Here is a 67234-nt window from a genome sequence, read left to right as displayed (position 1 = left end):
ATAACCTCCTGGGATATTTCATGCATGCTGGTAAGCCAGCGTTGCAAATACTGTGGTGTTCTGCTAATAGGAACAGTGACCTCAGCATAATCTAGGTCTGCTAATTTCCTATTACCCTCTCAAAAGTCTAACCATTTGATACCATCATTTCTATGCATTACAAAATCAATTAGTAGGATAACCATATTGGGGACAAAACATTCCCTTGAGTAACCCAATGTTCACAGGAATTTAATATGACAGGACTCCACTAACATAAACTTTGCACCTACCATACGCATGAGCACACTTAATCAAATTCACATATTGAAAAGAAACTCCATAATAACGCAACTCTCTCCACAAAACTGGCAGATTCACAATATCTTTGTTTTTTCATAGTTCACAGATGCCATCAAAACAGTTTTTTTTTATTCAACACATTGCTGTACATGTCCTAAAAGGAAAAATGGGGCAATGTCTCAACTTGACTTCAATCCTTCTCCCTAATCTGACTTAAATTTGATGATTTAGTAATTATTGTAATCGCTCAAGTCGGCTTTTTTCTTCCCATTTTCACCAACATTCCAGACGCCCTTTCACCAGGTTTTGCGTAGAAGAGAAAGAGACCTGTGCGTAGAAAAAATGGGACTCCTGATTTGGGCGTGATTTTAAGTGAGATTTAGCTGATATTTTGCTTTCATAATTACTGGCCATGTTCAATGAATTACCGGGATTGAGTGGCAGATAGTCAACTGTGCAGTATTATTTGTTCCATGCGCATTTTATATCGAAATAATTTTAAAACTACATTCGCTCTTCAATGTTTTTTACCGGTTGCCATGGTAACATAATTGTTTACTGCTGCTCAATATCGCACCTAAAGCCCTTTTTAAAACAAATATTTATTGTTTATTGCTTCTCAATATCGCACCTAAAGCCTATTTTAAAACATAAGTATTTATTTGAAACAAATATTTTTCATTCTTAATGCAAGTTAACACGCAATATGGCCACCTTCTAAAGAATAGCTGAAGTGAAGGATTTGGAAGATGATGATATCAATGAAATGTATAAATCTAAATTGGTTAAAGCTCTGAAGACTGCAATCACCCACATTAATAAGGAACCAAAACCTAACCTTGCCTCTCTGACATGCTTGGTGGATGATGTGAGGCAAACAATCCAAGATTAGATGGAATGCCAAAACAATGCATTAATGAGATTGTCACTGCTGTTGTTCATATATCAGGCCCTCGTTGCTTATTCTTTTCCACAAGCAGCCATATACAGAAAAAAGGAACATACAAACAAAGGCATATTATCATGACGCTCTTGAGCAATACTCCGCTCCTTGAGCGATACTCCAGGAAGAAATATATTATAGTTCGTGGTGTCCCGTAAGATAGAGAAGATGACACAACCTGAGGATGCAAGGGAACCCCCAATGAAAACTTCCATAAGAGTAGAAGAGTGACCAAACCAATTATTGTAAGGTTTGTAAGACGTGAAGACAAGCTTTTACTTATGAAAAACTGATTTGGTCTATGTAGACGCCAAGTACCGAAAGTTTTCATCAAAGATGGTCTTGCTCCACGTATAACTAAATACTACAAGCCCTAAAAAATAATGAAGCAATTGCTCAGTCATACAATTTGAATGGTATAATTTTTGCCATAAAAAATAGGCAAGGTGTGGGGAGGGGTGGATGGTAGAATATTGAGGATAAGTTACCTTGAGGATTTTCATAAGATAAAGTGAAATGGGTAAAGAAGAGAAATTGAACAGTCACGGCCTTTTGCATAAGATAGGTATGACTAGCTCATAGATGAAACGATACGGAAAAGTGACAGGACAGTAGAAATAGAATATATAGCAACAACTATAACTTTAATAATAACTGTGCGAATTAGTCATTTTCCGAGTTGAAGATAGCTATCTTGAATGCTAATGGACTACACAGTAAAGCCAGACTTGGTATACTTCAAATATTTGTACAAGGTTTGAATTTTATTTCTTTATCTGAAGCCAAATGTCATCATATCGACGATGATATATTTCCGGGGTACTCGAATATTATTAAGAAAAACAAAATATATTACTCTTCCGTATGGAGGTATACTGTACATGAAATTTATGTTAATTGTAAGAGATAAGAGAAGAACTCTTAACATTAATCAAAGTCACTGTCCGATTCCTCATGAGCAAGATTTCATTGTAGGGAAATAGAGAATATTATTGTGCGTGCCTTGTATATTCCATTATTGTATGTGCCTTATATATTTCACACGAGGGATCACCTTATTGTTTATCTAATAATTTGATTTTATTGCTGAGGATCTTATGAACTTAAGGAGTTGCCTTTTATATAAGCTGGGGATTTCAACTCAAAAACAGGTTTACTTAATGATTTTATAGAAAATGACCCTATGCAAAATATTGATTTCAAATATTTTGATGATTAATGTCCTATCTCCAAGAAAGAATTAGAAACTGTCTTAACACAGATCACTTTAACGGTGATGTAATTTTTAACAACCATGGTCGTAACTTAATTGAACTGTGTAAAATGCTTAACATCGAAGTAGTTAACGGGAGATTTGGGGGAGACAGTGGTGTAGGGTTCTTTACTTGTTTCACAGCCAATGGTAAAACCTTGAGTAATATGACAGTTGTCTGTCCGATATTCTCTCCGCCCTCTCTATGTTATTACGTTTAGAAGAGACAAATTGTAAATGCTTTTAATTCTATATGAACACGCTAGAGAAAATATAGTTGGATCCATAAAAGCAGAACTACCCTTGATTCCGGTGCCATGTCAATATGTGGGAACATCTAGAAAATTTCAATCGCGTCAATATTAAATAACTTTGAAATGAAACTACAAAAGATGTGGAGATAACACTAGCATACAGAATTAGCAGGAAATATGGTGTAGCAACTATGAGAGCGAATTTAACAAAGAAAAATGTATTATGAATTTACATATACAAGAAAGAACTGCCCTTAGCAAATATAGGTGTAGTATACACAAACTTCCCGTAGCAGCAAAAAAATTATGGATAGGAAAAACAGCACCCTTGCAGAGTATGTATCAGCAATGAAGTTAGAGCGGAATATCATCATGTTATAGCTTGGCCTATGACTGGAGAAATAAGAGGTAGATACCTGAAGCCCTACTATTGTAGAAGACCTACCACGTCTAAAGTGAATTTGATCCTCGATACAAGTAGTACTTGAGAATTGAAAATAGATACATTAACCTTATGTCCTTATTAATGATTCAAGACTTTTATATTTTCCTTGTTCTATTATGTTATTTTGGATATTTACACTTTTCTTGGTCAGTATGCATTTTATGCTTTAAATATGCACTTGCTAAATGCAAGTACATAGATGTGGTTGTAGTCGACTGGTCGCTTCATTTTGTATTTTTGCGTAAAATAAACTTGTGTAAATCTGTAATTCTCCTAACTCCAGAGGGGGGTTGATATAATAAAACTTGCCTTTAAGTTTTCCTTTACCTCTCCCCACCATGTTCCAAAAAATTACCTTGAAAGGATACTGGGGGCACTTCGTTTTCGTTCAATATCATGTCGGCAGTTATTCCAACGTATCCTGGGGCTTTCCATCTTGAGTTGCCTAATAATAGCTTCAAACTGATCGCTTACACTTCAAACATTGAATTAATTAATGGCCACATCAAGGTCTTCCTCAGCTTCAGGTTTATCAATAGAATTATTCCGTTCATATATCCTTTTCATGATTTCACTGAAGTGTTCCATCCAACGCTGTCTTTCTTCGTCTTCTGTTAAAACCGCTCCATCTCTCTTTGATGGGTGTTTGATTTTTCTTCTTTGCCCCCGTAGACATGTTATTAATAATCTTATGAGCGATTCTTACAGCATAGCCACTCACTGAATTCATAGCTTTGTCTGCCTCATCTGATTTTCTGTATAAATATTCTCTCCAGTCATTTCTGGCTTTTCTTTTAACCTCGCTAACAATACTGGAATACTTAGAGCATGCTCTATCTAGTAATTTGCATCACTTCCTCGAAAACTTGAAACTATATATTTGTCTTTGTCTCCCTTTTAAGTCTCCCATATATCGATAGATATCCACTTTTTTTATTTCACTGCACGTCCCAAAACTTCACAACCAATTGACTGATATATATATTCTTACTGACTGATATGATATTTGTTCTTAATATCAACCCTTTCTTCACTAAATGTCTGCTCCTCGTCTCTTAAACTTTTTTAAGACTGCAAATAGATAACTACGTTCAATTGCAAATGTTTCTGTGCTCATCTTCTAGAAACAATGTTGTATCAAACCTAGGTATTCTATCTACATTTCTCTTGGGTGCTTTCAACCTTAATTTCAGTGTCACATTAAGGAACAGGTGATCACTACCAATATCTGTACCTATATAGCTTTTTACTTATTACATTATTCAGTCCTCTTTCTCTCTTTATTAATGACTGTAATCTATTTAATTTTTGTAATTGCTTCATGGGAAAGTCAATGTACCGGTATATTTGTGGATGTCCTTGTGCTGGAAAAGACTTACAATGACAAGATTGTTTGTTGAATAGAATCTTATAAAAGGTTCTCCATTTTAATTTGCAACCTCACCAAGACCCTCAACATCCATCTCATTCTCTTTTCTTTGATTATTCCTTCAACTTCAGCACTGGGGTCGCCAATCACAATTGTCCTCTCTCTCTCTCTCTCTCTCTCTCTCTCTCTCTCTCTCTCTCTCTCTCTCTCTCTCTCTCTCTCTCTCTCTGGGATCTTGTCCATTACACTGCAATTCTTACTAGTATTCATCTTTTCTTTCTTCGGGGGAATTATTTGTTGGTGCATAATAAAATAGAATACTTATATTGCACTGCTTTAATTTAAACTTTGCAAGTAAATATCTACTATTATAGCTCTCCACTCCGTTAATGCATTTTCTGCTATTCATTATAGCATATTTTCTTAAGAGAAACCTATCTGGTTTGTCTTTTCATCAATTACACACCAAAAAAATCCTTTACTAAATTTCTTTGTTCATAAGAAAATATTGTTTTAGTAATTTTTTTTTTCTTTAAGCATGATTGAATATTTTACTCCACTGTGATGTTCACGTAACTTTATCTTGAATTGTTAGACAAAAAATGGTTGATTAATTAGGTTCCGAAGTCACACTCGGTATACCTAGCATGGTTGTCAAATTACTTAGCGTTTAGGGCTTGCTGTATGTCCTAATTTCTGTTCTAACTTCACTTTACATTCGAATCTTCCTAAACTATAACATCACCTCGTAATCCTAGGTATGCAGTAGATTTTAAAGGTTTTGATACCTGTCTTGAGAGTAACTAGTAATTTTTAAATTTCCTAGGCTAAAGTCAAATTGTAGAATAATTTTACCAATAAGATTGTCAAATTTTCGAAACTAGAAACTCCGCAGTTTCTTTTGGTTCTGTAGACATTAGTCTTGGTTAAGAGAGTTTAAATGTTGCACATTTACTCGAACTTTATCTAAACTTGTTTTATCTATATTTTTTCTCCGCTCTGGTCCTAAATCTAAATCTTGCCTATCTTTATTATTGAAACCTATTGCTGTGAAAAAAAAATAATTTTCAGACTCGTCAAAATTGGGTAAGTAATAAAAATGCTAGCCTCAATAGAATTAGGGTTAATGATATTTTTGCTTTAGTTACTCTGCACTTTTTAAACAACTTGCAGACCAAATATAATACAGTATTTGCTCAATCGGAGTCTTGATAACCTGTTTCGTCCTTCTACCTCAAGATGTCTCCTATAAAAAAAAAAATTGAAGATATGTCCTCTCGCTGGCGTTCGTGAATAAAAGTTAGTTAGATTTCGGTTTTCTATCATTCATTATTTTCTCTATATTCCACCTCTGTCCATATTGTGTTTTTTTTTTTTCCAATGTTGGTCTACTTTGCTTCTTCCACATAAAGACCTTCCTTGATGTTTATAAACAGTAAATTAAGTTCTGAAAGTAATATTCTTATAGATGGAATAAATTTTTAACTCATTTAATGAGTTATGGCTGATGGCAATTTGGTAATTGAAATTGGAAAGAAGCTTGGCTGAAATATTTCGATTAGTTTTCCTTACTGTGCGCATTTCAAGGCTGAGAGAGAGAGAGAGAGAGAGAGAGAGAGAGAGAGAGAGAGAGAGAGAGAGAGAGAGAGAGAGAGAGAGAGATCCTGCATTAGCACTATGTATAAAATTACTTGAATAAACACAGAATCCTAAATCTTCAATAGTATGAATAATAATTTTGCTACTGATAACTTTAGTTCTGGTGAGGATGCTGCATACTTGCTAAATATTGTCTGCACAATATCAGTTTTGTTCTATATGTTCATTTATAGGAGACATCACCTTTATTAAAGAAAAATTTTAGTACAACCAACTTCACACTTAAACTTTTCTTGTAGCTTTGAAAATTTTACTGTTAAGTTAGGTTAAGTATGCTGTTTGGGAAGTGATTTGCAATAAGTGTTTTTATTTTTACAGAAGTGGAGAACATGGTTTTGAATTGCATTGCCAGAACAATAGGGCATAACCCACAGGCTAGAAGAGGGAATCTCAGGATTTAATGACAAGGGTTATATCTGAATTTGTATAAACTACAGGTTTTCCTTCAGGTATAAGTATTAACATGCATGCTTAATTTTTAGTACATGTCATGTTGAACCTATTCCAATTTCGAGGAACTGAATTGTAGACTCTACGTTTTGACAATAATGCAAACTTTTATTAATTCCAATTTTGAGGAACTGAATTGTAAACTCTATGCGTTTTGATAATAATGTAAAGTTTTATCAATTCCAATTTGAGGAACTGAATTGTAGACTCTCTGCGTTTTGACAATAACGCAAACTTTTTTCAATTCCAATTTTGAAGAACTGTTGTAGACTCTCTGCGTTTTGACAATAATGCAAACTTTTATCAATTCCAATTTGAGGAACTGAATTGTAGACTCTGCATTTTGACAATAACGCAAACTTTTTTCAATTCCAATTTTGAGGAACTGAATTGTAGACTCTCTGCGTTTTGACAATAATGCAAACTTTTATCAATTCCAATTTTGAGGAACTGATTTGTAGACTCTGCATTTTGACAAGAATACAAACTTTTATCAATTCCAACATTGAGGAACTAAATTGTAGACTCTCTGCATTTTGACAATAATACAAACTTTTATCAATTCCAATTTTGAGGAACTGAATTGAAGACACTGCGTTTTGAAAATAATGCAAACTTTTATCAATTTCAATACTGAGGATCTGAATTGTGGACTCTGCATTTTGACAATAATGCAAACTTTTATCAATTCCAATTTTGAGGAACTGAATTGTAGACTCTCTGCGTTTTGACAATAATGCAAACTTTTATCAATTCCAACATTGAGGAACTAAATTGTAGACTCTCCGCATTTTGACATTAATACAAACTTTTATCAATTCCAATTTTGAGGATCTGAATTGTAGACTGCATTTTGACAATAATGCAAACTTTTATCAATTCCAATTTTGAGGATCTGAATTGTAGACTCTCTGCGTTTTGACAATAATGCAAACTTTTATCAATTCCAATTTTGAGGAACTGAATTGTAGACTCTGCGTTTTGACAATAATGCAAACTTTTATCAATTCCAATTTTCAGGAACTGAATTGTAGACTCTCTGCGTTTTGACAATAATGCAAACTTTTATCAATTCCAATTTTGAGGATCTGAATTGTAGACTCTCTGCGTTTTGACAATAATGCAAACTTTTATCAATTCCAATTTTGAGGAACTGAATTGTAGACTCTGCGCTTTGACAATAATGCAAACTTTTATCAATTCCAACATTGAGGAACTAAATTGTAGACTCTCCGCATTTTGACATTAATACAAACTTTTATCAATTCCTATTTTGAGGATCTGAATTGTAGACTCTGCATTTTGACAATAATGCAAACTTTTATCAATTCCAATACTGAGGATCTGAATTGTAGACTTCTGCATTTTGACAATAATGCAAACTTTTATCAATTCCAATTTTGAAGAACTGAATTGTAGAATCTCTGCGTTTTGACATTAATACAAACTTTTATCAATTCCAATTTTGAGGATCTGATATGTAGACTCTCTGCATTTTGACAATATTGCAAAATTTTATCAATTCCAATACTGAGGATCTGAATTGTAGACTCTCTGCGTTTTGACAATAATGCAAACTTTTATCAATTCCAATTTTGAGGAACTGAATTGTAGACTCTGCGCTTTGACAATAATGCAAAATTTATCAATTCCAACATTGAGGAACTAAATTGTAGACTCTCCGCATTTTGACATTAATACAAACTTTTATCAATTCCAATTTTGAGGATCTGAATTGTAGACTCTGCATTTTGACAATAATGCAAACTTTTATCAATTCCAATACTGAGGATCTGAATTGTAGACTTCTGCATTTTGACAATAATGCAAACTTTTATCAATTCCAATTTTGAAGAACTGAATTGTAGAATCTCTGCGTTTTGACATTAATACAAACTTTTATCAATTCCAATTTTGAGGATCTGATATGTAGACTCTGCATTTTGACAATAATGCAAACTTTTATCAATTCCAATTTTGAGGAACTGAATAGTAGACTCTCTGCATTTTGACAATATTGCAAAATTTTATCAATTCCAATACTGAGGATCTGAATTGTAGACTCTCTGCGTTTTGGCAATAATGCAAACTTTTATCAATTCCAATTTTGAGGAACTGAATTGTAGACTCTGCGCTTTGACAATAATGCAAACTTTTATCAATTCCAACATTGAGGAACTAAATTGTAGACTCTCCGCATTTTGACATTAATACAAACTTTTATCAATTCCAATTTTGAGGATCTGAATTGTAGACTCTGCATTTTGACAATAATGCAAACTTTTATCAATTCCAATACTGAGGATCTGAATTGTAGACTTCTGCATTTTGACAATAATGCAAACTTTTATCAATTCCAATTTTGAGGAACTGAATTGTAGAATCTCTGCGTTTTGACATTAATACAAACTTTTATCAATTCCAATTTTGAGGATCTGATATGTAGACTCTGCATTTTGACAATAATGCAAACTTTTATCAATTCCAATTTTGAGGAACTGAATAGTAGACTCTCTGCATTTTGACAATATTGCAAAATTTTATCAATTCCAATACTGAGGATCTGAATTGTAGACTGCATTTTGACAATAATGCAAACTTTTATCAATTCCAATTTTGAGGAACTGAATTGTAGACTCTGCGTTTTGACAATAATGCAAACTTTTATAAAATTTTGATTATGCTTATGGGATTACAAATACGACAAAATAACATTCAAATTATTTCGAAAAAAAGATAAATAACCTTTGGGAGATCTGTTGGAGATGTATATGTTAGATTCCTTTATAAATACAAAAAGTGTCATACCTTTCTTTTATTGACTTCTTTGACAGTTCTAGAAGATACTATGTAAAGTACTGATATTTTCACTAAAAAGTGCTATTCCAATAGAATTTCAGAAAGTACGGGATGTTGCTGCCCAGAAGTATGATTAGCATGAGGTTCATTGTAGTATAGAAGTTGCTACCTAATACCTATTAAAGATTTCTGGCTAATCCCATTAACTCTATCCGTTATTGTTGCTAATATTTTTTTATGCCCTAAATAGGAAGGATCTGCGGATGGTAGTCCTCGCTCACTTATTCACTCTGACAAGCTTCTTCCATTTCCGTTTAATCAAGGAAAGTAAATTAGTCTTCAATTTATTTACAAGAGCATATGCACGACAGATTATGGGTAGTTTTGAGGAAGGAATCTGTTACCGGAAACTTGATGGAAATCTTTATTCAAGGGCAGTAACATTACTTTTAAAAACTTATTTTGGGGTTGCCTTTAACCATCTTTTCTTTGCTTTACCAATAATTTTTTTAAACAAAAATTTTAAATGCTAGATCCTCTTGGCATTTTATTTTCTATATATAGTCTTTAGTGACATTTAAAATATTACTCAGCCATAAATAATCTTCATTTGTGAAGATTGTAGTCCTAAGGTACAAAATTCCATATCTATTAATTCAAAGAAAAACTGTCCATATTATAAAAGTTTATATAATTTTTTGAGAACTGGTGTTTCGATTTTTTTTTCTTTTTTGGGGGGGGAGATTGATTGGATTGACTTTATTATGTAGCAATTTGGGCTATTTGCGGTAGTTTTGCCTCTCCAATAGTCATAATGATTATAATAGTAATTATATTTCAGGGATATTTGAAAATTAGTTGAGAGGCCCTTCTGTGAACAATATCCCTTCTCATACACATAGGGTATAACGTACAAGTACCAAATGCGCTCACAAAATCAGGACTGAATAACTGCCGGTATTTTTGTAGTGAATTACATGGCAATGTAACCTAGGAAAAAAACTACAGTTTTTTATAGAAAAAATTACGCTCTCTTCAAAAATGACAATAGTTTCCGTCGCAAATGAATAGTTTCAGAAATATATATACATCTATATCCTACGATAATTGGGGACCCCCAGTTGGAATTCGGGATTTTGGGTGGGGAAAACATACTGGGGAAACGATATATAATTGCTTTCCTATAGTAAATAACGTGAATTAACCGAATTTGATGTTCATTTCAATCGGAAACAAACAGATCAACCAATTCGGATAACTTTGAGTTGCACGGTGTCACTTCTCTTACGAACGTACGATAACATTAGCAACGTTACCAATAATACAGTGTTACCAACGTTGACGTATGGTACACATTTACCAACGACGCTGACATTACTAAAGATAGTAATGATAGATATTTCCGTATGTATTTAAAATAATTCCTCCATATAAGTTTTACTCAATATATAAAAAGTACAAAAAGGGCACAGAACCTAACAAACCCACCTAACCTAGCCTAGTAGTATGACAGGTCACAAAATAACATTTGATATACATCGGACGTTGGCAGCACTGGTTACTGTATTTTTTTATAACAAACTTTGTAACGGCTACTCCAAAGTTTATCCAGATATACTGTTTTGTATTTTCCTCCGGTTATAATTTCATGAAGGTAATGTATAGAGAAGAAAATTCTTGTTTTACGTTTATATATCGATTCCCCAGTATGTTTTCCCCACCCAAAACCCCGAGTTCCCACTGGGGGGCCCCATTATTGGAGGATATAGATGTATATATATTTCTGAAACTATTAATTTGCAACGGGAACGAGTGTCATTTTTGAAGAGAGCGTAATTTTTTCTATAAAAAAATTTAGTTTTTTTCCTAGGTTACATTGCCATGTAATTCACTACAATGAAACCAATTAATTTGCTACTCCTGTAGTATATTAAGAAAACGGGTATATGAGCTTCTGAAATTAGAGAAAATTATTAAGTGACATGAGTAACTGAGTTAGATGTCCTTACTTTTTTTTTTTTAAGTAAATGGAAAGGTACCAAGGTCAAAGAAAGATTGGTCATATGATCTAACAAAGTAAAATTTATATAAGATAGACTTTTTAGCAGCAAGATATTATTATGACCAATATAAGTCTATTTGAAAACAAATATATCTAAACTTTCTCTCCGCTAAAGTTGGAATCTTATATTTCTGATATTCAATGCCAGAGCTTATCAGTGTTAGTTCCTTTCGATAAAGTGTTTACGTAGCTCTATCTATTTTCTGAAGGTGATTACCCTTCTATTAAGATATCTACCACCCAAGTCAGATCTTGATTTGAAACGTGTCACTTGCCCAGTTGGGCAATGGTCGCCCTGTTAAAATCTCATAGCCATAGCCTACTGTTCTGTACTTTGATGGTTTCATCAGTACATTGCAAGAAAGTTTTCCTTTATCTCTCGTCTTGGGTTATGATTCATGAATTGTATGATGAATAACTACAATCTTAAGCTAGTTTGTTCATACGAAAATCAATTAACAAGACTAATAGTTGGGTTGGAAACCCCGTCAACTAAAGCTTCATTCAAACTCCAAATCATTTAGTATAGATAATGCCTGCAATTCATTAATTCGTGTACTGAGAGTTAGAAGAAATGCCTGCTTTAGCAGCACGCAAATGTATGACACTTTTTTTTTTTCTTTCTTTTTCTAATGATTATCATTCCAGGATACTGGATTCTGTCACTACTTGAGAGGATCTCACTTTACATTCAAAGAGAAATATTTAGTTATAAGATTTTTCTCATTTTGTTTTTTTATTTCGAAAAAAAGTTACAACTACGGCCCGAGTTTTTCTTTATCATAGACAAATTTAGATAGTAGTTCTGGGTAGGTGCTCTGTTAGACCTACCTGAAACTACCATCTACAGTAGATTCTCCCAAGATAACTCCTTTCGAATGTATTGAATGTTTATGCAGATATTCTTAAAATATTGGCAAAATGCATAATTCTGGAAAGAAATATCATAAGAAATATACAAAAGGTTTCGTATGAATTGAATCCCGCTTTGTTGCCTATTCCTCTACTGCACAAAAGATATCTACTACTTCTCTTTGAATATATTTAGAAACTTACCTTTTTCAGGCATTTGTCTCACTTTCTTTAACCATGTTTTAATATTACACTCTCTTCAAGATGTTTAGGTCGTAACTCTACTATTCTTGGACAAAAATTTGGACGATTGATTAAAATCCACAATTTGGATATGTGGTACAGTTTTTCAATGGCTTATCTTACAGGCGTAAATGATTTTTAGTTCTGACCACACTGGCATTCCGATTTTCTTAGAATATAACATACAAGTGTTGGTTACGTAGTTAACTTTACGGGTTTTTTTTACCTATTTCTGATAGGGTGGTAAGTTATATTTGGAATAAGGGTCAATTATAGAATCCTATTGTAATAACATTAGTCCCCAACTACCTTTATAATTGACCTGTTAGTCTTGCTAAAATCAATATTTGTTTTCTGGTTCTTTTGTCACTTTTTTAACCTATAGCCAAACTACGTTTGATACAGTATTTACTTTAAAGTTAGTCATGTATACTATCTTTCATCCCTTAGCCTCTAGGTGCCTTGTGCAAATCCAACTCTATATTCTTTCTCCTAGGCTGGTATATAATGGCAATTGATTTCCAAGTAAGCAAAGAACTAACAGATGGTGTTTATGAAAATGGAATCAAATACTTTGGGGAATACTTATGTCAAATAAAGTACAGTACCTTATTTAGACAAAATTAACATTTTTATTTTAGTTTTCTTTTTTACTAATGACTATTTTGTATTTAAATTTTTATTTAGCTTTGCTGGAAAATATTAGTGTCCATTGCTTTTTGAATTGCAGGTCTGGGGTGTCCTAGATTAGCAGCAAGTAGACATTTGCTTGAAGTGGACAAAAATCTTAGTCATATAAGTTTTTTCTGCTACCTGGAAGTTTACCGCTTGTGATGAAGCTACTAAGGGGCTTTATATAGTTTTCACAAGGTCTGTTTTGCGGTATTTATCTGGTCTGTTAAGAATATGGCATCAGTTTTATGCACCCGTTCATCATTGTGGTTTTTATATGCTGTAATAAAAAGAGAGCGTTATCTAAAGGTTAAAAAAGTGTAAACAAACTAACACTGAAGCTATTAGTATAACTTATGAGAATTTAAAGAGAGAATTAACTATGTTGCTGGTGAAGGAATTTCAGAGTATTTTGTAATAACCCTTTTTTCTCAGAAATGTAGCAGACATGGTGTCGAATTGCATTGCCGGAATCGGGCAGACTACAGCTTGTGGAGTGAATCTCTGAAATCGGTGATAAGTATGGCAGAATGTGTATCAACTACAGGGTATTTTGTTGGCACTAATGTGAAAAATTAGTAAAATTTATGTAAAACACTTTATCCAATTATCAGGAATTGAACTGAACTTGTAGACTATCTGCTTTAACTTTTGACAATAACACTTCCCTTCATGGAACGTTTTAACAAGATCAGATTTTTCTTATATAGTAGTCAGTTTTAAAATAACATGCAATTGATTTCGGAAACAATTTAGTATATCGCTATGTATTAGTAAAAATTATTTTTATTGTTATTCTTAAATTTTAATAGAGGGATCCGTTATGCCTACAAAATGTGTCAATTATTTTTAATACCACTTCCTCCGATGCCAATGGGAATTTTTTTTGGAAATTATTAAGGATGCTTGACTTCTCGGCTAGCGTCCAAAAAACAGAGAGAAACTTATTGGTTGCTATATTGATGAGATATTTCGAGTAGTTTTGCGAGTCGTAAGTGGTCTTGTAAATTATTAAGGAATGTCTAATATCTGACTACTTAATATAAATCCAAAGGACTATTCAGTTTTGTTTGTCTGTTGTAATAGACCCTAAATATTAACTAGACAGTGGTGAAATAAACTTGTGAAAGGTATCTAAGAGGTTCTACACATCCTTAAAAAAATGCGAATTATGGGAATCTCCATACTTTTGATAACTGTATAGTGCTGATGTGATTATACCCTCCCAGTGAGTTCCAGTGTCAGGGATCTGAAAGAAGTCTCTCTTAAAGTAACAGCCTCTGCAAAATTCATTGATAAAATGTAAATTTAAAGTTTCAGTGGTTTTTATTAAATGGTTGCTGGGGCTTTGCAAACTAATCTATTCTGCTAGATATTACATTGTATTTTTTGGAAGACTTCATATTTTGTTTATTTGCCATCTAATGACGATGGCTCTGGCAGTAATTTTGCACAACTCCCAACAACTTAATTAATCAAGAAATTACAATTCAGATTCTTTCCCTAAACATTCTTGAACCTATAACTCTGCTCATAATATAAAACCATTTAATGAAGCTTTTATGATCCCAATCAAAAAAATTAATTGCTAAAGATTTTGCCCATTAGATATATTCATGAAGTTTGATCCATGTAAAAGATAATCACATTGTCATGTATACAATTGTTGAAGTCTGGCTCTTGATTTGCTGACATGCCTCTCAAGAAATTTGGGGCTTTTGGGATCCTGTTTCGTGTTGCTGCATATCACTGCTACTGGAAACTCGCCTTCTGGGAAAAAAAATTCTCTTGATCATACGGTTGTGATTAAAAGTTTCCAGGCTTTCCTTAGGTATTAAATATCTGCTTAGATCTGCCAGGATTTCAGAGGCCGTTTTAGTTGTCTATGTAAAGTTAATGTAAGGTTTTTTTTTTTTTTTTCATGGAACAGACTACTTTGCATGCCACTTAGCTGGCATTTGCTGAACATAGCTTCTGTGTTTGTGCTTTCTGTTTGTTCCAGAACATATGCGGGTTTAAGTTAGGACTGTAATTCTCTGCAAGTAAAAAGTATGAAAACCTAGTTTCATAAGATGGCGATATAAGACTCCATTCCTCAGTATCGTAGAGGAGAGTTGAAATTGCTTCTGATTATTTTTAATGTAGATAATAGAGTTTAGTCTCGATTGATTGTTCAAAAACACTGGGTTGTTGGCCAACAAAAAGTACTTTTCTCAAACGCATCATTGTCAGTCTCGGTGATAGACAGAACTATGGTACCAAAGTACCTGGAAAATGGGCACCACCTGCAGTTGTGAATCATAAAATAATGGTGAAGACTGGTAAATTCTGATTTTGCTTAATTAGTTTTATTGACACTTTTCTTTATTTTATTTTCAAGTAAAATGTCTAGTATAATTAAACACAAGACCTAATTTGCCTTGAACTGACTCTTGAGGTGTGGTACAAAATGGCCTGGTTATGAACATATTTCAGCTCGACGCCTATAGACTGTAATGGTCCGATGCTGTACAGTGGTTGAAAAAAAAAGTAAATTTTAATGAATGCCCCCTCATGCAGGCAGGACTTATTGTTTTATGAAATATGGGAAAAGTTGCATAACAATAGGAATTAGGAAACCCTCTTAATGCCGATTTATACTATTTGTGACAAGTGGCATAACACTGGATTGTCAATTAATCATAAGATTTGGTTCTTGTATAATTATGTTACTGTAAATAGTATTGAACCATTCTAAAGCTGGATAGTACTTTTAACAAGTAAAATTGGTTGGGCACTTTTCCTGATAGTAGGAGATGTAGGAAGTGTAGTCAATTAACAAATAAAATTTGTGAAATATTAAATGTTTTCTGAATTTTCACTATATATTGTGGTTACACAATAAGAAATCCGTGAGGTAACTTAAATTTTATGGTCTAAAGCAGTCTATAATTAAATGAAAAGTTAATGATTTAAGCAAGATGAACAGTTGATTTTCATGTAAATAACAATTTTATAGGATTCCTAATTGCAGTTTCCAGAAGTTAAGTTTAGTATAATTCCATTTGAATCTTTTAAGGAAATTTATCAACTTTCTCCATTGTGTTCCTTTTCCTTTCTGTGAAATGTTTGATGCTAAAACTGTCTCTTATTATTTTTGTAGAAATTCATAAAATATAGCAGTGAGTTCTAAACCATAAAACTGCAAATATTACTAACTTCATTGAGGGTTAGCCCTACCCAAGTTGTGATATAGCATAACGTTTGGTTCACTTCAAGGGACGTAGTTAAAGTGTCTTTGGAAGATGTCTATGGCTCCTAGATATAGCTTTTAAGACTTTTTATCATTATGACATTGACTCTATTTTTGGTGCCCTGCCTCTTCAACATTTACTCTGAATAACAAAAGTGCTGGTTTTTTTCAATTGCGCCTAGTTTTGAATGGTATAATCCCTAACAATAAAGCCAGGGAGACGAACAGATTGAAACTATCCATGGCCAATAATTTGGTAATACCTTAAAGCATTAAATGTTACTCAAATTAAAGTATTCGGGTAAGAATTATTCTACACATAAATTTGACATATCATCCATGGCATCTAGTACCTTTTGTATGGGATACAGTGTTCATTCTTTGTTTCACCTTTCTAAAAGATATTAAAAACTCTTATTGAATCCGTATGCAGGTAATCATCATTGACTCTATTAAGTATATAACATGGTGAACTTTGAATGCTTGCAATTGAAAGGCTCTTTCTGCATCTGTTTAAGCTTTCTACTTCACCAGAATTCGGATTTTATTCTTATTTTCTGTTCAACTTCCTTCATGACGGAACAAGAGTTTCACTCCCAATATGCCAGTGTTGAATAAACACAATATTTCATAGGTAGAGCACATAGGGAAAAATTACTATATACATTATTCACGTTTTCCAATTTATTCTTTAGTGTTCATTTTGTAAATATATTTTGGTACAAACTTTGTGTTAAATCAAAAAGACAAAAATCACTGTAATATATATTTTTAATATGCATTGGTTTAAACTTGGATTATTTCAAATTTAACTTCTTGATCGCAGCAAGATCAATTAAACTTGGGAGAATTGAAATTTTTCTAATTTCTGATGTGTAGTGTTACCTTTCCAGAAGCAAACATTTGGTGGTTAGCAGAAAATGAGAGCCAGCAGTAAAAGAAGACTAGCAGCAGAAGTTAAGGAAAGAAAATATTTGATGTTAAAAGGAGATAGCTGGAGATATCTATGGAAGTAAGAGCAGTTTCAGAAAACGGAAAGCAGAAGATACATGGAAGGCAGCTGTAGATTCTGTCAAGAAGAAATGCAGCAGTTGAATGTAAGAAAGCAGTAGAAATTACAAAAGAAAAATGTTGCAGCAGAAAACCGCTGGAGATTATAAAATGGGTATCAGACGGTGGTAGGGGGTATTGACTAAGGAATAATGGCTGAAAGTCAAAAGCACTGGATATGCACAGTCAACGGTAGTTTCAATGAAGATATCGAATGCAGTAGGTAATAAGAGGGTATTAAGAAAGCTGGCAATAGTTGAAAGTTGTCAGCAGTGGAATATTAAACTGGCAGCTGAAGTTAAAAATGTAGGCTGCCACAACTCGAGATAAGAAGCTAGGAGACAGAATTGCAAAGAAAGCCACAGCTGCAAAAAAGAATTACTTTTGTATACATCAGTTTGATTGGAAAAAAAAAAGTTAAAACTTATAAGAGCAGGAAGCTATGGAAGTCCGTAGTATAAAACATTAAGGAGGCTGTCTTCAGACAATGAGGCAAGCAACTGAATATTTTGACAATTGCAGCAGTATCAGGAGACGTTGAGAAACCTAGTAGCAGTTCAATGCCTTTTGTGTAGCTAGTATTAAAAAGAAAATTATCAGAAGTAAGAAAGCATATATCCTTTATATATAGAATTAATAACAGGAGTGAAAACGATGGACAAAGTAAAAGTGTTAATGAGGCCACAGTTTTAAGCTAAAGAGAGCAGCAGTCTAATACAAAGAATTCTACACAAATATAGAAGCAGTAGCAAAAGTGACAAAACAGCAACGAAATGAAGTGCCCACAATGATGAAGGCGAATGAATTTTAGCAGAAGAAAGATTGGGGGCAATGAAAGCTGAACTATGGTAAGGTAATTGAAGACTGTGCATCGGCAAGAAAAAGGACAAGGGTAGGGCAAGAATAAGTTGAATAGCAATGAAGTCATTGAGGGGGAAAATTGCATAGCAAAAATCAATCTGTAGCAAGTTAAAGGGCAATGAATTATGGGCTGAAGAAATACTGAAGTGCAATACATAAGCAGAACGGCAGGTCTCTGAAGATGCTATCCATAAGGGAACGCAAGGTCGATGTTGGGAGTGGCCGACATGCTAGTGCTTTGAATATTTGCATGGAGGCCAGCATCTCATGTCTTCCTTCTTGAAAGTCTGGTGATGGTAACACCATTTGGGGTTCGGTTTCTTCTGCAGAAATAGTGGTGTTAATCTCCTCCAATGCACGGCGTTGATCTCCTTCCTGTCAATCTCATCCAAGCAATCTGCTTTGCAGATTTCCTCGCCTGCTGCATTGATTAACGTCGGTGACGCAGCGTGGGTGGAGGCTTTGTGGATTTTTTGGGCCTTGTGTACCAGTTCAACCATTGCAGTGCATCCGCGTCAACAAGCTGGGTTCTTACGTCTTTGGGTAGGCAGCGTAGGAAGATCTGCCAGGACAGCTGATAACCTTCCATCGTCTGCCTGTGTCTACTTCTGGGAGCATCTAGAGACTAACCAGTTTGTCACAGGCATCCATGGGCGAGTTGTCCCACAGGGGTTGGTTTACCAGGTGCGAACTTGCTGTGCCCTCACAGTGACTGAAAGGAAGTACTTGCCGACGAGCTTCTTCTGGAGGTTGTCATAATGTACCTTCCCTGACTGAGTATCCAATATGGGGGAGATACAAATAAAAGCATCTTCCGTTAAGGATGCCAGGATGATGTGGGCTTTGGCTCCCCTGTCCATCATCCGTGCCTCCCTGAAGAGGAGGTCCAACCGCAGGAACCAGGAGGCCGTATTTTTCTGAGAGAACGGTGGCAGCCTAATGTTCTGGCCCGATGATGCCTGTATCATGGTGACAGTGTTAGGCAGATACTGTGTCGCAGGAGTTAGAGCGGTCGTGGCCGTTGAGTTGGAAGCAGGATCAGAGGATCTTGCTATCTCTGTCCTGAATTTTGCTAATTCACACACTAAAACATGATATATGACTTGCTTTGTCCACTAATGTTGTCGAGTTCCAGTGTGGCAGTGTACACGAGAATGGCAGGGCCAATATACTTGTGAAAACTCCAGAACACAGGAGATTTGCACAGTGTTGAGTCCATTAACGGCGTTTAGATATCTTCCCGGAAGAGGTACTTTCAGAAAGCCTAACTGAAAATTTATATGGTTCTAGTAAAGGCTTTTGTGAAGGCAACATTGAGTCCGTTAATGGCGTAGCAAAAACTGCAAAGTTACCGTACAATACGGGAGGTCGCTAGTTTTGAGGGCACGTATGGGAGATAAATAAGAACCGACATGTTTATTGCTTGCGCGACTCTTGGTACATAAAGTCGTGTGGATGGAATAGTAGTGCCTGGGTTGGCCAGCGACATAAGTCCACACAAAGGACAAGTTTGACCAGCGATTTGTTTCCTCTACATTTGATAAAAAAGATAAACAATCTAAAATTCAGTTTGACTCAAAACTCCAAAACATTTACTAAAATTGATGCCTGCACATATATTTAGTAACAGTTAATTGTAAGAATTTAAGGTGCTCATTGACAACTAGTTATGTTTTACAGTATCGTAATTGATTAACCTTTTTTTTAATATTCTTTCAAACATCACGCTTTGTTTTAATATATCGTTAAGTCATTTAAAGGGATCACTTCTTTCCAGGTCACGCAAGAGTTAAGGGGGTGGGGCCCAAATATTAATTACATTGCATGAAAGGTATTGAATATATTACCAAGAGACACTGTCTTGGTCCATGCTTAACGCTGACACTGGCATCCCGGCACAGCGTTGGCCTGACAGCGCATGCTTGGCACCGACGACGGCACCCGGGCACAGAGTTTGCCTGACAACCAACACTCTGCTTCCATGATTTAGTTTATATTTCACTTGTCAGAGTGGGACTAAGGTACTGCTCCCTCCAGGAGATGGGTGGTGGTAGCTAGCCATCACGTGGACATCTCCTAGAAGTTTGAGTGCACAACATCATCAAAACCCTGAGTGTTTTTCCGGCCTCCCTTGTGCATTGACCTTCTTGGGAAAAAGGAGTTGGAACTACTGTGTCATCGATTTACATGTCACCACTTAAGTCCTCATTCTCTCCCTGCATGAAGATATCCTTGGTGGAATGGTTTCTCACAGTGCCAATGGTCATCACCACCTGACCTCTGTAACTTTAGCAGATTTTACATTTATTTTACACATCTACGTGACAAAAAGATTGATGGCTAAGATTTCTTTTAAACGGTAATTTAGTCGCTTTCTTTCTAATGAAACCCATAACTAACAGATGGTGTATATAATGAAGTAATTCAAATACTTTACGGCATATTCATAATATTAAATTACCTTATTTCAACAAAATTAATAGTTTTATTTACTTTGCTTGTCATTATTAATAATAATTTTAACTTCAAATTTTGAAAGTTGTTTGCTGAAAAATATCAATCAGTTTTCATTGCCGTGGGAATTACAGGACTAAGGTGTTCTGGACTGGATTGGCAGCAAGTAGAAATTTGCTTGAAATGGACCAAAAAACCTTAATCTTATAAGTTATTTCTGCAATTTGGAAGCATAGAGCTAGTGATAAAGCTACTGACATAAGTATTGTATTCAAGGTCTGCTATGTGGCATCTATCTGTGCTGATAAGAATTTGGCATCGGTTTTATGCGCCAGGTCCGTACTGTGACATTTATCTGCATTGATAAAAACTGCCAATTAAATGAATAATAAACAATTAGTGAAAGCAAACTAACATGGCAAATTAAAAGTAAAGTAATTGCAGGATAATTTATAATAAGACTTCTTTTTTTTCCCAGAAGTGTAGAAGACATGGATTTGAATCACATTGTCGAAATCGGGTCAGGCTACAGTTAGTCTGAATTCGAAGACAAGTGAGTATATAAGAATGTGTATCAACTATAGGGTTTATTATTGGTACTAGTGTTGATATAAGTTTTCGTTTTAATAAGATTAATGTAAAACTCTCATTAATCCAGTTATCAGGAACTGAACTTATAGATTTTCTGACGTAAGTTTTGATAGCAAATTTTCTTTTCATGCAAATATGTATCAAATTCATATTTTTTTTTCTTAGAGCTTGCCACCGAGATCCGAAATAGTTTAGTATATAGGTATGTATTGGTAAAAAGAAAATATTTCTTCTAGTCATTCCGACGACATCTGAATGGAGAAATCTTTGATGCCTACATTAGTGTCATTTTTTAAAAGAAGTCTGTTCTCTCTTACATTTCTAAAGTAATGCCACTTTCTTTGATTACAATGGAAGAATTTTGGAAATTATTAGGGAATGCTTAGATTCTCGGCTAGTGTAGAAAAAAAAATTTTGGTAGTTATTTTGTTGAAGTGTTACTTTCCAGTAGCTTTCCATGCAAATGTAGGTTTTGTTTTCAACAATTAAGAAACGACTAACAATTAAGACATCCTACTTTCCATGAAACAAAAAGGGGCTATCAGTTATGTTTGGCGTTCTAATAGAGCCTAGAAACTAACTACAAAAAGGTGAAATTAAAAAATGCAATACTGATATGGCAATGCCCTCCTAGGAGGTTCTAAGTGTCAAGGATCCGAGAGATGTTTCTGTGAAGTTGCAGCCTCGAGAAAGCTCATGGATAAAATATAAATCAAGAGTTATTAGTAGTGTTTATTCATTGGTTTCAGGGGCTTTGCAAAATTATTTCTTCCGATAAAAATCAAACTATACTATTTGCAGACTGCATAATTATTATGCCCTCTAATAAAAATAACCCTATCAGTCCTATCACATTTCTCAACAGCTTAATTAATAGGGAAATCATACCTATTTGAATTTTATTTCCTAATCAGTCTTTATAAACCAATGAGTCTACTCATAACTTAAATATTTATTGAAGCTTTATTGTTCCAAAGCAAAACCACAAATTGGATAAATATTTTGCCCCTCTATTACTTATGAAATTTATTGTAAGGGCACCATATTATATTTAAAAGATTATATTCGCATGTATAAAGAAGTCCAAATCTAGGTCTTAGGGATTTATTGCCATACCTACAGACGGGAGTACTTTGCCAATGCTGGATACCTCAATTTCGGGGCTTGTGGGATGTCCTATCTGGTGTTTCCTGGTTTGCAGTCTATACAGTTACAAGCAACTGTTCCCAGGTTTTTCATGGTTTATTATTTTCTACATAGTCCTGCAGGTTCTCAGTAGCCGTTTCAGTTGTCTGTGTAAACTTCATGGGAGGTGGTTTTTTATGCTTATGGAGTAGCCTACTTGACATGGTGTATTTGACCTGCTTAGCTGGCATTTTCTGAACATAGCTTCTGCGGTTGTGCTTTCTGTTCATTCCAGAAACTGTGTGGGGGATCAGGGTAGGACTGTAATGCTCTGAAAGGAAGAAAATTGTTAATCGACGTTCAAGAGATGGCGTCGCTATTTTCAGTAGACTTTGTGGTTGGCCTCGGGAGTTTGTTTAGAAAATAACACTAGTTTTCAGTCAACAAAAAGAACTGTATATTTTCTCACACTTCCTTGTCAATCTCAGTAATGGGTGAAAAGATGGTACTTGGAAAATAGCACCACCTGCAGTTCTGTCATAAACGGTCAAGAGGGGAATATTTCTATTTTTTTTTTCCTTTTTTATCACTACGACACGTACTTATGTTTACTTTAAGGTATAATTTAAGATGTGACCTGATTTGCCCTGAACCGTCTCTTAGGGTGTGGACCATTGTAAAATTACCCGGTTGTCAAAATATATCTGCTTGGCATATTAGCTGGTAACGACCCATTGCTTTTCAGGTTACTATCCATTCAGTGTTTGGAAACCAAGTAACCTTTAATGAATCCCCTCTCATGCAGGCATTATGGGTAAATTAAAGATGTATGTGAATGGCTAACATCCTTACTAGCAATAGTAAAATATCAGGATTTGCTGTTTTAGGGAATTTGGGACAAGTGTCATAACACTGAAAAATGGGGAAACCAATTTAATGTCGATTAATCATAAATCCCATGTCGTTAACAGCAGATTAGTGAGATTATCGTTAACAGCAGATTAGTGAGATTATAATATAGTATTTATCTTATATAAAACTGGATGATACTTTTAATCGGTAAAATGTGTGATATTGTTCTTGTTAGTAGGAAGTGTATTAAATTAATAGTAGGAACTCTGGTAAATTAACAATACACATTTTGTATATATAATTGCTCTCTGTATTTTGATTTTTTGGTTGAAAAATATTTTTTTATTTCAGAAATAAAATTTAACTATGCTGTGGCTGCTCAATTGAGAAATCTGTGAGGCTGTTCTAATTTTATGGTTTAAGATGGTCAATAACAGTTGATGTTCATAACTACTGGAAGTTACAATTTGAGAGGAACCCCAATATATTTCCAAAAATTCAGGTTTGATATAAATTCCATTTGAATCCCTTGAGGTATTTAAGGAAAATTTCTCCATTTGTTACTTTTCACTTTGTGGAATGGTATAAAAAAAAAATTCTTTTCTTCGAGCGTGGAACTGCTTTTGTGATTTTATTGTAGGTCTTCATAAAATGTAGCTGCGAGTGCTAATCCTTGAAGCTGCAAATAATACCAACTTCACTGAGGACTAACCCTATCAAACTAGATAAAACTGGTATGATTAGGCAACCTTGTAAAGGGGTATGTATATAGCAAAACTGTCTGTACATTGAGAGGCATTTCTAGAGGTCTTTGGAGGATATCTTAAGACTTCATCATTGACATTGATTGCTATTCTTGCTGTCCATCCTCTTACTCCTACTTTAAATGGCAAGTGTGTTTACGTTTTTAAATTGCACATAGTTTTGAATGGTTTAGACCATAACATTGAACCCGGGGTCCAAAAAAGATTCAAGCTATCTGTAGCCAATAATTTGGTAAAACCTAGGATTATTCAATATATGTAGCTCAAAAAAAGATTTCAAGTGAGAATTACTCTATGCATATATTCTACAGTGGGATAGTGTTCATTCTATGTTTCTCCATTCTAAAGCTAGTAAAACTTCTTTGTTTCTCCTTTCTAATGCTAGTAAAACTGATTTGTTTCTCCTTTCTAATGCTAGTAAAACTGATTTGTTTCTCCTTTCTAATGCTAGTAAAACTTCTTTGTTTCTTCTTTCTAAAGCTATTAAAAGTTCTTGGTGTCCTTTCTACAGCTAGTACAAGTTCTGTGTGTCTCCTTTCTACAGCTAATACAAGTTCTGTGTGTCTCCTTTCTACAGCTAATACAAGTTTTGGGTGTCTCCTTTCTACAGCTAGTACAAGTTCTGTGTGTCTCCTTTATACAGCTAGTGCAATTTCTGTGTGTCTCCTTTATACAGCTAGTGCAATTTCTGTGTGTCGCCTTTCTACAGCTAGTGCAATTTCTGTGTGTCACCTTTCTACAGCTAGTACAAGTTGTGTGTGTCGCCTTTCTACAGCTAGTACAAGTTCTGTGTGTCGCCTTTCTACAGCTAGTACAAGTTCTATGTGTCGCCTTTCTACAGCTAGTACAAGTTCTTTGTGTCTCCTTTCTACAGCTAGTACAAGTTCTTTGTGTCTTCTTTCTACAGCTAGTACAAGTTCTATGTGTCTCCTCTCTACAGCTAGTACAAGTTCTGTGTGTCTACAGCTAGTACAAGTTCGGTGTCTTCTTTCTACAGCAAGTACAAGTTCTTGGTGTCTCCTTTCTACAGCTAGTACAAGTTCTTGGTGTCTCCTCTCTAGAGCTAGTAAAAGTTCTTGGTTTCTCCTTTCTAAAGCTAGTACACGTTCTTGATGTCTCCTTTCTAGTGCTAGTACAAGTTCTTGGTGTCTTCTTTCTACAGCTAGTACATGTTTTTGGTGTCTTCTTTTTACAGCTAGTACAAGTTCTTAGTGTCTTCTTCTACAGCTAGTACAAGTTCTTGGTGTCTCCTTTCTACAGCTAGTACAAGTTCTTTGTGTCTCCTTTCTATAGCTAGTGAAAGTTCTTTGTGTCTCCTTTCTATAGCTAGTGAAAGTTCTTTGTGTCTCCTTTCTATAGCTAGTACAAGTTCAGTGTGTCTCCTTTCTACAGTTAGTACAAGTTCCTTGTCTCCTTTCTACAGGTACAAGTTCTGTGTGTCTCCTTTCCATAGCTAGTAAAAGTTATGTGTGTCTCCTTTCTGCAGCTAGTTAAAGTTCTGTGTCTCCTTTCTACAGCTTGTAAAAGTTTTGTGTGTCTCCTTTCTACAGCTAGTAAAAGTTTTGTGTGTCTCCTTTCTACAGCTAGTAAAAGTTCCGTGTGTCGCCTTGCTACAGCTAGTTCAAGATCCTTGTGTCTCCTTTCTACAACTAATACAAGTTCTTTGTGTCTCCTTTCTACAGCTAGTACAAGTTCTTTGTGTCTCCTTTCTACAGCTAGTACAAGTTGTCTCCTTTCTACAGCTAGTACAAGTTGTCTCCTTTCTACAGCTAGTAAAAGTTCGTTGTGTCTCCTTTCTACAGCTAGTAAAAGTTCGTTGTGTCTCCTTTCTACAGCTAGTAAGAGTTCGTTGTGTCTCCTTTCTACAGCTAGTACAAGTTGTGTGTGTCGCCTTTGTACAGCTAGTACAAGTTCTTTGTGTCTCCTTTGTACAGCTAGTACAAGTTCTTTGTGTCTCCTTTGTACAGCTAGTACAAGTTCTTTGTGTCTCCTTTGTACAGCTAGTACAAGTTCTTTGTGTCTCCTTTGTACAGCTAGTACAAGTTCTTTGTGTCTCCTTTGTACAGCTAGTACAAGTTCTTTGTGTCTCCTTTGTACAGCTAGTACAAGTTCTTTGTGTCTCCTTTGTACAGCTAGTACAAGTTCTTTGTGTCTCCTTTGTACAGCTAGTACAAGTTCTTTGTGTCTCCTTTGTACAGCTAGTACAAGTTCTTTGTGTCTCCTTTGTACAGCTAGTACAAGTTCTTTGTGTCTCCTTTGTACAGCTAGTACAAGTTCTTTGTGTCTCCTTTGTACAGCTAGTACAAGTTCTTTGTGTCTCCTTTGTACAGCTAGTACAAGTTCTTTGTGTCTCCTTTGTACAGCTAGTACAAGTTCTTTGTGTCTCCTTTGTACAGCTAGTACAAGTTCTTTGTGTCTCCTTTGTACAGCTAGTACAAGTTCTTTGTGTCTCCTTTGTACAACTAGTACAAGTTCTTTGTGTCTCCTTTGTACAGCTAGTACAGATTCTTTGTGTCTCCTTTGTACAGCTAGTACAGGTTCTTTGAGTCTCCTTTGTACAGCTAGTACAGGTTCTTTGAGTCTCCTTTCTACAGCTAGTACAAGTCCATATTGAATCCTTCTAAAATCTGTTGAAAACTCAATCTCACGTTGAATCCTTGTAAGTCTGAGCAAGTGTGATTACGAATGTTAGGAAAATGTTCGTAACCGAAGGTGATTGCTACTAGACTTTTAATCACTGTATAACATTGTTCATTTAAAATGTTTGCAACTAACTTCCTCTACCTACACTGTTTAGTTTTCTACTTTGCCACTATTTTGGATTTCATTCATATTTGCTATCAAACTCCCTTTATGACTTGACAAGAGTGTTTCACTTCCGATATGCCACAGTGTTGAATAGACTACAGGGTTTTATTTTGACACCATAATTATTAATATATATGTTTCCTTTTTGTACACGTTATGTTATACCTATTCCAATTCAAAGAACTGAACATCTAGATTCTCTGTTTTATGATTGATTGACTGCTATATCCTTTATTGGTGTATGTGATAGTTTTTCAATGGCTTATCTTGAAGGCCTTGCTAAGTCATTTCATTTTAGTTTTGAGCACACTTAAATTCTGTGCTTCACAGAATATAACGTCCACCCCGAAGTACTAAGTCCGCAGCTAATTCTATGAAGTTTGGTGATTATTTCTGAATTAGGGTGGAAAGTTTTACTCGGAACATGGCCAAATTGCAAAATTATTTTACCAATTTGATTCCTGAATTTATGGAACATTACTTCGCATCTTTTCCAGCACGTAGACACCATATTAAAGTTTAAATGTGATGCTCAAAATTTTTATCTAATATTTTTCTTTTTTTTTTCTTGCATTACGGTCCTTAGTTTATCAGACTTCTATTGCTGTAGCAGTGTGTACCAATTATTTTTTTAATTGGGAATTTAGTCTTAGAAAATTAAGCACTATTTCTTTAGTTCCTAAGTCATTTTATTAACCGATTGCTAAACACCAGTAGATAAAATAATTGCTATATTAGTTACAGCCCTGTATACTTCTTATCCCTTTACCTTTACGTGTCTCTTACAAATGGAACCTGCAGATAGTCGCTCTCGTCTCTCCTTGGTTGGTGTTTAAAGGTCAGTTGAATTACAGTTCTCTTCCTTTAATTAGTAGTGCCCCTCTCTCACACCTGCTCATAATTGACTGCTAAAATTTCTATTAAATAGAAATCTAGTCACTTTCTTCCGAATAAAGCCAATACCTTACCAGATGGTGTATGAAAAATAAGTCAATTACTTGAGGGTATATTCATAACAAAGTATCTTTTACACAATTTTTCTCTACAAGTTTGCTTATTACTGATGACATATTTTTATTAAATTTTGAAAGTTGTTTTGCTGGAAAACATTAATTTTCATTGCTGTTTGAATTACAGGACTGAGGTGTCTTGCTTAATACTGATGACATATTTTTATCAAATTTTGAAAGTTGTTTTGCTGGAAAACATTAATTTTCATTGCTGTTTGAATTACAGGACTGAGGTGTCTTGGATTGGCACCAAGTAGAAATTTGGTTGAAATGAACCAAAGGTATATAGGAAATTAAAATTATTTCTGCTACTTGGATGATTACAGCTGTTGGTAAAGCTACTGACTTACTAAATATTTCATTCAAGGTCTGTTATGTAGCATTAATCTTTTCTGATAAGAATATGGCAACAGTTTTATGTGCCAGGTCTGTACTGTGCCCTTTATCTGCTTTGATAAAGAATGTCAATTAAATCATATAAAGTAATTAGTGAAAGAAAACTAACACGGAAGCATAACTTTGCAAAATAAGTGTGATTAAAAAAAAAATTGCTGGTGAAGTAATTGAAGAGCAATTTGTAATAAGCCTTTTTTTCCAGGAATGTAGATGACACTGATTTTAATTTCATATCTGGATTCAGGCAGACTACAGCTAGTAGAGTGATTCTCTGATATTGGTAACAAGTGAGTATATCCGAATGTGTAACGACTACAGGGCATTCTGTTGACACTAGTTTTTTATATAAGTTTTTTTTTTTTTTTTTGAAGTAAAATTAATGTAAAACTTTACATCCAATTATCAAAAATTTAACTTTGCTTATACATTCCATACTTCAAGCTTTGATAACTATTCTAAAGTTTTCATGCACACAATTATGAAACTTGTAATTTTTTTTTTTGGGGGGGGGGTTATAAAGTTACAAAATAATATATCAATAAGTTCCTAATCCTTTAACAATATGGGTATATATTAGTAAGAAAGAATGTTTATGTAGTTATTCTGAGATTTAATGGAGGAATCTTTGATGACTACAGGATTTTCAAGTTTTTTTTTTCAGATATGTTATCTCTAAACAGATTTAGAGCAATGTCACTTCCTGTGACTGCAATGTAATAACTTTGGAAATCATAGAGGAAAGCTTAGCTTATCGGCTAGCGTGGTAAACCACTTATTGGTTGTAATATTGCTAAGGTAAAACTTTCCAATAGCTTTGCATGCCATTGTAAAGGGACTTGTCAACAATTAAGGAATATCCATTCACTGACTACTTTCCTTCATTCAAAGTGACTATTAGTTCTGTTTAGCAGTGTAATAGACCTTAGACGAACTACAAAAAGGTTAGATTAAATTAAGTTATTCAACATTGAGGTCTCGCACATCCGTAAATTATTAACCCTTTTACCCCCACCATAAGGTTAAATTTCGAGCACGTTTTGCTATATTTTTTTTTTTAAATTGCTCTAACAGGCTTAATTTTTGTCCTAGAGAGGTCAGGTTGGTCTCATTCTTTTGGAAAATGCCTGAAGTTTTTCAAAAAATTATCAAAAAATATGTAAAATATGTAATTACCAGTGTTTTGCAAGAACGTACCGGTACGTCCTTTGGGGGTGAAAGGGTTAATAAAAAAAAAATAAAAATAAAGGAAGTCCGTATGCTTCTGATAATTGCATATGATGCTGGTGTGGCGATACTCTCCCGGGAGCTAGTGTCAGGGGGTCTGGCTTTTCCGTAAATATGTATCTAAGGCAAAATTTATGGATAAAATATATATCAAAAGTTTCAGTAGTGTTTACTGTTTTGTTTCTGATGCTTTGCAAACTGGTTTAGTTCACCGAATAAAACAAAATTTGTAGACTACACAATTTGCCGTCGAATGATAATGACCATGGCAGTCCTGTTACATAACGCCCAACAGCTCAATTAATCAGGAAATTCACTGTGTTATTTGGATTTGATATCCTAATCAGCCTTTACAAACCTATGAATCTACCCTTGATATATAACGATTTAATTTAGCTTTGCTGTTCCCAAGCAAAAAAAAGATACATAACTGCAAAATATTTTGCCCATCTAAAATATAAGAAATTAAATGCAACCGCACCACATTACATGTAAATGATTACATAGTCATGTAAAAGTAGCCAAATTATTAGTTTTGTAGATTTGTTGCCATACGTTCAGACGGGAGTACACTGTCATTGTTGGATACCTCTATTTTCGGGCTTGTAGGATCTCCTATCTGGTGTTGCTGCACAACACTGCTCCTGATAAATCACCTCCTTAAAAACACACTTTCTCTAGTCCATACGGTTTCGGGCAGGTGTTTGCAGGTTTTCCATTATTCTTTTTTTTAATGTCTACTTACGTCTGCCAGGTTTTCAGTGGACGTGTTTTAGTTGTCTGCGTCAAATTCGTTAGAGTTCTTCTTCATGCTCACGAACTTCTTGACGCATCAGCTTAGTTGGCATTTGCTAAATATATAGCTTCTATGATTGTGCATCCTGTTCCATCCAGAACCTGCGTGAGAGATCAGGTTAGGACTGTAATTTTCTGCAAGTGGAAATAAATAAATCTACTTTCATGAAATGGGATCTCGGCCATCGAAAAGCAAACGTGTTTCTTGTACATATCATTGTCAATCTTAGTAATAGATGAAACGATAGTTCAAAGGTTTTTCAGGAAAATGACACCACTTGTAGATGTGTATCATAAATTAAGACTGTCAAATTCTGATTTGGTTTAGTTTGTTTTTCTTGCTTACTTCACTTTAAGGGCGTCTTTTCTGACCCTATAAAGCAGGCGAACCCTAACACGACACTTTTCTGTTGTTTACTTTAAGAAAACTTCCCGGTATAATTGAAAGCAAAACCCAAGTTCCGTTGAATTGACTCGTGGAGTGTTTACAAAAAGTTGCCTGGTTGTCACTATATTGCAGCTCAGCACATTAGCGTTTAACAACTTAATGCTGTACTGTGTACTATCCATTCAGTAGTTGGAAAAGCCTAATAAACTTTAATGAACCCCTTCTCAAACAGGCATTATGGATAAACTAACTATGTAAATGAATAACAGACATCATTAATGGTATTGCAGATGTTAAAATGTCAGTAGTCATACTTGTTGGTCTATAGAATGTAGAACATAATTCGAAATGGGGATAGCCCATTTATTCCCGATTTCTTATAAATTCAATGACCTTAACAAATTGATATCCTGTGGGATTATTGTGATTGGTATTAAATCATTATAAATCTGTATAATACTTACAAGCAAAAGAGTGTGGTACTGTTTCTTTTAGTAGGAAATATAGTAAATTAACAATAAAGAAATTTAAAATGTTATCTGTATTTTAGTTCGTCTTTTGGAAGAATAAAATTTCTTAAAATTTTAGAAATAAAAATCATGCAGTGTACTGTGGTAGCACAAGAGAAAAATCTGAGGCAGTTGTAGATTTATGTTCTAATGCTTCCAATACCTAACTAAAGTTAATTGTTATAATTAACTGAATTTTTAATTTTCATGCAACCAGAATTTAGACAAATATAAATTCCATTTCAATCTCTTGAAGAATTTTAGGAATGTCTCTCCATTGTTAATTTTCTGTAAAATGTTTGATATAAATGTTTTAGATTATATTATTACATTCTAGTGTGAAATCGCTTTTATGATTTTTTGGAGGACTTCGTAAAATGTAGCTGTGAAGCGGTGAAATCTAATGCAGTTTTACCATAAAAAGGCAAATATTACTAACTTTACCAATGGCTACCCCTACCCGAGTGGTAATATAGCAAACTCTTACAGTGCACTTAAGGGGTCGTTCCTAAAGGGTCTTTAGGATATCTTAGGATCCTAACTGCAGATTTTAAGACTTTATATCATTGGCATTGACCAATATTCTTGCTGACTAACCACCTTTAATTACTCTGAATAGCCAATGTGTTTGTGTTTTTAAATTGCGCCAAGTTCTGAATGGTTTGGACCCTAACAATGAGGCCAGAGGCTATCGGATGACAATATTTTGGAGCATTAGATAGTTTGCTCAGATCAAAGGATTTGAGTTTGCTGAAATCGAAGGATTTGACTGAAAATTACTAGACACAAATTCTACGTATCTTCCATGGAATTTTGTAGCTTAGTTATTGTATAGGATATAGTTTTCTTTCTTTGTTTCTCCCAAGGCTAGTAAGAGCTCATATTGACTTCTGAAATGTTTACTACAAACATCCTTTGCTGATGAATCCTAAGAGCAAGTATTATTAAGGACTTATTTCTAATGTTTGTAACTGAAGGTAATCGTCACGGACTTTCTATTAACTATACTGTATATTAATGCACACCCTGTTCTAGTTTTCAGCTTTACTGCCGTTTCGGATTTTTATATTCTTATTTACTGTAACGTCCTTCATGACTGAACAAGTGATGTTCACTCCCAGAACGCCACAGGGTTAAATAAACCACAACCTTTTAGAGCTAGGGCATGTAAGGAAAATTCACTATGTATATTAATATTGATGTAAATAATAAGTCTTCAAGCTTTAACTATATTTTCTTTAAAATGTTAAAGCTTTAGGTAGCCTATATATTAGAACAAACTGTGATTTTCTCACTAGATTTATCTACTTCCAAATGACTAATTTCAGGATAAATGGAAAAGAGAAATTACTGCATTATATATTTCTGATATGTAATTGTTATAAACCTATTTTTTTTTTCTGCTGTTTTGTTATTCTTTAACATTCTCTTTCTGACTTTTCAATCACGAGCGATTGCAAACTATATTCTAACTCCATTGCAATCAAGAAGTATATATAAAGAAATTTTTTATGCATCAATTTGATAGGAAAAAATGGTATATAAAACTTAGAGAGCAGAAAGAAATGAAAGCCGGTAACAGTAAACATTAAGACACCAGGCTCCAGACAACAAAACATAGAACTGAGTATTTGAAAAAAAATTGTTGTGCTTCCTAATCCTCCTGTCCCCTTCATTGCCCTTTGTGCTGCCGGTGACATATTGCCTTTCGATGTTGGGCCAGGGAGCCTTCTTTGCCCTTTGTCGTGAGCCTTCTTTGCCCTTTGTCGTGAGCCTTCACTGCTAAACCTCCCACTGCTGTGAAGCCTTCATTGCCCTTCGTAGTGCTGCTGTGAAGCCTTCATTGCCCTTCGTAGTGCTACCGGCAAGCCTTCATTGCCCTTCGCAGTGCAGCCGGAAAGCCTTCATTGCCCTTCGCAGTGCTGCCGGCAAGCCTTCATTGCCCTTCGCAGTGCTGCCGGCAAGCCTTCATTGCCCTTCGCAGTGCTGCCGGCAAGCCTTCATTGCCCTTCGCAGTGCTGCCGGCAAGCCTTCATTGCCCTTCGCAGTGCTGCCGGCAAGCCTTCATTGCCCTTCGCAGTGCTGCCGGCAAGCCTTCATTGCCCTTCGCAGTGCTGCCGGCAAGCCTTCATTGCCCTTCGCAGTGCTGCCGGCAAGCCTTCATTGCCCTTCGCAGTGCTGCCGGCAAGCCTTCATTGCCCTTCGCAGTGCTGCCGGCAAGCCTTCATTGCCCTTCGCAGTGCTGCCGGCAAGCCTTCATTGCCCTTCGCAGTGCTGCCGGCAAGCCTTCATTGCCCTTCGCAGTGTCGTCGGTAAGCCTTCACTGGCCTTCGCAGTGCTGCCGACAAGCCTTTATTACCGTTTGTAGTGCTGCCAGTAAGCCTTCAATGCCGTTCGTAATGATACAAGCAAGCCTTTGTTCCCCTTCGTAGTGCTCCTGGGAAGCCTTCGTTGTCATTGGCATTGCTCCTGGGAAGCCTTCGGTGTCTTTGGCCATGCTGTCGGCAAGACTTCGTTGCCCATTGTAGTATGGCTGGCAAGCCTTTGTTGCCCTTCATAGTGTGGCCGGCAAGGCTTCGTTGCCCTTTGTAGTGTGGTTGGCGAGCCTTCGTTGCCCTTCATCATGCTGCCAGGAAGCCTTCGTTTACCTTTGTAGTGCTACCAGCGAGCCTTCATTGCCCATTGTCATGCTGCCAGAATCATTCAGTCCCCTCATTGACCTTTGATGTTCGGCCAGGGAGCTTTCTTTTCCCTTTGTCGTGAACCAGCATTGACAAACATCCCGCTGCTGGGAAGCCTTCATTACCCCTCTTAGTGCTGCCAGAAAGCCTTCATTGCACTTCGTAGTGCTGCTGGCAAGCCTTCAATGCACTTTGTAGTGCTGCTGGCAAGCCTTCATTGCCCTTCGTAGTGCTGCCGGCAAGCCTTCATTTCCCTTCGTAGTGCTGCCGGCAAGTCTTCATTGCCCTTCTTAATGCTGCCGGCAAGTCTTCGTTGCCCTTTGTAATGCTGCCGGCAAACTTTCATTGCCCTTCATAGTGCTAATATCCAACACTGTCCTCCTTCATCTTCTGTTGCTATAACAGAACCATATCCCTTGTTGATGGGTATAAGCTTCTTCTTTGCCCTAGTCGAGATTTGATAATGCTATGAACAATTCTTACACAATAGCCAATTCTCGAATTAGTAACGTTTGTCAGCTTCATCTGCTTTACTGTCTAAATATTCTCTCCAGTCATTCCTGGCTTTTCTTTTGACCTCACTGTAGGTACTGAAATGCTTAGCATGCTCTACCTTGTAATTTTCATTACTTCCTCGAAAACTTTCTACCATCAATTTATTTCTTTGTCTCCATTTTATAGTATCCCAAGTATCATTTGATATTCACGGCTTTCTCCTTATAACAGTCTTAAGACTTCACTACCAACTAACCCATGTGTTCTTAATATCACGCAATTCTTCATTAATTGTCTGGTCTTAGTGTCTTAAAGTATCCATGACTGCAAATAGATTCCTACATTCAATTGCAAATATTTCTGTTCTACTTCTAAAAGCTTAGTTGTGTCAAACTTGATTATTCTATTTATCTTTCCGTTGGGTGCTTTCAGTTTTAATTTCAATGTGGCAATGAAGAGCTGGTGATCACTACCAATATTGGCACCTCTATAGTTTCGTACATTTCTCAGTCCTCCTTCTCTTTTAAAAATGGCAACGTGATCTCTCTCATTTTTGTAAATGCCACATGGTTTATAGTCCATATTTATTTGTGCATGTTCTTGTATTGAAAAAGAAAGATTACCTCCAATGATAAAGATTGTTTGCTGAACATGAACTTATGAAATGTGCTCAATTTCCATTGTCAACTTCGCCAAGACTCTGGACACCAATCACATTATCTTTACTAATGACAATTTTTGTATTTACAATTTTTAAAGTTCTTTTGCTTGAAAATATTAGTTTTCATTGCTTTATGAATTACAAGAGTGAGGTGAACTAGATTGGCCGCAAGTGAATATTTGCTTCAAATGAAAAGAAAAAAAATCTATCTTATAAAATAAAGCTCGCCTACTTGGAAGTTTACTGCTGGTGATAAATCTTTCCACATGCTGGATATAGTTTTCACAAGGTCTGTTCTGCGGTATTTATCGATCTGATAAAAATATGGCATCGGTTTTTTGCATCAGGTTAGTACTGTGGCTTTTACCTGTATTGATAAAAAGATAGCGTTAATAAAGCTGAAAAATCAATTGGTGAAAGCGTACTTATACTGAAGCTATCCACATGACTATGAGAATTTAAAGTGTGAATCAAGTATGACGATATAGCACAATAATTCATAGTAAATCTTCTTGATTTTCCCAGAAGTGCAGAAGTTATGGTGTTGAATTGCATCGCCGTAATTGGGCATCCTACAGCTTGGGGTGTGAATCTCTGAATTCGGAGACAAGTGAGTATATCAGAATGTGTATCAACTATGGGGTAATTTATTGACACTAGTGTAATGAGTTTTTTTTCCAGGAAATAAAGAAAGAACATGTAAAATTCTTCATTTAATTATCAGATATTTAAGAGGTTACTGATTTCCTGCTGTTTATTTTGATAAAAATTCTCAATTCTCTCTGGGTTTGTAAAAGTCGCAAAATAGCAAACTACTGATATAAAAAACGGTTTAGTATATCGGTACGTATATGTAAGAAGTGTCGAACGTTTGTCACGATATGCTCTCTCTACCAGTTCAAGAACATGGCACTTAGAAATCATTGAAGAATGCTTAGCAGTGTCAAAAAAAAAAAAAAAAATATTGGTTGTAAAGTATTAATTACGGGTAGTGATACATCACAACTCCTACAGTGAATTTCTTGTGGCCTTCCTAAAGGGTCTTTGAGGGATACATTTCGCTCCTAGATGCAGTTTAAGATTTATTCATAATCATTACATTGACCTATTTACTCATTCTTGCTAGCCTGCCTTTTTAACTTCTACTTTGAATAGTGGGAGTGGGGGAGTTTTTCATTTACACCAATTAAAATTCTGAATGGTTTACAGTATAATAATGAGCCCGGAGTCCAAAACAGATTCAAGCTATCTGTAGCCAATAATTTGGTAAAACTGCTTTCTACCATTGGAGCATTAGAAATACACAGTAATTATTCTGTTTCTCCTTTCTAAAGATAGTAAAAGCTCCTATTGAAACCTTATGAAATCTGTAGTTAAAACTTGCCATCGCACTGAATCGTTGAACATTAAATTTGGAGATCAAGTTTGATGATAAAGGGGGGTCTAAAATATTTTATAACTAACCGTAATTGCCATCGACTTTCTATTAACTAGCCTATAACATATAATGGAATTAGAATTTGCACCGAATAACCTCTACCAGAACTCTTCTAGCTTTCTGCTTTAACACTATTTCATATTTCATTCTTCCTATTTTCTACCCAACTCCTTTCATCAATGAGCTAGCGAAGTTTTCTCTCAATCATGCCACAACATGGAATAGCCCACAACCTTTCAGAACTAGTGCATGTAGACGAAATTTACTGTATGTCTTTCAATACATGTATTAAAGTAACAAACTTTGCATTAAAATATATCTAAAACTTGCTCCTGTTCTTTCCTTCCAGGGCAATAATAGAGATATCAATGTAATTATTTAATAGGCAATTGATAAAACATTAATCATTTTAAATTCCACTCCTTGATTGCACATCAATTCAACTTCAACGAAGTGAAATTTTACTATATTTCTACTTTTTATATGCAATGATACTTTCTTTCCAGAAGCAAACACTGTGAAAAAAAGGTGGTTGGTTGAAAAGGAGAGTCGTAGAAGGCAGGCATCAGAAGTTAAGAAAAACCAACATTATATGCAACAAGTGGAGAGGAACAGATATTTAAGGAAACGCAGGCAAACACGGCACTTGCATAGAAGGCAGCAGCAGTTTCTGTCAAGAATAATGTCAGCTTTACAATAAGGGTAAAGGAGTGGAAAATATACAAGAAAAATGTGGTAGCAGCAAAAGAAAGAACTTGGACAGTAGGCTATTATAAAATCAGTACCAGATGACTGTTGACAACATAAGCTGAAGGTTAAATGCACTAAACAAGCACAGTCAACAGTAGTTTCAGTGAATATATTTAAAATGCAGTGGGAATTAAGTAGGAAAGCTATCCACAGCAGAACATAAAACTGACAGCTGAAGCTAAAATGTCGTCTCCAGCAACTCAGAATAAGAACCAAGGAGAGACAGTTACAGAAAATGCCAGAATAGAAGGAAAAGAAGCAAGAAACCTAGCAGTAGTTTAATGGAAATTACATAGCTAATATCAATGAAAATTATTAGAAGTAAGGAAGTAGATATCCTTCATATATATAATTGATAGCAGGAAGACTAAAAGAAAGCAGCTATTTAACACAATAAAATACACAAATATGTCAGCAGTGGCATTCGATTAGAGCGCAATGAAATAAAGTATTTATGAAGAAGTGCAATTAATTTAAAGCAGCAGGACATTGATGTCGGTGAAGGTTGAGCTACGGCAAAAAGGTTATTGAATGCTGAGCACTGGCAAGGAAAATGACACTGAAGGCATGGCGGGTAGAAGTAGAAGAGGAATGAAGCCAGAGAAGCAGAGATATGCAGAGCAATGAAGGTCAAGATGAAGCATGATGACAGGCAATGAATCTTGGGCTGAAGAAAGATTAAGGTCAATAAAAATAGATCAGCAGCACGATTGAAGTTCAATTTGACCTGGGGACCAGTAAAAGGAAGGAACTTGAAGGTTAAGCAGCAGCAACCCAAAGGGTAACAAACCATACGACAGCAATAAGGAGGGCAATGAAGACTGAGAATCATAAGTCGAAGGGAAGTAATGGTGTTGACAGCAAGAAGTCTAAGGAAAATTAAGACTTGGCTGCTCATAAACAGAAGGCAATAAAAATTAGGCAGTCATATGCAGGAAGGGTGATGATGGCTTACCAGCTCCACAAAGGACAATTAAGAATTGGCAGCAAAACAATGAAGGGAAAGGAAGTCTTGGCAATAGCACAAGGGCAACGCATGCTCTGTACCAGCACGACAATGGAAAGAGCATACCCTCTAACACCATCACAAATGGAAAGGCTTACTAGTTAACAGCATTACTAAGAGCATAGCATGCTCAGTAGCAGCGCAACAAAGGGCAGTGAAGGCAGTGTATCAGCTCAACCAAAGGAATGAAGGCATGTCAGCAGCATGATGAAAGGGATTGAAGATCGACAGCATCATGGCAAGGGGCAAGGAAGGCTTGCCAGCAGCAAGGCAAAGGTCAATGAAGGCTTGCAAGCAGCAGGGCAAAGAGCCATTAAAGCTTGCCCACAGTAGGGCAAAGACCAAAAGCAGGGCAAAGACCAACAGCAGGGCCAATGGAAACTAAGGCTCGCAACCCTCAGAGGAAAGAGCAATGAAGGCTTCCAAGCAGTAGAGTGAAGGGCAATGAAGGCTCCCCAGCAGCAGGGTGGGCAATGAAGGTTTGCCAGCAGCAGGGCAAATGGCAATGAAGCTATCCAGCAGTACGTCGAAGGGCAATGGAAGCTATCCAGCAGCATGACAAAGGGCAATGAAAATATGCCAGCAGTATGATGAGGGGTGATGTGAGCAAGCCAGCAGCATGACTAAAGGCAACGGAAGCATGTTGGCAGTACGATGAAGGGCAATGGAAGTAAGCCAGCAGCACAATGAAGGGCAATGGAGGCTCGCCAGCACCCCCAACGAAGGGCAATGGAGGAGACCCAGCACCACAACGAAGGGGAATGGAGGCTCATTGGCACCACAACAAATGGCAATGATGGCTCCGCAGCACCACGACGAAGGCAAATGTAGATTCCCTGCCACTACAACATAGGGCAATAGAGGTTTGGCTTCACCATGAAGAAGCGTGATGGAGGTTCACCGGCACTGCGACAAAGGGCAATGGAGGTTTCCCAGCACCACGACAATGGTGATGGAGGCTCGTCGCCATCACGACTAAATGCAATTGAGGCTCGTCGGCATCACGACGAAATGTAATGGAGGCTATGGAGGTTCGTCGTTACCACGAAAAAGGGCAATGCAAATCTCCCCACCACTACGAAAAAGGGCAATGCAAATATCCTCACCACCACAAAGAAGGGCAATGGAGGCACACCAGCACAACCATGAAGGGAAATGGAAGCAAACCAGCAGCATGACCAAGGGCAATGACAGAAAGTCGGCAGCACGATGAAGGGCATTGGAAGCAAGTCGGTAGCACACAACAAAGGGCAATGGTGGCTCGGCGGCACAACAACGAAGGGCAATGGAGGCTCGGCGGCGCCACAACGAAGGGCAATGGAGGTTCAACGGCGCCACAACGTAGGGCATTGAAATCTCCTCGGCACAGTGCCGAAGGGCAATGGAGTCTCGCCAGCACAGCGGCGAGGGGCAATGGAGTCTCGCCGGCACAGCGGCGAGGGGCAATGGAGTCTCGCCGGCACAGCGACGACGGGCAATGGAAGCTCGGCGGGACAGCGACGAAGGGCAATGGAAGCTCGGCGGCACCACAACGAAGGGCAATGGAGGCTCGGCGGCGCCACAACGAAGGGCAATGGAGGCTCGGCGGCGCCACAACATAGGGCATTGAAGTCTCCTCGGCACAGCGCCGAAGGGCATTGGAGTCTCCTCGGCACAGCGACGAGGGGCATTGGAGTCTCCTCGGCACAGCGACGAGGGGCATTGGAGTCTCCTCGGCACAGCGACGAGGGGCATTGGAGTCTCCTCGGCACAGCGCCGAGGGGCAATGGAGTCTCCTCGGCACAGCGCCGAGGGGCAATGGAGTCTCGCCGGCACAGCGCCGAGGGGCAATGGAGTCTCGCCGGCACAGCGCCGAGGGGCAATGGAGTCTCGCCGGCACAGCGCCGAGGGGCAATGGAGTCTCGCCGGCACAGCGACGAGGGGCAATGGAGTCTCGCCGGCACAGCGACGAGGGGCAATGGAGTCTCGCCGGCACAGCGACGAGGGGCAATGGAGTCTCGCCGGCACAGCGACGAGGGGCAATGGAGTCTCGCCGGCACAGCGACGAGGGGCAATGGAGTCTCGCCGGCACAGCGACGAGGGGCAATGGAGTCTCGCCGGCACAGCGACGAGGGGCAATGGAGTCTCGCCGGCACAGCGACGAGGGGCAATGGAGTCTCGCCGGCACAGCGACGAGGGGCAATGGAGTCTCGCCGGCACAGCGACGAGGGGCAATGGAGTCTCGCCGGCACAGCGACGAGGGGCAATGGAGTCTCGCCGGCACAGCGACGAGGGGCAATGGAGTCTCGCCGGCACAGCGACGAGGGGCAATGGAGTCTCGCCGGCACAGCGACGAGGGGCAATGGAGTCTCGCCGGCACAGCGACGAGGGGCAATGGAGTCTCGCCGGCACAGCGACGAGGGGCAATGGAGTCTCGCCGGCACAGCGACGAGGGGCAATGGAGTCTCGCCGGCACAGCGACGAGGGGCAATGGAGTCTCGCCGGCACAGCGACGAGGGGCAATGGAGTCTCGCCGGCACAGCGACGAGGGGCAATGGAGTCTCGCCGGCACAGCGACGAGGGGCAATGGAGTCTCGCCGGCACAGCGACGAGGGGCAATGGAGTCTCGCCGGCACAGCGACGAGGGGCAATGGAGTCTCGCCGGCACAGCGACGAGGGGCAATGGAGTCTCGCCGGCACAGCGACGAGGGGCAATGGAGTCTCGCCGGCACAGCGACGAGGGGCAATGGAGTCTCGCCGGCACAGCGACGAGGGGCAATGGAGTCTCGCCGGCACAGCGACGAGGGGCAATGGAGTCTCGCCGGCACAGCGACGAGGGGCAATGGAGTCTCGCCGGCACAGCGACGAGGGGCAATGGAGTCTCGCCGGCACAGCGACGAGGGGCAATGGAGTCTCGCCGGCACAGCGACGAGGGGCAATGGAGTCTCGCCGGCACAGCGACGAGGGGCAATGGAGTCTCGCCGGCACAGCGACGAGGGGCAATGGAAGAAAGTCGGTGACAGCAAGTCAGCAGCACGAAGAAGGGCATTGGAAGGAAGCCGGTAGACCCACAATGAAGGGCAATGGAGGCTCGGCAGTGGCATAACTAAAGGCAATGGAGGCTCGGCGGCGCCACAACGAAGGGCAATGGAGGCTCGGCGGTGCCACAACGAAGAAGGGCATTGGAGTCTCCTCAGCACAGCGCCGAAGGGAATTGGAGTCTCCTCGGCACAGCAACGACTGTCAATGGAGTCTCGCCAGCACAGCGACGACGGGCAATGGAGTCTCGAAGGCACAGCGACGAGGGGCAATGGAGTCTCGCCGGCACAGCGACATGGGGCAATGGAGGCTCCGCAGCACCTCGAAGAAGGAAAATGGAGAATCCCTGCCACTGCGAAAAAGGGCAATGGAGGTTCGCCGGCTCTACGACAAAGGGCAATGGAGGCACCCCAACACAACGATGAAGGGCAATGGAGTCTCGCCGGCACAGAGAGGAAGGGCAATACAGGCTCGACAGCATAGCGGCGAAGGGAATGGAGGACACCCAGCACCACAATGAAGGGGAATGGAGGCTCGCCGGCACCACAGTGAAGGGGAATGGAGGTTTGGCCTCACCATGAAGAAGCGTGATGGAGGTTCGCTGGCACTACAACAAAGGGCAAGGGAGGCTTCCCGGCACCACGAACAATGTTGATGGATGCTCATCGGCATCACGACGAAAGGCATTGGAGCCTCGCCGGCACAGCGACGAGGGGCAATGGAGTCTCGCCGGGACAACGGCGAAGGGCAATGGAGTCTAGCCGGGACAGCGACAAAGGGCAATGGAGGCTCGGCGGCGCCACAACGAAGGGCAATGGAGGCTCGGCGGCGCCGCAACGAAAGACAGTGGAGGTTGAAAGGCACCACATTGATGGGTAATGGAGGTTCGCGGATACCCTGACAACAGGCAATGGAGGCTCGCCGGCATCACGATGAAAGGCAATAGAGGCTCGTTGGGATCATGATTAAAGGCATTGGAAGCTTGCCAGCATCATGACAAAGGGCAATAGTAGTTTTTCTAAACCATGAGGAAGGGCAATGAAGAATCGCCGGCAACACAACGAAGGGTAATGCAGGTGCCGCACAACTACAACGAAGAGTGAAGATTCCTAACCACTACAACGAAGGGCAATGGAAATTCCCTGCAACTGACGAAGGGCAATGGAAATTCCCTGCAACTGACGAAGGGCAATGGAAATTCCCTGCAACTGACGAAGGGCAATGGAAATTCCCTGCAACTGACGAAGGGCAATGGAAATTCCCTGCAACTGACGAAGGGCAATGGAAATTCCCTGCAACTGACGAAGGGCAATGGAAATTCCCTGCAACTGACGAAGGGCAATGGAAATTCCCTGCAACTGACGAAGGGCAATGGAAATTCCCTGCAACTGACGAAGGGCAATGGAAATTCCCTGCAACTGACGAAGGGCAATGGAAATTCCCTGCAACTGACGAAGGGCAATGGAAATTCCCTGCAACTGACGAAGGGCAATGGAAATTCCCTGCAACTGACGAAGGGCAATGGAAATTCCCTGGAACTGACGAAGGGCAATGGAAATTCCCTGGAACTGACGAAGGGCAATGGAAATTCCCTGGAACTGACGAAGGGCAATGGAAATTCCCTGGAACTGACGAAGGGCAATGGAAATTCCCTGGAACTGACGAAGGGCAATGGAAATTCCCTGGAACTGACGAAGGGCAATGGAAATTCCCTGGAACTGACGAAGGGCAATGGAAATTCCCTGGAACTGACGAAGGGCAATGGAGGTTAACCGGCACTACGACGAAGGGCAATGGAGGTACCCCGGTACTACGACAAAAGGCGTTGGAGGTTCACTTTCACAATGAGGAAGGATGATGGAGCTTCATTGGCACTACGATAAAGGGCAATGGAGGCCATCGGCAGCTCAGTGAAGGACAATGAAGGCTCGCCGGCACCGCAAAGAAGGGCATTGGAGGTGCCCACCAATATGACGAAGTGATGAAGATTACCAGCCACTACAACAAAGGGCAATGGATTTTCCCTGCCACTATCACGAAGGGCAATGGAGGGTCCCCGGTACCGACATATGGCAATGGAGTTTCTGGTTACTCCGACGAAGGGCAATGGTGGTTCCCCGGCACTATCACGAAGAGCAATGGAAGTTCGCCTTCACCATGAGGAAGGATGATGGAGGTTTGCTGGCACTACGATAAAAGGCAATGGAGGCTTGCTGGCACCTCGGTGAAGGGCAATGGAATCTTTAGGGTATCACAATGTAGGGCAATGAAAGCTTACCAACACCATGACAAAGGGCAATGGAGGCTGACCAGCACCACGGCAAAGGGCAATGGAGGCTGACCAGCACCACGGCAAAGGGCAATGGAGGCTTCCCTGCATCACGATGAAGGGCAATGTATGTGCCCCCACTACGACGAAGGCCAATGGAGGTTTCCCGGCACTACGGTAAAGGGCAATGGAGGTTCTAGCCACTAAGACGAAGGGCAATGGAGAATCACCAGCACCTCGACGAAGGGCAACAGAGGCTTGACCGGCATCACGATAAAGGGCAATGGAGGCTTGCTGGCCTCATGACCAAGAGCAATTGAGGTTTGCTGGTACCACGACAAAGGACAATCAAGTCCTCCCAGTACCACCGGGAATGGCAATATCAAAACCCAGGCAATGCGACGAAGGACAATGGAGCCTCGACAACACCACGACAAAGGGCAATGGAAGTTTGCTTCACCACGACGAAGGGAAATGGAGACACCGGCACCATGACGAAGGGCAATGGATGCTCGCCGGCATCACGATAAAGGGCAATGGAAGGTCCCTTCCACTACGAACATGGGCAATAGACATTCCCCTGTCGCTACAGAGATGGGCAATGGAGATTTCGCGCCACTAGGAAGAAGGGCAATGGAGGTTCCTGGCCACTACGAAAAAGGGTGATGAAGGGTCCATCTTGCCTAAACAAAGGGCAATGAAGGTTCCCTAATAGTACGACATGAAGCAATGAAGGTTCCCCGCCACTATGACAAAGGGCAATGGAGGTTCGACTTCACCATGAGGTTGGGTGATTGAGATTCGTTGGCTCTATGATGAAGGGCAATAGATGCTCCCCGGTATCACTATGAAGGGCAATAGTCTCTCCCCGGCACTATGACAATAGTAATGGAGGCTCGCCAGCACTATGATGAAGGGCAATGAAGGATTCCTGCCACTGCAACAAAGGGCAATAGTTGCCTGACAGCATTATGATGAAAAAGCAATGGAGGTTGACCAGCACAATGATGATGGGCAATGGAGACTCTCTGGCACCACGGAGGGCAATGGTGGCGAGCAATGGAGACTCTCTGGCACCACGAAGGGCAATGGAGGCTTGCCGTCACCATGATGAAGGGCAATGAGGGTTCCCCGCATCTAGGACGAAGGGCACTGTAGGTTCCCCGCAACTAACACGAAGGGCAATGGAGGTTCACCGCCACTTAGACGAAGGGCAATGAAGGTTCCCTGCCACTGGGACGAAGGGCAATGAAGGTTCCCTGCCACTATTACGAAGGCCAATGGAGGTTCCCTGCCACTATTACGAAGGGCAATGGAGGCCTGTCGTTACCACGAAGGGCAATGCAAATCTCCCCACCACCACGAAGAAGTGCAATGGAGGCACACCAGCACAATGATGAAGGAAAATGGAAATAAAGCAGCAGCACGACGAAGGGCAATAAAAGCAAGCCAGCAGCATGACTAAGGGCAATGGAAGGAAGTCAGTAGAACGACGAAGGGCAATGGAAGTATGTCAGCAGTACGATGAAGGGCATTGGAAGCAAGCCGGCAGCACCACAATGAAGGTCAATGGAGGCTTGGCGGCACCACAACAAAGGGCAGTGGAGACTCGGCGGCACCACAATGAAGGGCAATGGGGGCTCGGCAGCGCCACAATGAAGGGCAATTGAGTCTCGGCGGCGCCACAACGAAGGGCAATGGAGTCTCCCAAGCACAGCAACGAAGGGCAATGGAGCATCGCCGGCACAGCGACGAGGGGCAATGGAGCCTCGCCGGCACAGCAACGAGGGGCAATTGAGTCTCGCCGGTACAGCGACGAGGGGCAATTGAGTCTCGCCGGCACAGCGACGAAGGGCAATCGAGTCTCGCCGGCACAGCGACGAAGGGCAATCGAGTCTCGCCGGCACAGCGACGAGGGTCAATCGAGTCTCGCCGGCACAGCGACGAGGGTCAATAGAGTCTCGCCGGCACAGCGACGAGGGTCAATAGAGTCTCGCCGGCACAGCCACGAGGGTCAATAGAGTCTCGCCGGCACAGCCACGAGGGTCAATAGAGTCTCGCCGGCACAGCCACGAAGGGAAATGGAGTCTCGCCGGCACAGCCACGAAGGGCAATGGAGGCTTGCCGGCACAGGGACGAAGGGCAATGGAGGCTCGCCAGCACCGAGGCGAAGGGCAATGGAGGCTCTGCAGCACCGCGACGAAGGAAAATGGAGAATCCCTGCCACTGCGAAAAGGGGCAATGGAAGTTCGCCGGCTCTACGACAAAGGGCAATGGAGGCTTCTCGGCACCATGAATAATGGTGATGGAGGCTCACCAGTACCACGAGGAAGAGCAATGGAGGCACACCAACACAATGATGAAGGGCAATGGAGGCACACCAACACAACGACGAAGGGCAATGGAGGACACCCAGCACCACAACGAAGGGGAAGGAGGACACCCAGCACCACAACGAAGGGAATGAACGCTCGCCGGCACCACAACGAAGAGGAATGGAGGCACACCGGCACCACAACGAAGAGGAATGGAGGCTCACAGGCACCACAACGAAGGGCAAGGGAGGCTTCCCGGCACAACAAACAATGTTGATGGATGCTTGTCGGCATCACGACGAAAGGCATTAAGAGGCTCGCCGGCATCATGACAAAGGGCAATAGAAGTTTTTCTAAACCATGAGGAAGGGCAATGAAGAATCGCCGGCAACGCAACGAAGGGCAATGCAGGTGCCGCACAACTACAATGAGGAGTGAAGATTCCTAACCACTACAACGAAGGGCAATGGAAATTCCCTGGAACTGATGAAGGGATATGGAGGTTAACTAGCATTACGAAGAAGGTCAATGGAGGTACCCCGGTACTACGACGAAGGGCGTTGGAGGTTCGCCTTCACAATGAGGAAGGATGATGGAGCTTCGTTGGCACTACGATAAATGGCAATGGAGGCAATCGGCACCTCAGTGAAGGACAATGAAAGCTTGCCGGTACCGCAAAGAAGGGCATTGGAGGTGCCCTGCCACTATGACGAAGGGCAATGGAGGGTCCCCGGTACTGACATATGGCAATGGAGTTTCTGGTTACTACGACGAAGGGCAATGGAGGTTCCCGGCACTATGACGAAGGGCAATGGAAGTTCGCCTTCACCATGAGGAAGGATGATGGAGGTTTGCTGGCACTACAATGAAGGGCAAGGGCAATGGAGGCTTGCTGGCACCTCGGTGAAGGGCAATGGAATCTTAATGGCAACGCAATGAAAGCTTGCCAACACCATGACAAAGGGCAATGGAGGCTGACCACCACCAAGGCAAAAGGGCAATGGAGCCTTCATTGCATCACGATTAAGGGCAATGTATGTGCCCCCACTACGACGAAGGGCAATGGAGGTTTCCCAGCACTACGGAAAAGGGCAATGGAGGTTCTAGCCACTAAGATGAAGGGCAATGGAGGTTAACCGGCACTACGATGAAGGGCGTTGGAGGTTCGCCTTCACAATGAGGAAGGATGATGGGAGGTTCACTGGCACTACTATGAAGGGCATTGGAGGCTTGCTGGCACCTCTGTGAAGGGCAATGGAATCTTGATGGCACCGCAATGAAGGGCAATGAAAGCTTGCCGACACCATGACAAAGGGCAATGGAGGTTGACCAGCACCACAGCAAGGGGCAATGGAGGCTTCCCTGCATCACTATAAAGGGCAATGTATGTGCCCCCACTACGACGAAGGGCAATGGAGGTTTCCTGGCACTACGACAAAGGGCAATGGAGGTTCGAGCCACTAAGACGAAGGGCAATGGAGATTCACCGGCACCTCGACGAAGGGCAACAGAGGCTTGACCAGTACCATGACGAAGGGCAATGGAGGCTTGCTGGCCTCACGTCTAAGAGTAATTGAAGTTTGCTGGTACCACAAAAAAGGACAATGAAGTCCTCCCAGCACCACCGGGAAGGGCAATATAAATTCTCGGGCAATGCGACGAAGGGCAATGGAGCCTTGACAACACCACGACTAAAGGCAATGGAAGTTTGCTTCACCACGACGAAGGAAAATGGAGACTCACAGGCACCATGACGAAGGGCAATGGAGGCTCGCCGGCATCACAATAAAGGGCAATGGAAGTTCCCTGCCACTAGGAAGATGGGCAATACATTCCCCCGCCACTACAGAAATGGGCTATGGAGATTCCGCATCACTAGGAAGAAGGGTAATGGAGGTTCCTGGCCACTATGAAAAAGGGTGATGGAGGGTCCATCTCGCCTAAGCAAAGGGCAATGAAGCTTCCCTGATAGTACGACATGGAACAATGGAGGTTCCCCGCCACTATGACAAAGGGCAATGGAGATTTGACTTCACCATGAGGATGGGTGATGGAGATTCGTTGGCTCTATGACGAAGGGCAATAGATGCTCCCCGGCATCACTTTAAAGGGCAATAGTCTCTCGCCGACACCATGACAATGGGTAATGGAGGCTCGCTGGCACTATGATGAAGGGCAATGGAGGCTTCCCGCCACTGCAACACAGGTCAATAGTTGCTTGACAGCATCACGATGAAAAAGCAATGGAGGTTGACCAGCACCACAATGATGGGCAATGGAGGCTCGCTGGCACCACGAAGGGCAATGGAGGCTTGCCGTCACCATGATGAAGGGCAATGAGGGGTCCCCGCATCTAGAAGGAAGGGCAATGTAGGTTCCCCGCAACTAAGACGAAGGGCAATGGAGATTCACCGCCACTGGGACGAAGGGCAATGGAAGTTCCCCACCACTCGGACGAAGGGCAATGGAGGTTCCCCGCCACTAGGGCGAAGGGCAATGGAGGTTCCCCGCCACTAGGGCGAAGGGCAGTGGAGGTTCCCCGTCACTAGGACGAAGCGCAGTGGAGGTTCCCCGCCACTAGGACAAAGGGCAATGGAGGTTCCCCGCCACTAGGACAAAGGGCAATGGAGGTTCCCCGCCACTAGGACAAAGGGCAATGGAGGTTCCCCGCCACTAGGACGAAGGGCAATGGAGGTTCCCCGCCACTAGGACGAAGGGCAATGGAGGTTCCCAGTCACTAGGACGAAGGGCAATGGAGGTTCCCCGTCACTAGGACGAAGGGCAATGGAGGTTCCCCGCCACTAAGACGAAGGGCAATGGAGGTTCGCCTTCACCATGAGGTAGGATGAAGGAGGTTCCCTGGCACTATGAAAGGGCAATGGAGGCTCGCCGGCACCTCGGTGAAGGGCACTGGAGTCTCGTTGGCGCCAAAACAATGGGCATTGGTGGCTCGCCGGCATAACGATAAAGGGCAATGGAGGTTGCCCAGCATAACGATAAAGGGCAATGGAGATTCACCGCCACTGGGACGAAGGGCAATGGAAGTTCCCCACCACTGGGACGAAGGGCAATGAAGGTTCCCCGCCACTAGGGCGAAGGGCAATGGAGGTTCCCCGCCACTAGGGCGAAGGGCAGTGGAGGTTCCCCGTCACTAGGACGAAGCGCAGTGGAGGTTCCCCGCCACTAGGACAAAGGGCAATGGAGGTTCCCCGCCACTAGGACAAAGGGCAATGGAGGTTCCCCGCCACTAGGACAAAGGGCAATGGAGGTTCCCCGCCACTAGGACGAAGGGCAATGGAGGTTCCCCGCCACTAGGACGAAGGGCAATGGAGGTTCCCCGCCACTAGGACGAAGGGCAATGGAGGTTCCCAGTCACTAGGACGAAGGGCAATGGAGGTTCCCCGCCACTAGGACGAAGGGCAATGGAGGTTCCCAGTCACTAGGACGAAGGGCAATGGAGGTTCCCCGCCACTAGGACAAAGGGCAATGGAGGTTCCCCGCCACTAGGACAAAGGGCAATGGAGGTTCCCCGCCACTAGGACGAAGGGCAATGGAGGTTCCCCGCCACTAGGACGAAGGGCAATGGAGGTTCCCAGTTACTAGGACGAAGGGCAATGGAGGTTCCCCGTCACTAGGACGAAGGGCAATGGAGGTTCCCCGCCACTAAGACGAAGGGCAATGGAGGTTCGCCTTCACCATGAGGTAGGATGAAGGAGGTTCCCTGGCACTATGACAAAGGGCAATGGAGGCTCGCCGGCACCTCGGTGAAGGGCACTGGAGTCTCGTTGGCGCCAAAACAATGGGCATTGGTGGCTCGCCGGCATAACGATAAAGGGCAATGGAGGTTGCCCAGCATAACGATAAAGGGCAATGGAGGTTGCCCAGCATAACGATAAAGGGCAATGGAGGTCCCCCACCACTACGACTTAGGGCCTTCGAGTCTCTCTAGCACAGTGGTTCCCAAACTGGGGGGCGCGCCCCACTAGGGGGGGCGTGAGGACGATACAAGGGGGGTGTGAAGTCATCTGCTCAAAATTACTAGTTTAATAGAAAAATAAAATAATTAAAAGAACAACAGCATCCATCTAATTAAAAGAACAACAGCATCCATCTAAAAAAATTTGACCAGAAATTGTGCCTAAGTCTATTCCTAAAATTGCATCTCAATTTTGCCAATTTGCAAATGTTCAAACATTTTTTGCTCACTTTGAACCAAATGTTTCGTTTTTAGTTACTGGAATGTACTATTATTTGTTTGAGTGGCTTTCATTATTAAAATGTAAGACAAACTGAAATCTGTTTTCCTGTACAATGCTAAGAAATGAATGTAAGAATCATTTCATATAAAAAAAAGAGAGGAGTGGGGGCATACGGTCAACTGGAAGCAAATAGGTAAGATAGTTTGGGAATCACCGCTGTAGCACAATGACAAAGGGCAATAGAAGCTCGCCGGCATCACAAGGAAGGGCAATAGAGGCTGACCGGCATCAGGCGATGGGCAATGGAGGCTTCCTGGCTCCAACACGCAGGACAATGGAGGCTCTCACACCACGACGAAGGGTAATGAAGGCTTGCTAGTGCCACGATGGAGGGAATTGGAGTCTGTCCTGCATCACGATCAAGGGCAATAGAAGTTTGCCTTCACCATGAGAAATGACACTGAAGACCAGCCAGTACCGCAATGAAGGGCAATGGAGACTCTCCGGCATCGCGACGAAAGGGAATAGAGGCTCGCCGGCATCACGACAAACGGTAATGGAAGCTGCGGCATCATGACGAAGGGCAATGTAGGCTCGCCGGCATAACAATAAAGGGCAATGGATGTTCCCCTACACTATGACGATGGACAATGGAGTTGCCCCACCAACACGACAAAGGGCGTTTGAATCTCTGGCACCACGACAATGGGCAATAGAAGCTCGCCGGCATCAAAAAGTAGGGCAATGGAAGCTAGCTGGCACCGCAACGAAGGCTTGCCGGCACCAGAAGGGCAATTTAGGCTTACCAGCACCAGACAATGGGCAATGGAGGCTCGCTGGCTCCAACACATAGGGCAATGCAGGATCTGACACCACAACGAAGGGCAATTGAGGCTTTCCGGCATCACGACGAAGGGCAATAGAGGCTCGCCGGCATTACAGCGAAGTCAATGGAGGCTCAATAGGACCACGATGAAGGACAAGGAGGTTCGCCGGCATCACGACGAAGGTCAATGGAGGCTCGCTGGCATTACGACGAAGGGCAATGGAGGTTAACTGGCAACACGATGAAGGGCAATGGAGGATCGCTAGCATATCGATAAAAGGGCAATGGAAGTTCCCGCCACTATGACGAAGGGCAATGGAGTTGCCCCGCCACCACGACTAGTCTCTGGCAACACGACAAAGGGCAATAGAAGCCTGCCGGCATCAAGACTGAAGGCAGTCGAGGCTCCTAACATCACGACTAATGGCAATGGAGGATTGGTGGCATCAGGACGAAGGGCAATAGAAGTTCGTTTGTACTACAACGATTAAGGGCAATGGAGGTGCCCAGCCTCTATAACGAAGGGCAATGGAGGGGCCCACCATTACAATGGAGGGCAATGAATGTGCCTGCCACTACAATGAAGGGCAATGGAGGTGCACCACCACTACGGCAAAGGGCAATGGAAATGCCCGCCACTACTGCGAAGGGAAATGGAGGATACATGCCACTAGGATGAAGGGCATGGGAGGTACCCCGTCACTACGAAGTAGGGCAATGGAGTTTTTCCGCCACTATGATGAAGGGCAATGGAGCCCAGCACTGCCACAAAGAGCAATGGAGGTTTGCCTTCACTATGGAAGTCCTTGACAAAGGACAATTTTAGCTTCCTGGCACCATGACGAAGGACAATGGAGGTTTGCTGTCATCACAGTGAAGGGCAATGGAGGCTTTCTGGCACCATGACGAAGGGTAAGAAAGGCAAACAACAATGAAGGCTTACAAAGAAAGGAAATAAACACTCGACATCAGCTAAAAAAAATGGGAATTAAAGCTCCCAGCCGCAGAACGAAGGGAAATTTAGATTACCAGTGGCACGACAAAGGGCGACGAAGGTTCACGAAGAGGGGAAATGAGTGGTTCTCAGCAGCACAATGAAGGGCAATGAAAATTCCCGACAGCACGAGGAAGGGCAATGAAGGCTCACAGTGAAGGGTCATGAAGGACACTGAAGGCTGGCCAGCAGAATAACAAACAGCAATGAAAAATCACGATGAAGGGCAATGACAGCTTCCTGGCAGCATGATGAAACACAATGAAGTACCATGACAAAAGGCAATGAAGCATTACCAGCAGCACGAGGAAGGGCAATGAAAGCTAACTAGCCAAATGAAGGCTTGCTGGCAGTGTGCTATGAAGGACTACGAAAGCTCACTGGCTGCACAAAGAAGGTTCACAGGGAACACAACAAAGGGAAACGAAGGATCCCAGTACCAAGACAAAGGGCAATGAAGTGTCACTGAAGGGAAATTAATGGTTGTCATCAGCACAATGAAGGTTCCCTGCAGCACCAGAGAAGGGTAATGAAGGCTCACAATGAGGGAAAATGAATGGACATGAGCAGTGATGAAGGCTCATGACTCGGGTCAATGAAGGCTAGCCAGCAGCCTGATGGAAGGCAATGACAACTCGCTAGCAGCACGACGAATGGCAATGGAGGCTCGCCAGCACCACAAAGAAGGGCAATGGCATTCATCGGCACCACGAGGAAGGGCAACGGAGTATACTGGCAGAATGAGGAAGGGCAACTGAGTTTATTGGCACAGCAACAAAGGGCAATGGAGACTCAAGACTAATGACAATGAAAAATCCCTATCAGTATAAGGTGAATGAAAGGTTCCCACTGCCACAAAGACAAAGGGCAACGAAGGCTTGCCAGCACCATGCCAAAGGGAAATACAGATTCACCGGCACCAACATGAAAGGCAACTGAGGCTTGCCGGCACTACGATGACGGGCAATGGAGGTTCACAGCTACCGACTAAGGGCAATAAAGGTTTGCCAGCCAAACGGCACAGGGCAATGAAGGCTTGCCAGCACCATGCCAAAGGGCAATGAAGGTTCATCCGCTCCATGACGAACAAAAATGAAGGTTAATAGGCATGACAATGAAGGGCAATGAGGGTTACACTGTGTCACGATGTAGAAACAATCAAAAATTGCTAGTAGCACAACAAAGGGCAATGAAGGCTTCCCGGCAGCGAGAGAAAAGACAACGAAGGCTTAAGACAAAGGGCAATAAAAGATCCACAGGAGCATGATGAAGGGGAATAAAAAGTTCCCACTGGCACAATAAAGGGCAATGAAGGTTCACTGGCACTACGACGAAGGGCAATGAAGGCTTGCCAGCACCATGCCAAAGGGCAATGAAGGTTCACCCGCACCGTGACAAAGGGCTATGAATGCTCGCCTGCATCACGACGAAGGTCAACGAAGGCTCGCTAGCACCACAACTAAGGGAAATTAATGTCTGCCGGCAGCACAATAAAGGGCAATAAATGTCTATTTGCACCAAGAGAAAGGGCAATGAAGGCTCAACAGCACCAGGACTAAGGGCAATGATGGTGTCACGACTCCATGATGAAGGGTGCCATGACACCACCATTGCCATTAGAAGTGGTGCTGGTGAACCTTCATTGCCCTTCGTTGTGATGCCGACGGACCTTCATTTCTCTTAGCCGTGGTGACAGTTTTCATTGTCCTTCGTTATGGGGTGGGTGACCCTTCATTGCTCTTTCCCATGGTAGTGGCATGCCTTCATTGCCCTTCGTAGTGGTGCCAGCGAACCTTCAATTGCCCTTTGTCATGTTGCTGGTAAACTTCAAATAGAGATATATAGAGATATCTATCTATCTATCGATATCGATATAGATATATACTGTGCTTGTTCAGTGCATTTAACCTTCAGCGACTGTTATTTTGCTTATATTGTCAACAGTCATCTGGTGCTGATTTTATAATAGCCTTCTGTCTAGGTTCTTTCTTTTGCTGCAACCACCTTTTTTTTTTGGTGTGTGTATTTTCCTGTACTTTATCATATTCAACACCCGACATTATTCTTGACAGAAACTGCCGTTGCCTTCCATGCAAGTGCCGTTTTTACCCGTGTTTCCATAAATATCTGTTCCTCTCCACTTGCAACATATAATGTTGGGTTCTCTTAACTTCTGATGTCTGCCTTCTACGACTCTCCTTTTCAACTAACCACATCTTTTTCATAGTGCTTACATCTGGAAAGAAGGTATCATTGCATATAAGAAATAGAAATATAATACAATTCCACTTCGTTGAAATTGAATTGATGTGCAATCAAAGAGTGAAATGTAAAATAATTAATGTTTTATCAATTGCATCTTAAATAAATATTAATTGATTTCTCTCATTTTCATTTACCCTGAAATTATTGCCCCTGAAATTATTGCTCTGAAAAGAAAGAATAGTGAGCAAGTTTTGAATATATTTCAATACAAAGTTTGTTACTTTAACACTTTAATAAATGTATTTGAAGACTTAAGAGTAAATTTGAGCTAGATGCACTACCTCTGAAAGGTTGTGGGCTATTCCATGTTGTGGCATGATTGAGAGAAAACCCCGCTAGTTCAGTGAGGAAAGAAGTTGGGTAGAAAATAGGAAGAATGAAATAGTGGTAAAGCAGAAAGGTAGAAGAGACCTGGTAGAGGTTGTTAGTTGCAACAGTTCTAATTGCACACATATGATAAAACAGTAAGCTAGTTAATAGAAAGTCATTGGCGATTACGGTTAGTTATAAAATAGTTTAGAACTTTCTTTGTCACACTTGCTATTAACATTTACGATTCAGCGTGATGGTGAGTTTTTAATACAGATTTCAGAAGGATTCGATAGGAGCATTTACTATCTTATGAACAGAGAAACGGAATGAACACTGAATCCCATATCGTATATGGTACTAAATTCCATGGAAGATACGTCAAATATATACAGAGTAAATGAAAATGATTCTTTAATCAGCATATTGCTAACGCTCCAAGGGTAGAAAGCAGTTTTACCACATTGTTGGCTACAGATAGCTTGAATCGGTTTTGGACTCCGGGCTCATTGTTATGGTCTAACCCATTCAGATTGTTTAAATTATTTATTTTCTTTTTTAAATAGGTGTGAGTGAAAAACAACCATCCACAACCCCACCCGCTATTCAAAGTAGAAGTTAAAAGAGGCAGGCTACAAGAATGAGTAAATATGTCGATATAATGATTATGAATAAATCTTAAGCTGCATCTAGGAGTAAAAGGTACCCCCCAACCCCCCAAAACTCCTTAGGAATGCCGCTTAAAGTGTATTGTAGGAGTTGTGCTATATCACTACCCGTTTACAATATCACCAAATCGTGCTACTATTATCTAGTTAACTAGAGCCGAGCTTTCAGTGATGTCAGTAATATTTGTAGTTATATGAATTAGAATTCACTGCTAGATTTTATAAACCCTTAAAAAATCATTTAAGTAATGTTACTCCAGAAGAGAACAGTCAAAGATAGTTTTTTGTAACAAATATTTTACAAAAAAAGAAAAATAACAACGAAGAAAATTCCCTAAGAGATTCAAGTGGAATTCATATCAAATCTAAATTCTGGAAAATACATTAATAATACTGTTAAATAACTAGATGCATGAACATAAAATTTCAAGGTAGTTGTTGACCGCTTTAGACCATAAACAAAATCTGACTTGCAAATTTCTTAATTGTGCAACAACAGTATATGGTGAAACCTTCTTTATAATAAAATACTTGTTTTATTTCTAAAAAGAAAAAAAATAACAATTAAATAAAATAATAAAATAATTTTTCTTTAGAAGAAATAAGTCCTGATATTTTACCCTAGCAATTGCCATTAATGATGTCAATCATCCACATACATCTTTACTTTACTCATAACAACTGCACGGGATGGGGTCGATTAAAATTTTTTTTTGTTTTTACAACTACTGTACAGCATCGGACCATTAAATGCTAATGTGTTGACATGCAATATGCTGAAAAGAGCTTTCGGACCTACACCCTAAGAGTCAATTCAGGCAACTTGGGTCTTTTGTTCAATTATAACAGGCACTTTATCCTATCGACACTTTGATTTATATTTAAGTAAGCTAAGCCCTACTAGAATGTGCTAGTTTATACTATTCATGATACACAAGTGCAGGTGGTGGCATTTCTCCAAATACCTTGGTAGCATCATTCCACCCATTCCCGATATTGACAAAGATTTTCAAGAAAATATAGAGCGCTTCTAGTTTGCTGAGAACCTATTGTTATTTTTCAACAAACACCAGAGACTAACCCCTAGAATATACATAGAAAAAGAGGCATGGACTTTCATAGTGAAGCCATCTCATGAAACTAGATTTTCATACCTCCTACATGCAGAGAATTACAATCCTAATCTCATTACTCACACAGATTCTGGAACGAAGAGAAAGCATGAACATAAAAGCTATGATCAGCAATGCCAACTAAGCTGGCATGTAAAGTACTCCGTAAGCATAAAAAATTGCTCCCATGAACTCTAGATAGACAGCTAAAACACAGCCACTGAAAACCTAAAGGACAAGGGCAATTTCCTAGTAGCAGTGCAGCACAGCAACACGAGAATGTGGATCCAACAACCCTCAAAATTCTCATTTTATCCAGCATTGGCAAAGTACTCCCGTCTATAGATATGGCAAAAAATCAAGACCTAGATTTGGACTACTGCATACCTTATACCTTATACCTTTCACATACATTGAACTACAAATAAATTTTAAATGGGCAAAATCTTTTGGAATTAAATATTTTTGAGTGGAACCGTTAAAGCTTCATTAAATTTTTTTTTTTTTACATGATCAAAGTCATAGGTTTTTAAAAACTGATTAGAAAATAAGACTAAATCCAAATATGTATTATATGTAAAGTCCTTGGGAGTTAGGTGACAGGACTACCTGGGACATTGTCATTGTATAGCAAATAACAACAATATTATGCAGGCTGCACGTAATATAGTTTGAAATTCAGTGGAATAAATTAGTTTACAAAGCCCTAGCCAACCAATAAACACTACTGGAACTTTTAGAGATATGATTTGTCCATGACTTTATCCGAGCTTGCAAGTTTACGGAAATATCTCGGATCCTAGAGACTGGCAAACACTAGGAGAGTAATGCCACATCGGCAATTCACAAAAGTATGTGGACTCACACTTGGTATTATTTCTTCTACTTCAGGATTTTTCCTTTAGTTCATTCAAACTTTTTTATATTTCGTTACTAGACACGTAAACCAAGCATTTCTCAATTATATCTAAAAATTTTCCCTTGCAATTACAGGAAGGGCCTTGTTCTCGAACTGGTAGAGAAAACATTCCTTGACAAAACTTTGATGCTTCTGTAAGCATCAAAGATTCTTCCTTGCAGATCTCGGAATGATCAAATAAATATTCTCTTCATATATTAAATTGTTTATGTTAATGGCATTCTATTTTGCAGCTTTTACAAACCCATGAAGAACTTAGAATTTTTACCAAAAAAAAAAAAAAAAAAAAAAAGGGGAATTTATAGCCCCAGTCTGATAATTGGATGAAGAGTTTTGCCTAAATTGAAAAAGAAAATTTAAAACACTAGAGCCAACAAAATACCCTGTAGTTAATACTCATTCTGATATACTCACTTGTCACCAACTTTTCACTAAATTCAGAGATTGCCTGATTCCGGCAATGCAACTCAATACCATCATTTCTGCACTTCTGGAAAATCAAGAATACTTACTATGAATTACTCTGTAATTAATCCACCAGCGACATATTTATTTCACACTTTAAATTCTCCGTTATATGAATATCTCCAGTGTTAGTATGCTTTCACTTATTGCATTTTTAACTTAACTATTTTTTTATCAATGCAGTCAAAGCCACAGCACTCTCCTGGTGCATAAAACTGATGCCATATTTTTATCAGACCATATAAATAACGCAGAACAGATTTTGTGAAAACTATATCTAGCATGTCGATAGATTTATTACCAGCGATTAACTTCCAGGTAGGCGAAACTACTTTTACATGATTTAGATTTGTTTTTGTCTATTTCAAGCAAATATCCATTTGCTGCTAATCTAGTTCACCTCTGCCCTGTAATTCGCAAAACAATGAAAACTAAGGTTTTCCAGCCCAAAAAAAAAAAATAATAATAAATAAATAAATAAATAAATAAATAAATAAAATAAAAACTTTAAATGCAAATTTGCCATTAGTAATGATAAGCAAACCAAATCAACTATCATTTGTGCAAGGAATATTCATATCAATAAGGCACCTTATTTAAAGTATCTAATTTATTTTCCATAGACATCAGTTAGTTCTTGGCTTCATTAGGGAGAAAGATTAGATTCCCGTTTAAAATAAATTTTAGACACCAATTATGGACAAAAAACTTCAAATATAGCCATTTTTTTTATAAAAACTAAAAGCGTATTCCTATGTCAAAAGAATTCCGAAATAAAGAAGATGGAAGTTGCGTGAAATCTCCAAGTGGCCCGTAAGACAACTTATGGCGCGGGGGTGGGTTCAAGAACCCTCACCCTCTTCCATATTCAGACTTCCAACTATATTAGGGGTACAAAAAAGGGACAAAAATCAATATTCAAAATTTAAATGCCTATAGAATGGAACGTTAAAAACAAACACAAATTTTGTACTTGTGTAAAATTTTCCAAGAAAAACAACGAGTGCGGTTCAGAAGTGCCACCATAAGGATGCTATTGGGGCAGGAACCCATTAAGATCAAAATATATCTGATTTTGACAATTAAATATAAATTTCTAAAAAAAAAAAAAATTGTATATTCTTGTTTCATAAATTTTACAGGGAGAAAATGAAAGTGAATAATTTCACGAAATTCAAAACCTAATTTAAGGGACTAGATATAGCTTTCCAAAGTTTAACTAAACCACGAGTTTCAAGACGTTGAATAAAGTTAAGTTTCTAAACTGTACCCTCTTTGAGTTATTGGGGCCAAAAGTACTCTCTAATTTTCATGAAATTTAGATTATACATTTAAACATTCAATTCATTACCTAAATATACGTTTGCTCAAATATAAGTGTTCAGAGTAAGTCCTCGCATAAATAACTTACATGAATTAACCAGCTAAATAAGTGACAATGGTTTTTAATCCTACACCCGGGCAACGACGGGCATCACTGCTGCTTCTTAATAAAACTTAACATGCTAATTCAAAAATAAATATCAAACCCCGTATATCTACATGCACAGTATACCAAGTACTTAAAGGTGTATGTTAAATTCTGGGAAGTTCAGAATGTAAGTTGTGGTCAAAACTGAAATAAAAAAAATTTGCAATGCCAGCAATATAAGTCATTGAATGGCTGTGTCACATACCCAAGTTGTTGCTATGGAAAACTCAATAGTCCATTATTTTTTTTTCTTTAAATTTCTGATACCCCACACACTGAAACTAACAGAACGTGGCATGTCAAGTACTCCATAACCATGAAGAACAGGTCCCATGAAGTTTACACAGACATCTAAAACACAGCCACTTAAGTATATATTTAAAAACCAAGCAAAACTTGGAGACCCTTGTCCGGAACCCTATGATCTAGAGAGAGAGAGATTTTAGAAGGATATTTCCCAATAGGAGTCAAGTGTCATGCAGCAACAAAAACAGGAGATCCCACAGGCCCCAAAATACCCAAGTGTCCAGCATTGGCAAAGTATTCCCGGCAGAAGTTATGGCACCAAATCATGACCCAGAATTCCACTTTTGTATACATGACAATGTGATGATATTTTGCACACATTAACTTCATAAAAATTCAAAATGGGCAAAATATTTTTGAAAGATCATCAAAGTGTTATTAAATAGTCAAGTAAATTTCACCACTTTTTAGTTCATTTCGAAAGTCTAATACAACAGAAACAGAACTGATAGCCCTTTTGATTTATGAAAAACAGTCAGGAAACTAATATCCCTTAATTAATTGCAAGACCTCTTTAACACGCAATGCTACTGGAAAGTAATATCTCTGTTACAACCAATACGTTTTGTTTCGACACTAGCCGAGAGGCTAAGCATTCCTTAATAATTTCCAAATTGTAACATATACTAATTTTTTTCCGAAATCAACTATACTAGGGGTGCAAAAAGGGACAAAAATCCCACTTCAAAATACAAATGCCTATAGAAGGGAAGGTTAAGGATTATATATAATAAGTGCATACCTGTGTAATATTTTCCGAGAAAGACATTTCGAGTGGTTCCGGAGGGCCACTTTAAGGAAGCTATTGTTGCAGAAACTCATTAAAAGTTATATATATCTGATTTTGATGACATTTGAATATTACATTCCACATCGAAACTGAATATGTATATTTAACAAATATTTAACAAATTCTACGGGGAGAAAACGAAAATATTTAATTTTAGAAAATTTAAAACATAAGGGAATAAATATTCTTTTCCATGGTTAATTTTCTTTTGATTATATTTACGAAAGATAAATGGTGGAAGATAACCTGTTGGAAAATTAAAATGCCTTTGATTTTATCGAAATTGAAATCACATGATTAAAGTCATCAAATAAAGAAAATTTTATTGATTCTTACCATCTTTGAAATGTTAAGAGACCAAAAGTACACCATCTTTGATTTTCCTGAAATGAAGATAATATACTTTAACATTCAGTTCATTACTCAAATATATCATTGCTCAAATATATACGTTCTAAATAAGCAATCACATAGATAACTTACACGACTCAATCCTACACCCAGGCAACTCCAGGTCTCTACTAATTCTTAATAAAAGCTACCGCATTAATTAAGAAATAAGAACCAAACCCCTTAAAAACTTGCTGCATACTTAGTAATTCGGTGTGTATGTTATATTCTGTGAAGTTAACCATATAAGTGTGGTCAGAACTGAAATAAAAAAAAATTCAGCAAGGCCTGCAAAATAAGCCATGGAAGAACTGTGCCACACAAAAAATGCGGATATTTAATCAATCATTCATTTTCTTGTCAATTTCCGATCCCTCACACAGATTCTACAACTAACAGAAAGTGGCATGTCAAGCACTCTGTGAGCATGAAGAACAGTACCCATGAAGTTTACAAAGACAACTTAAACAGCCACTGGACACCTGGCGTACCCGAGCAGATTTTCAAGAACCAAGCTAAACCTGGAAATCCTTGTTTGCAACCTTATGCCCTAGAAAAAGTGAGTTTGTCAGAAGGGTATTTCTCAGTAGAAGTACCACGGAGCAACACCAAAATGTAGATCCCACAAGCCCAAAATTTCTAGATCCCAAAAGCCCAAATATTCTCAAGAGGTTCCAGCATTGGCAAAGTAATCCCGTCAGCATTACATGTAATAATCAAGAGTATGGAGACTCCATTAATTGGAGTTTTGTGTTTCTACGGATGCGTAAAACCTCGGAGATACTTTAAAGAAGTTAATTTCATTACTTTCTAGCGTGTTTCTAGGGTATATTAACACAGCCAAAAAGAATATATCCCTTAGGATTTATGACAAGTATTCAGAAAATGGATATTCCTTAATCGTTAACAAGACCCCTTATAATAACATGCAAAGTTACTGGAAGTAATATCTCAATGTGGCCAACTGAAAGGCTTTTTTTTTTTTTTTTTCTCAACAACAGCCAAGGAGCTAAGTATTCTCTAATAATTTCAAAAATAGTCACATCTTCTTACTAACACATACCAATATACTAAATGGTTTCTGTAATGAAATGAACGTTATTTGGAGACATTTACTACTCAATAAGAAGCACCAGAGTTTGATAAAAGTTTGCACGAAGAACAGAATTATTGTCAGAAGTTAAACCAGGAAGTCTTACAAGTTTAGTTCAATTACTGATAATTGGGGGAATAAAATAAGTTTTCCGTGAATTTAAAAAAAAAAAAAAAACTATTTTTACATTAGTGCCAACAAAAAACACTGTATTCGATACACATTCCGATATACTCACTTGTCACCGAAATCAGGGATTCATTGTACTAGCTGTAAGCTGTCTGTATCTGGCAATGTAGTTCTACACCATGTCTTCCTCACTTCTTGGAAAATAAAAAAAGGCTTATTACAGAAATCTGGAAAGTACTCCACCAGCAGCATACTTAATTCACACCTTAGATTCTCACAGTTAGCCTATATGAATAGCTCCAGTTTTAGTTTGCCTACGCTATTTTTTTTTTTTTTACCATTATTTAACGCTGTCTTTTTATAAAAAAAGCCACACAACTGATCTGGTGCATAAAATTGATGCAATATTTTTTTCAGACTAGATAAATACCGCAGAGCAGACATTGTCAAAAACTATATTTAGCACGTCGATAGCTTCATCACCAGCAGCCCTCTTCCAGGTAGCAGAAAATAAATTTATATCATAAGCATTTTTGTCCATTTCAAGCAAATAATCTTCTTACTGCCAATCCAGGACACCTCAGTCCTGTAATTCACGGAACAATGCAATAAATATTTCAAGGATAACCATTTACAAAATTTAAATACAAAATTTCATTAGTAGTGATAAGCAAATATACTAAAAAAATGTGTAAATAAGGAGGTTTATCGACGTGGATATTCCTTAAAGAATTCAATTCATTTTCAAAACACAACATCTGTTAGTTCCTTACTTTATTATGAAGAAAGGAACTAGATTCCCGTTTAAAAGAAATTGTTGCCATCATCTATTAGCAAGTGGAAAGAGAGAAAATAATTAAGGATATATCACTGGCATTAAAATGGCCTTTCTACACCACCAGAGGAGAAAAACAGTGTCATTTGAATTGATAAGAGAGACTAAGAGGTAAGTGAATGAAAAAAAAATACAGGACTAGATCCCCAATTTAGGGAATACTGTATCAAACGTTGTTTGATACAGTGGTTAATAAAGTGACAAAGTAACCAAAGAACGAATATCCATAATTCGATAGAGACTAAATTCTCAATTTCAAAACTGGTTTTCAAAAAATCCGGCAATATCAGGAATCTAATAAGCTAAAAATCCTAATAAAGAAATATGAGAGAATACAATAATACGAGATAAAAGTTTGAATAACACATATACTATTTAGATAACAATGGCGTCTACCTACTCAACAATAGTGTGAAATTTAAGTTCCATAACTTCATGAATCTAATTAGTAAAATCATAGTATAATTGGATCATAATCTGAATAAAACTTACCACCCTGCTCGGAAGATTAAAATGCGAGTGTGATTAGAACTGAAATAAAAACATTACAGCAGGAACAGCAGGATAAGCCACTGAAAAGCTGCCACATACTGTACCCAAATTGTGGATATGAAATCTAATGAATCATTCAAATTTTATGTTAGCAATTAAAGATAAGAGTTGCCTGCTAAACATCATAAAAGGGAGAAAAATATTAAAACATATTTAAAGAAATTATGACATATACCCATATGCCTGCACAAGACAAGTTTCTAAACATATTTATAGACATTTATTATAGAGATATTTTCTGCAATAGAGCAATAGGCAAACAAGCAGCATTCAATTTCTAAGAAGCCTAATTTTACCCTTTTTGTTGATTTTCAGAAGATTATATACCTAATTTCTTCATATCCTACTGGAGTTTGTTAAATAAAAGTTAGCTGATCGTCTCTTTAAGGGTATGTACTGCTTATTTCTGTGTCTGCCCGTTCATGTATCTATAAATTCTATGTTATAATTACGCTTGAATATGCACAAATATCACAAATAATAGGGCCTTCGTAGATTAACGGCCTGGTCCTCTCGTGGGCATGGAATACGGTGTACTACAAAAACTATGTCTATTGTTCTCCAAAACCTTTACAAAAGAACACCAACACCTAAATTGAACAGCTCCACCTAACCTAACCTACAAGCCATGTCCCTACCAAACGGGTCCCTACCAAACGGGTTAGCCCTCCTACGACCTCCCTTACATTGCCAATTTTTAGTCCCTGCCTAACAGGGTGGGGAGCCTGTCGCCTCCCTGCCTAACAGGGCGGGGAGCCTGTCGCCTCCCTGCAACCCCCTTGCACTACCCTATTGTTAATCTCAGTTATCATACATAGGCCTACAGGTGGTCATGATCATACATAAATCAAGAAATGGGGAGAGCTATACTTACATTACTTCAGGTTCAGGTTCAGGTTCAGCTTCTGGGATAATCCATAGCATTTACAACGGCACCACCATTACTCTAATTCACAGGTCGGAATCTAAGAAAGATATCTTCTTCTTTCCCAGAGACAATTTATTTTTGGCGGAGGAGTAGGCTGTTAAGACTTTTTTTTATTTTTTTTTTGTTTGCGGTGGGTTGGATGGATTGGCAATTATTGTAGGAGTAGGGTGTTGGGAGAGACCAGGACTTTCAGAATCACTGTTATTGAGCTGATAAACACACTTTATTAATTCCAGGAATGCCTTCAGTTTACATCCAGTATCATGCAAATAGCAATTTTGAATAATGTAGGCTACATAGCAAAGTAGCTACCATAAAAGTTTTTCTGGGTCCCAAATTTCGGAAGTGTAGATCTTTTTACCACTCGCCACTGGATTTCAATGGTATTGGTGTGCACACTGGGATCTTCTGGAATCACAAAATTAACGCTATGATTAACAGTGTGGTGTCAAAGAAATTCATCCACGATATTACTATAGGCTTTCCAACGTTCATCCATTAAGATTGCCCAGCATTTTCAGCCGAGCAGGGGCTCTTGGCACAAGGAACTATCCCCTAAGTGCATACATTAGTGTGCACATAGTGTGCTCAAAGTATAAGCAGCTGCTCTGCACCGGGAGCGTCGCTGCAGGAGTCAAATTTTTTTTTATTGTGATTGAACTTTTTACGGAACGGAACTCTTGTAAGCAGATATGCCAGCCCAGGACCCAGAAGGCAGGTTTAGTCGCTCAGCTAAAAGAATACAATTGCTAGGCCACAAAAACCAGGCCCCATATGAAGCAGAATTAAAAGTATTGGTAGTAGATAAAATTTTATATAGCAGCAAGTCCCAGTAAAGTAGAAGAGACTGGTAGAGGAAGAGAAGGAGTTTTAGTAGGAGAGTGCAGTAGTAGTTCTTTAAAAGAGAAAAAAAATAAATAGCTTTTCTTACGGGTAGGGCAGCTAAGGCAGGGAAAGAGTGACTTAAGGTCAAGGAAGTCGAAAATTATTGTAGTTTTGGGATGAATGAACTCTAATAATATTGAACGATCCTCGACAACCCTGAAGAAAGTTTCTCATGTTTCCCAGGCAATCCTGCTGAACACCCACTTGCCATCGACCTTTCTACCAACATTATATTTCCCCTTTCCAAATTTATTTTCCTCTATCTTGATGCTATTTGATATTCTGAAAATCTGCTTGCTGTCCTTCATTAAAATGTCCACATACACAGGCACATAAGTATTACCAATCCAAGAGCGTATGAGTTGCAAACTTTTTGTGCATGGGGCCAATCAGCTTCTGAGGAAATCCGTATACAAATCTTGTTAAAATGATAACCACATCTTCGCACAACACTTTTGACCATGAAAAAAGCTACCATGATTAGCAGCAATCTGCCTACGACAATAACTGCTTGAACACCGCTAAAAAACTTAGTTGTCCAAATGCAAGATACAAGACTTCCACTCTTTAATTTAGCATTGCTGTTCTGGTGGAGCTGAAAACTAGTTGAAACTGAAATTAAACAGGGTTTAACTACACAATGTTAGTTAGCGAGGTTGTGTTTACCCACCACTACCACCAGCACTAGTGACTAACAGTCACTTTTTATTTCGGCTCTCCTGTCTCACTATCCCGTTAACCTAAACTGGCTGATACTAATTTCTTTATTTTTTTTCAGGTGTGCCTGCCCGAGAGGTCTAACTATGCGATTTTGTTCAGGTACCTTCATGTCCTCGGAGGAGATAGATCCTCACTGTCTCTGCCCTTCGTGATGAGGTCACTCGTGTTCGGAAAAAGATTCTTTGTAGTGTGTGTAGGGAGTTGTCGCCCTCCCAGTGGACGAGGTTAGGTAGGCGGAAGAAGTCTAAAAGGGATTCTTCCCCTTTGAGGTCCGCCTCCATCCTGACTCTACCTGACCGGCTATCTCTGGGGAATGGTCGAGTACAAGTGGCACCCTGGTAACGTTGGGACAGCCTCATTCAGGGTCTCCTCCCATTGTCTTCCCTAGAGGGCAGTGAAGGAGCCCTCCACGCGGGAGAAACTCTCAGACGATGCAGTTCTTCTACTGTGTCCCACCTTGGGGTCAATGGGTACCCCATCAAAGGAGAGGCCACAGGAGATCTTGTATTTGGGTGTGGGTTTGCAATCGAGCTCAGAGTCCTCTTCTGCTCTCCCCAACGTCCCACCTGCTTCAACGGGAGGACTAGAGCAGTTGATGTCAAGCACTTCTTGGAGTGACTTGTCCAGAGATTCTTAGGTCTCAGGATTAAGCTTTGGCTCTGTTCCAGAGGTCGGTCAGGGAGTTGATCCTCTTTCCGAGCTTGCCTGATTGCATTAGAAAAAACTTGGACAACCAGGAGATTCGCCTTCCAGTGTTGCGCTGTCTGACCTTCCAAGGAAAGATGAAGCGATACATCTTTCTGAGTGGCAGCTCCCTCATTCGTGAGGTGATGCCCCATCAAAAGTAAGATTCGATAGAGCTTTGCAAATGTGAGGGGAGATCTTCTCTGACCCTCTCTTTTGAGTGGTAACTCTATCGTCCGCCAGATGACGCTCCATACTCAACCTTGCAGGAGGAAAGATTGTCTCCTGAGTGGTCTCCTTCACAATGATACCACCAAAAGGTATTGGAATCGTTCATACCATGCTCCATTCCATTGTAGCACAGCTTTTCGGAGTTGAATGACGAAGGAAGGAGGAAGCTTCCATATGGCCGGCCCCAACCTTGTTGTTGTGCGCGCAGGGCATAGTGAAACGCCAAGACCATCCTCTTACGAGACCGGTCAGACAGGTAACTCTCTGGAAATTTTACCAGTCTCACTGCAGCCAAGCACTCAGCCCCCTGTCTCTCCTGCCCTCGTAGGATAAGGAAAGCACCACGCCTTTCCCCTTTGGGAGACCAGGTGTGCAAGAGAGCTCCGCTTCTTGGCGCTCTTGAACATAATCTTGTACCATCTCTGAAGGCGGAAAAGCTTCATGTGTTGTGGCGTGCCTTTCCTTCTAGTGAGAAGGATAGCCGAGCTT

The 67234-nt window shown here is 39.9% G+C and overlaps 2 protein-coding genes and 1 long non-coding RNA gene across 3 annotated transcripts; 2 read left to right on the top strand and 1 right to left on the bottom strand.

Annotated features, from left to right (window-relative positions):
• Positions 1 to 6520: 6520 nt before the first annotated feature.
• LOC137651983 (uncharacterized) lies at positions 6521 to 15179 on the top strand. The gene is made up of 3 exons (XR_011046153.1): positions 6521 to 6653; positions 13341 to 13480; positions 13718 to 15179. It is a non-coding gene; the product is annotated as an uncharacterized lncRNA (long non-coding RNA).
• Positions 15180 to 23405: 8226 nt separating this feature from the next.
• Positions 23406 to 25324, top strand: LOC137651710 (uncharacterized). The gene is made up of 2 exons (XM_068384930.1): positions 23406 to 23409; positions 24723 to 25324. Exons 1-2 carry the CDS (start codon positions 23406 to 23408, stop codon positions 25322 to 25324), a joined length of 606 nt encoding a protein of 201 aa, XP_068241031.1.
• Positions 25325 to 25603: 279 nt separating this feature from the next.
• Positions 25604 to 33838, bottom strand: LOC137651709 (repetitive organellar protein-like). Its single transcript, XM_068384929.1, has 2 exons — positions 33666 to 33838; positions 25604 to 26876 (listed from the first exon to the last, which is right to left on the bottom strand). The coding sequence occupies exons 1-2, from the start codon at positions 33836 to 33838 to the stop codon at positions 25604 to 25606; spliced, it is 1446 nt and encodes a 481-aa protein (XP_068241030.1).
• Positions 33839 to 67234: the final 33396 nt, after the last annotated feature.

This window comes from Palaemon carinicauda, chromosome 13 (genome assembly GCF_036898095.1).
Source record: "Palaemon carinicauda isolate YSFRI2023 chromosome 13, ASM3689809v2, whole genome shotgun sequence".
NCBI lineage: Eukaryota > Metazoa > Arthropoda > Malacostraca > Decapoda > Palaemonidae > Palaemon > Palaemon carinicauda.
Note: the sequence above shows the minus strand (reverse complement) of the source record. Positions and strands in the feature narration are given on the sequence as shown.

Coding starts and splice junctions, on each gene's coding strand:
- LOC137651709 (XM_068384929.1), bottom strand. CDS start 33,838: ATGGCCAAAGACACCGAAGGCTTCCCAGGAGCAATGCCAATGACAACG. Junction 26,877..33,665: donor CGGCAGCACTGCGAAGGCCA/GTGAAGGCTTAC, acceptor ACACTTGCTCAG/ACTTACAAGGATTCAACGTG.